Below are 62,404 nucleotides of genomic sequence, written 5' to 3' on the forward strand. Positions count from 1 at the left end.
TGTACTCGGAACTCGAAAATTCTGCCTAGGAAGATGTAGGAAACTCCAGACTGCAGACGAGCTGCATATGTGTTTAGTAGTAATGTGTTTTTGTAGAGGGCTAGCAAAGCAACCACTTTCGAGGGCGTCGCCATATTGGAATCCCGACTTCTCTGTTGAGGCTAACCAGAATGCCGTTTACTCGAGTGTGACATCATTCCCAGGTCCGATTTCCGAGGTAAGTCGAACGCAACACACAAAGTAACAAATAAAGACCCTATCTAAATCCCAGTAACGATAAACACGTTCCTGATTTTGGCATAATAACTAGTTACCGTGCTCGTTAACACAATAATAACGTAGTTACTGTAAAGCATTACATAATAACACATTAGTCACTACACTGGTCCAGAGGACCGGTTTACAGGCACTGTCAGGCCTGGTAGGTGTGTCCCGCCGGGAGGCTGGTCACACCTGAAGCGGATGATGACACACACCTGCTGCTGATCAGCCTCGTCTGGAGGGAAATACTTCAGAGCACAGGTGTCGAACTCCTGGCCTCGACTGCCGGTGTCCTGCAGGTTTTAGATGTGTCCTTGATCCAACACAACTGATTTAAATGGCTTAATTAGCTCCTCAACATGTCTTAAAGTTCTCCAGAAACCTGGTAATGAACTAATCATTTCATTCCGGTGTGTTGACCCAGGGTGATATCTTAAAACTGCAGGACACCGGCCCTCGAGGCCTGGAGTTCAACACCCCTGCTTTAGAGAGTTGCTGAGCTCCCATCAATCATTCAGTGACTACCCCTCTGTGTTTTCAGCAAAATCAGTGAATGATAGTCTATCGCTGTTTAGGTGTGTGTTAACGGCTGCCTCTGTGGATTTTCCAGCAGGAGTGCGGGAACGAGAGGGCAGTGAGCACAAGTATCATGGGAGCGGAGACAAAGAGCACAAGCACTGAGAAGAAGACATGGCACGGGAGTTGGAAACGCACAGGGATTTATTGTTGTGTACTATTTACTTCACTGTAAATAAACGCACTGCATTCATTGCACAGAGTCCTGCATTTTGGGTCCTATTTCCCCACATTCCCACGGTCTACCAGCGCTTACCTTGACAATAAGAAAAAAATAATTCACAACCAACAGCATCAACAGTCACTATATAGGAGAAAACATTTACCAGCATAGATGTTAAGATGTGCTGCCATGTACAGGGTCAGCAGTAAAATAAAAATATAATTAATATCACATTTATTATAAACTACAATTAAATGATTTAACTTCAGAAGGCACTGTCCAATGATGAAGTAATGTCTTTTCTTTTTAAAGCAACCAAATTCCTTTAATTAAAAAAACGTTATCTTGCACAGCACAGGAGTCCCAACAATAAGCAACTGATCATCATGTAAATCATCTCAGTTTGGGCTGAAACCATGGCTCATGGTTAGCATGAGGGAAACAAATGTGTGTATTTTCTGTACCAGACAGGGTAAAATGAGCCTGATTGAAGTATGAAGAAGAAAATGAAGACGTGCTTGCCAGAGAGTCCTTTATTGTGTAGTTTGATTGTCCAGCCACAAATTTATGAGTGTGAGCTTTTCTCCTGTACTTCAACATCCACAGAGACCAGTTTGAAATAGGTGTGGCTGGTTCTTCTTCCAGTATACCGGATCAATTATCCATGAATGTCCCTACAAGTATACAAATACATAAGTACTACCGTGTGTGTCCATCTGTGACTGACTGGTTATGTTTGTACTTTCAGTTGTGCAGGAATTTGTTCTGATTCCCGTCCACACCAAACCAGAGGATGCTGAGCATTTGCTGCGTGCTCTGGTTTGGTGTGGTCCAAGATGTGATAAGGAGATGGGGCACTAATGTAGGCTGGAGATGACTACAGAAAGGATATGTTTATGATGCTAAACAATTGTTATAGGTTGATTAGCATAGAAGGGTCATGAAATGATTGCTAGATTACAACTTTATTTGATCTTGTTTAATAACTCTAGACACATTTCTTAAAGCACTTAAAAGCAGCAGAGTAGAGTGCAAGACATAGCCAAGTTTGTTGTTGAGATAAAGTCAAATCATTTTCTGTAAATTCTAGAACAAAGCCAGGAATTTTCATTTTGGTTTTCCAGTTAATTTGATTCATTTGGTCTTTGAAAGCCAATTAATATGAAAAATCTGGAGACAGCCCAAACCTAGAGAACCAAAATATATTTAATATTATTTAATATCTTATATAATAATATGACATTGTAATAAGCTTTTTACTTTTTTATATTCTTATTTTTCTATACTATATTATTTTATTTTTCTTTCAGAGCATCATAATTTTGGGAGATTTCAATGCGGATGGACGTTACCTGCCAAAGAGAGTACGGGCAATCATCAGAATGAATCTCTTCTCCCTACTTTTGGTTGATAGATGAAGACGGTGACACCACTACAAGTGGCCTTAATGACCATACATATGACAGGTAACTTCACATGTACTGCTGTTTTTCTTGTGTTGGACAGAATTTCTTTAAGAGGAGGCCTGTGGTGGCTAATTTGTTTGCCTTATCTTATGAATGTGTATGAGAAGATAATTTTGGCTTATAGAAAAAAGGACTTAGACTTACTGCCTTTACCTGCAAACTCAAAAGGCAGCTTTATTGCTGGACACTGTTACGTCCCCTGGCTAGTCTAGGGGGTTGAAGGGACGAACATAAAGGTGGATAGTGAAGGAGGAGCCAAGATGGTAAGTGTAGAAGGTTTATTTAATGCTGGTGATGAGATTTGGGTTCAGACTGAGGTGTAACATCAGGGAGAGCCAAGGCCAACATAACAAACAAAACATCCCTGATGTAGAAATAAAAGAAACTTACCTAACTCCAAAGAAACAAAATATACAACCTATAACCATAACCTACCTAACAACACATAAACAGGAGAAAACAAGGTGTCAAAGCAAAAGGCAGCTCTCCCCTACAGCAGTCTGAACATGAAAACAACAATGCTCATACAAGGTACAAAGACATGCAAGCCTGCACAGGTATGGCAACCAAAATGGCCAGAGGGCACAGAAGCACAGCTCCACAGGCCTTAAATAGTGCTCTGCTGATTACCAATTAGCCAGACTCTGCGCAGCATCCAATCAGGACAGGAGGAGGTGGAGCCTAGACAAAACAAACAGTTAGTAGGGAGAAGAGACATCCTCCTGGGGGATGTAACACCCCCGCCCAGAAAAACAAACGTATAGGTTTGTTAACCTTACACCATCACATTCTTGAGAGGGCATCTGCCACAATATTTTCACATCCTCTCTTATGCTTTATTTCAATGTTGTAGTTTTGTGAAATTAAAGCCCACCTCATCAGTGGTTGATTGTTGAAATACATACGAGAGAGGAACACAAGAGGATTGTGATCAGTGAAGACCTCTACAGGTTGGGAAGTAAATCCCACATACACATCAAAATGCTGAAGAGCCAGAAGCATGGCCAGAGTCTCCTTCTCAATTGTCGAGTACCGTCTTTGATGAGCATCAAACTTCTTGCCTCTGGAGCAACAAGAACAGGTGAACTCGACAGAAGACCTTTTGCACATTCAAAAGCAGGTTGACACTCAGGACTCCAAATGAATGGTACCTTCGGGCTGCACAGGTTTGTCAGTGGTGTTACGACTTCAGAAAAATTCCTACAGAAACACCTGTAGTAACCAACCATCCCCAGAAATCTGCACAGCTCACGGCGTGTTGTTGGCACAGGAAAGTTGAGGGTGGCATTAACCTTAGCACTGATGGGCAGGGCAAGGTTCGCCCTGCCCAACTTCCTTTCCAAGGTAGGTCACTGTAGCCTTACCAAACTTGCATTTAGCCAAGTTGAGGGTCAAGGAAGCATCAGCTAAACGCTTGAACACAGTGGTTAAAGTGTCGACATGCTCTGACCAGCTGGAAGAATAGATGACCACGTCATCAAGATAAACATTACAGTTTGCCACACCAGATAATACAGTTGACATTAACCTCTGGAAGGTAGCAGGAGCATTTCTCATTCCAAATGCCATGACTGTATATTGTAAAAAGTGATCAGGTGTTACGAAAGCTGAGATTTCTGATGCTCTTTCTGTCAAAGGAACTTGCCAATAACCTTTAAGAAGGTCAAGCTTACTCACATACGCAGCAGAGCCGACGCTGTCAATACAGTCCTCAATACGGGGCAGTGGGAAGGAATCAGGCACTGTTACTGCATTTACCTTGCGGAAATCTGTGCAAAAGCGAGGTGTTCCATCTGATTTTGGTGTAACTAGGCACGGAGAACTCCATGGACTATAGCTTGGAATAGCCATTCCATGCTTCAGAAGGTAGTCTACTTCTTTGTTTATCATTTCTCTTTTTGCCATATTCACACGGTAAGCATGCTGCTTAATAGGCACTGCATTCCCCACATCTATGTCGTGCTCTATTACAGTAGTACGGGAAGGCATGTCCCCAAAGAGTTTTAAATGAATGTTGACAAGCCTTTCAATGTCTAACTGTTGCTCACGGGTCAAGTGAGAAAGATATGTAGACAACTGGGACAGTACCTCAGAATTAAGCATTCTGGCACTCTGGTAGCTGGCATCACAAAGTTTGAGCCCATCTTCATCTAAACTCGACCTCAATCCTGAGGAAGAGTTCAACAAGAGAGTTTCTGGAGATGAGATTTGCTCTGACGGCGATGCCACAGACTTATCTGCAGGACCACAGAGAGAATCAGCTCTAGAATGAAAAGATTTGAGCATATTAAGATGGCACAAGCGTGTTTTACGCTTCCTGTCTGGTGTTTTAATCACATAGTCAGTGTCATTTACTTTCTTATCCACCTGGTATGGTCCACAGAAGCGGGCAGACAATGCAGAGCTAGCAGTTGGTAGAAGAACCAAAACCTTGTCACCTGGATTGAAAGATCGAGGAATGGCTTTCTTATCATACCAACTCTTCATCTTCCCCTGAGCAGAGGAGAGGGCTTCTGCAGCTGCCAACCTGGCCTTATGGAGGCGCTCTCTGAACTGTGAAACATAATCCAGAACATTAGTTTTCACAACATGGTCTGTTGACAAGAACTGTTCTTTCAACAACTTCAAAGGTCCCCGAACAGAATGACCAAACACTAGTTCATTTGGGCTAAACCCAAGGGATTCTTGCTTAGCTTCACGCATGGCAAACACCATCAGGGGTACTCCCTCATCCCACTCCTTTCCAGTATCCAAGCAGTATTTCTGCAACGTTGCCTTGAGTGTCTGATGCCAGCGCTCTAATGCTCCTTGAGACTCAGGATGGTATGCACTTGACACAACATGCTTAATCCCAAGAGTCTGCATGACCTGCTTGAAAAGTTTAGACAGAAAGTTGGTTCCTTGGTCTGTTTGGACTACTTTTGGTAGACCAAAAGTAGTCCAGACAAACTTTTGGTCTACTTTTGGTAGACCAAAAGTAGTGAAGAACTTTGTCAAAACTTTAATCACCAAAGGTGCAGTTATTCTTCTGAGTGGGAAAGCTTCTGGAAAACGAGTCGAAGTACACATTGCAGTCAGTAAAAACTGATTACCATTCTTTGTCTTGGGCAATGGACCAACACAGTCCACAATGACACGTTCAAAAGGTTCACCAAGTACTGGTATAGGATGAAGAGGAGCTATAGGAACTGTCTGGTTTGGCTTTCCTGCAATCTGACATGTTTGACAAGTGCGGCAAAACTCAACTACATCAGCCTTCAATCCTGGCCAAAAGAAATGGTTGAGTATCTTATTGTATGTTTTTGTAACTCCCAAATCGCCAGACAGGGGGTGCTTATGTGCAAGGGAGACTACGTAGTGATGGTACTCAAGAGGCACAACAATCTGATAAGTAGTGCTCCAGTCACAGTCATCAGAACAGCTTCCCTCTACATCTGCTGTTAAACTTGGGTGTGCAGTCCACTTGCGCATCAAGACCCCATCTTCCAAGAAATAAGAAGCCTTTTTATTTCCTGTTTCAGAAAGAGAAGTAAAGCATTTAGTCAATGAGGGATCAGACTTCTGAGCAGCAACAAGGCTTTCACGTGTGACTGGCAAGTCTAACTGTGAGAGATGGAGATCCTTCCACTTCTCAGTCGTATCCTTTGAGCCACTTTGAAGATCAATCAGGGTTTGCAAATCATCTGTAGCCAGAGCCTGAGCCAACGAAGAGTCTGACAAATCAATTTCTGCAGCTTTACGTCTTGTTTGAGCCCTGGTGAGAACACAAGCAGGAAAAACAGATGGAAAACATGGTGCTAAGTCGTTACTCTTCAAGTTTGATTTTGGATCATGTGTTACTTCGGGAACAGGTTGCACTTTTCCACCAGCAATATCATTCCCCAAAATGAACTGCACCCCTTTTATGGGAAGTGAGGGGCGTACTGCCACAGAGAAGATGCCATTAACCAACTTTGACTTGACGTGGACATAATGCAAAGGAGCTTCAACATAGCCCATTTCAACTCCTTGAATCAGAATGCTACCATGACAAGAGGAATGGTCACTCAAAGGTAATACATCAGATAAAATCACTGATCGTGACCCTCCCGTATCTCTGAGTATTCAAATGGGTTTTTCATCCTCAGGCTTCCCGGTCAATGACACAGTGCCATCTAAGAGGAAGGGTTTGAAGCAGGGATCAACTCCTTCACTTTGGTCCCTCTCTTAGCATGAATGGTTTTAATTAACCCTACTCCTTTTGGTGACTGGTTCTTGCGCTTCAAAGCGGGACATTCAACAACAACATGACCAAGTTTATGACAATAGAAACATTCCCTTTCAGTCTTTGAAGCAAAAGTCCGTCGTGGGCTTGAAGGATCCTTTTGTGGGGGAGGTTCTCGGGTGGTAACTTCACGTTTCTGCACAAAAACAGTCTTATGAGTCAACAAATTCATCAGCTATCACAGCTGCTTCTTTCAAAGTGGAAACCTTCTGTTCATTAAGGTGTACAACAATGCGTTCTGGCAGGCCATTTTTGAACTCTTCCAGCAGTATCAGTTCACGTAAGCAGTTGTAGTCAAGAACTTTACTTGCTGTTATCCATCTATCAAAAAGAGTCGCTTTTTCATGAGCAAACTCTACAAAAGTCTGATTTGCTGTTCTTTTGTGATTGCGAAAGCGTTGCCTATACGCTTTGGGAACAAGTTCATAAGCAGCAAGGATAGCAGACTTCACTACATCATAGTTCAAACTTTCTTCCAAAGATAAAGCAGAACAGACTTCTTGTGCTTTGCCTACCAATTTGCACTGAAGAAGCAATGGCCAAACTTCTCTCGGCCAGTGCAGTGAGGCAGCAACACGTTCAAACACATTGAAATATGTATCAACTTCTGATTCACGAAATGGAGGTACCAACACAATGTTTTTACTCACATTAAAACCACCTGCGTTTACAGGGGAGGAGGTTGTTTCACCAACAGCAGATGAATTTGCAGGACTAGGTTGAGTAGCAGGGCTTCTTGAAGTCTGTGCCTGTAACTCCAACTGACACAGTCTGACCTCCCTTTCAGTCTGCAACTCCAGCTCCAACCTTTTCAGCTTTAACACATTTTCTGTCTCTGCTTCCAACTCCAACCTGCGAAGTTCCAACTCTGCCTGACGAGCTTGGGCTTTATCCTGAGCCTCCAACTGTAATTTAGCCAAACGTACCTTGAGTAATACTTCTTGTCTTGAACGAGGAGAAGATAGAGTAGCAAAAGAAGGTGAGCCATTAGTGCCCAAATTTTCCACTGTTTGTTGCTCCACAGCAGCAGGGTTTTGCCCTTCTTCCTTTAACACAGCAGGCTTCACTGCTTCATTAGGGGTCCTGTCAAGAGGAACTGGCAAACGAGGTGATTTAGAAACAGGCCTTCTTCCACAAGCTTGTTTGAAACAGCAGTTTTTAAGTCCTCTTTCACCAATTGCCTTGATACATTTAACTCAAAGTGTGCTGCTACAGCAAACAAATCATGTTTTCTACACACATTTAACTCCTCCCAAGAAGGACTACTCAAAAATGCACTCAAATTGAAAACACCAGTTGCCATACTAACTACCTCTGCCAAACACACCAGCAGAAACAAACAACTCCAAACCTTCACCATCTAAAAAATGGATTAAACAGGATAATATCCCGGACGAGCGCCCAATTTATGTTACGTCCCCTGGCTAGTCTAGGGGGTTGAAGGGACGAACATAAAGGTGGATAGTGAAGGAGGAGCCAAGATGGTAAGTGTAGAAGGTTTATTTAATGCTGGTGATGAGATTTGGGTTCAGGCTGAGGTGTAACATCAGGGAGAGCCAAGGCCAACATAACAAACAAAACATCCCTGATGTAGAAATAAAAGAAACTTACCTAACTCCAAAGAAACAAAATATACAACCTATAACCATAACCTACCTAACAACACATAAACAGGAGAAAACAGGGTGTCAAAGCAAAAGGCAGCTCTCCCCTACAAGCAGTCTGAACATGAAAACAACAATGCTCATACAAGGTACAAAGGCATGCAAGCCTGCACAGGTATGGCAACCAAAATGGCCAGAGGGCACAGAAGCACAGCTCCACAGGCCTTAAATAGTGCTCTGCTGACTACCAATTAGCCAGACTCTGCGCAGCATCCAATCAGGACAGGAGGAGGTGGAGCCTAGACAAAACAAACAGTTAGTAGGGAGAAGAGACATCCTCCTGGGGGATGTAACAACACTAAGGAGAAACTAAACTTGAATACACAAAATAAACGTGGCAGGCTTGACAGGCAGAACACACAGACATGAGGGAGGTCACAACACTGACAAAGAGAAACATGGAGCTAAAATACACTGAGGAATAATGAGGGGAATGAGACACAGGAGGAGCTGTATACTTTATATTCACTTTTACTCCAAATGACACAACAGCCTCAGAGAAAACATTAGAACAAGGCAACTTCAACATATGCACATACAAGGCGGCTCACTTTACCATAAATTGTATAGGTGTGCATCTATTTCTGCATATTTAGCAAAAATCTCCCATTTCTTCTCTCAGTGAAGTGGTGGTTAAGCTTCAACAGCAGTTTGTTCTCAAGGTTCTTGCTGTGAAGCTGTAACTGCTTAGCAGTAAACAGGAGTCCTGCCTGACTAAAAAGTCCTTCACAAGCTCCAGATGCAGGAAGAGCTGTATTGATATTTTGATCGACAGCTTCTTGATGTAAGGAAAGCTATGCAATAGATCCACACCTCCAGTGAATGGACATGAAAGGTGCCTTTCCAGCTTCCCTGCTTCTGGCTTTCTTGACTCCATGGATCCAAAGAAGTCATCTTCATCGGATACGCTGCTGTTTGTGCTGGCCTCATCCAGCTCTGTGTCCAAGCAATATCTGATAAAGTTGAGACCTGTGGAAAGATGTATGGTTTTCAAAAGAATTAGGTCTGAGCATTATAGTGCTGTATAGACTGCCAAGCTGCAGATGTTTGGCATTAAAATTTTATCACACTGGAGATGTTTTTTACTAACTATTGTTGAGAAACAAAATCTTGTCACTTATATCACGGACAAACAGTTTGCATTGAATTCCAGATTAAGTTCAAAATAAGAACATATGCAAGGCTAAGCAGTGCTAGCCATCAGATCGCCCTCGCACTGTTTGGCTGTTACTCCGGGGAAAGACGAGAAAGACAGTGAAGAAAACTGTGATTGGAGCTGCGATGTAGCTACTAATCTCTCCATGGCTGTCCTGAGAAGGCAAACACCTCGTGGCTGCAAAAAGATGAAACCCCGCCCTTCCAACCAGAGGGGAGGGAGACGGATCAAGCTAGCCTCCTAATGCAGGCTGTTTACACTAAAAAGCTGCTGTTTCACATAATAAACCCTGTCAACTGCAGTATTGCCTTTTGATTTAACAGTTAAAGAAGTAGAGACGAGCTGGGTTTACATGTGCATGGAACTCTAGCTTCATTAACCAGGCTAGCTGTTAGCTTATAGCTCGCACTAGCTAACCAGCAAGCATTTAAAAGGACAGCCGAAGCTGCAGACACAACACCCACAAACTTATCCCACCACAACATAGCGCTGAAAATATGATGTGATTCCAGTTAAATCAAACTCAGGGCATGAGGAAAACCGCCTCCATATCCCTGCAGTCATGTGATATTAGTAGAGATGGACAAGGCCTAAGACTGTGATCCTATAACCCACGGGTGTCAAGCTCCAATCCTCGAGGACCAGTGTCTTAAAACTATTAAACACCACAGCACACCAGAATAAAATTATTAGGTCATTAGCAAGACTCTATAATACTTGACTGCATGCTGATGTGGCAACTCAGCCATTTCATTCATGTGTGTTGGACTAGGGACACATCAAAAAGTTGCAGTACACCGATCCTCGAGGAATCGAGCTCAACACAGCTGCTGTAACTTAAGACTGACATCCACCTAACCACAGCTAAAAAGAAATTCAGAGTAAACTTAGTGCGACATGTTTCCTTGAGTTTTTTCACGCTGAAATGTCGGTTTGTTTTGGCTCACACTGAAGACACCGCGTTATATAGCTGTTCTTTTCTACTGCTTTTAAGCGAAACATGCTTTGTATATCAGGCCAAGGGTGTTCAGCCTCTTCAATTCTAGCAGAGACAGTTGCCTCTGCCATGTTTTCATGTTTCTTCTTTCCGTGTGTCCGCTAGTATGAAAGGCTTGGACCACTCTGCCCGCCACAGTTTATAACTAGTCATGTGACTGCATGGCTACATCTGATTGGTAAAAGAGTTACAGGAAACTCCACTGGCGGCATGACTGATTATTAGTAGTATTATCTAATGTGTGAAACTGATTTTTTTTTTTAAAAAGTAACAATTTGACTATTGCCAAATACAGCGGAGTAAAAGTAGCGTTTCACAAGTAAAAGTAAAAAGTATGGTGCAATAAAGGTACTTTTAGAAGTATATTTTTTTCAAAAACGTATTCAAGTAAATGTAATGGAGTAAACGTAACTCGTTATTACCCACCTCTGTTCCTGAAAGTTCTGGATAGTCCTGATCCTCAAGGACCCCCAGAAGGGAGCGGTCCCATCCAACTGCTGACCAGTAACCTGACTCAGTACCACATGGAAGCTATTGTCAGGCATCATAGCGGCTAAGATGAACAGGCACATGGGTCAATACATGAGCGGGGCACAGAAAGGAATTGGCAAGAATACCAGAGGTGCAAAACACCAGCTACTGGTAGACAGAACAGTCAGCCAAGACTCCAAGACTAGGCTGACCAACCTGTGCACTCCCTGGATTGATTACAAGAAGGCCTATGACTCAGTGCCCCACACCTGAATCCTGGAATGCTTAGACCCATACAAGATCAACAGGACCCTGAGAGCCTTCATCAGGAACTCAATGGGGATGTGGTGTACAACACTAGAGGCCAATTTCAAGCCCATAGCACAAGTCACCATCAAGTGCAGGATCTACCAAAGAGATGCTCTGTCCTCACTGGTGTTCTGCATAGGCCTGAACCTTTCAGTGAGATCATTGACAAGACTGGTTACGGATACCTACTACGGAATGGAGCAGTTGTCAGCCACCTCCTGTACATGGATGACATCAAGCTGTATGCCAAGAGTAAATGAGACATCGATTCACTGACCCACACCACCAGGATATACAGCAATGACATCGGAATGTTGTTCGGACTGGAGAAGTGTAGTCGGATGGTAACAAAGAGAGGGAAGGTAGTCAGAACTGAGTGGATCAAACTACCAGAAGGCAACATTGCTGACACAGAGGACAGTCACAAGTACCTGGGGATCCCACAGGCAAATGGGAACCATGAAGAGGCCGCTACGAAAGCTGCAACCACCAAGTACCTGCAGAGGGTCAGGCAAGTCCTGAGGAGTCAACTGAATGGTAAGAACAAGATCCGGGCTATGCCCTGCCCGTGATCAGGTACCCTGCTGGGATAATAAGCTGGCCAAAGGAGGAGATAGAAGCCACTGACATCAGGACAAGGAAACTTCTGACCATGCATGGAGGGTTTCACCCCAAGTCCACCACCCTGAGGCTGTACGCTAAGCAGAAGGAATGAAACACCAGAAACATCTGTGCCGAATATGGCCTGGAAGTCCCGAGGTCAAAATGGGAGATGCCCCCAAGGGTGGTAGAGAATGACCGAGCTAAGATCCTGAGGGACTTCTAACCAACCAGGCATAGTGGTGGTAAACAAACAGAAGAAGACAGCCGTAGTGATAGACGTAGCGGTTTTGAATGACAAGGTTCAAGTTTCAAGGTTCAAGGTTCAAGGTTCTTTATTTGTCACATGCATAGTTATACAAGTATAACACACAGTGAAATGTCTCCTGACACGCTCCTCAACATGTGCAAAAAAAAAAAAGGGGGGGGGGGGGGTAGAGGAATAACATTATAAATATATATATATATATATATAGTATATACATTGGGTGAATGTGCAGTAGTAGCAGCAAGCAGGTGAGTTCTGTACATCAATATGAATAGACATCTGACTATTTTACAGAATGGACAATATAAACATAATTAAAGTTAAAGGAATTGAGTGTCTGGAGGAGAGTCTCAGTCAATTATAGATGATGTGAGAGGGCGGGTGTGTGTTTGTGTGTGTGTGTGTGTGGGGGGGGGGGGGGGGGGGGGGGGTTGGTTTAGGGCCCGGATGGCTTGGGGATAGAAGCTCCTCTTGAGTCTCTCTGTCCTTGCCCGGATGATGTGGAACCTTCTACCAGATTGTAGAAGTTGGAACAGTTTGTTGCCAGGATGGGACGGGTCCTTCAGTATCTGCGTTGCTCTAGTCCGGCATCTCCTGGTGTAGGTGTCCTGAAGCGGGGGGAGAGCAATCCTGCAGCAGCGTTCTGCTGTACGGATCACTCTCTGGAGAGCTTTTTGGTCCTTCACACAGCTGTTTCCAAACCACGATGTCATGTTCTGTGTGAGGATGCTCTCCACAGCGCCTGTATAGAAGATCCTGAGGATCTTTGGAGAGACCCTGAACTTCCTCAGTTGTCGTAGGTGATACAGGCGCTGCCTAGCCTTTTTGGTCTGGGCCTGAATGTGGGCAGCCCATGTCAGGTCTGAGGAGATGTGGACGCCAAGATACTTAAAGGACTGCACCCTCTCCACTGGAGCTCCATTAATGATAATGGGCTTGTAGTCTCTGTGCTGACTCCTTCTGAAGTCCACCACCAGCTCCTTGGTCTTGCCGACTTTCAGCTGGAGGTGGTTGTCCTGGCACCATGATGCCAGATTCTTCACTTCGTCCATGTAGGCCGCCTCATCGCTGTTGGAGATGGCACCCAACACCACTGTGTCGTCAGCAAACTTCACAATGGTGTTGGAGCCGTGGGTGGCCACACAGTCTGAAGTGTAGAGGGAGTAGAGCAGTGGCGAGAGGACACACCCCTGTGGTGCTCCTGTGTTGATGGTGATGCTGTCGGAGACACACCTACCCACCCTCACCACCTGAGTTCTGCCAGTGAGGAAGTCCAATACCCACGCACACAGACGGCTGTTGAGTCCCAGATCCCTGAGCTTTGTGAACAGTCTGCTGGGCACTATTGTGTTAAACGCTGAACTGTAATCAACAAACAGCATTCTCACATAGTTACCCTGTTTCTTGTCCACGTGGCTGAGGGTGGTGTGCAGGACGTGGGCGATGGCGTCCTCAGTGGATCTGTTGGGTCGGTAGGCGAACTGGAGCGGATCTGTGGTGTCTGGGATGGAGGAGGAGATGATGTTCTTCAGCAGCCTCTCAAACACCTTCATTACTACCGAGGTCAGCGCAACTGGCCGGTAATCGTTCAGGGATGAGGGTTTGCTGTTCTTGGGCACCGGGATGATGGTGGATCTTTTGAAGCATGTGGGGACAACAGACTTCGCCAGGGACTCGTTGAAGATGTAAGTGAACACACCTGCTAGCTGGTCAGCACAGCAGCGCAGCAGACGGCCGGTGATGCCGTCTGGCCCCGCCGCTTTCCTTGTGTTCACTCTCCTCAATGCCGCTCGGACGTCATGCTCCGCGATGCTGGTCACCGGTCTCTCGCTGATGACGTCACTGTCCTCGGTAGTCAGGCGGTAGATGGCATTAGCCGCCTGGCTAACCTCGAAACGGGCGTAGAACTGGTTCAGCTCATTGGTGAATGCAGAGTCGGCGTTGATCGGCGCAGTGTCCCTGGGTTTGTAGTCCGTAATGGTGCGTAGTCCGTGCCACATACTCCGTGTGTCGCCCTGGAGGAAGCGGGACAACAACATCAGGAAGAAGGAACACGAGAAGCTTGAGAAATACCAAGGGTTTGAGTTTGAGATAATGTGGAGGGTGAAGGTAACAGTGGTCCCAGTCATAATCGGTGACTCCCAAACTAGGCAAGTGGCCCCAGCAGATCCCAGGAACAAAATCTGAGATCTCTGTCCAGAAGAGCGCAGTCCTAGGAACAGCTAAGATACTCCACAGGACCCTTAAGCTCCCAGGCCTCTGGTAGAGGACCCCAGCTTGAAGAATAGAGTGTCCGCAGGGGTGAGCGGGGGATTTTTTTTTACACACACACAGACACACACACACACACACATATATATATATATATATATATATATATATATATATATATATATATATTCAGAGAGCTGAACATAATAGACAAGACGAAAACATATACATATACAAACATATATAGAAACAAGGCTGACAAGACGTAATGCAAGAACTGAGGTAACACACAAGAGGCACAGTAACACCAAAACAGTAGAAATCATAAACAAATACCCAGAAACTAACCAAATCGATGAACTTTAATAATTACAAAACATAAACAGGGAGTCACTAGACTCCGGACCATGACAGGCAGGGGACAAAAATGGATGGATCATGCGAGGGAGGAGAAATAAAAGCCCTAGTCTTAACAACCTTGTTCAAGACGAAATTAAGAAACTCATCACAGAGTTCTCTGGAAGCTTCCAGAGGGACAGGTTCAATGCACATATTAAAGAAATATGTAGATCTGCTTTCTTCCATGTGTGCAATACCTCTAAACTAGAAACATCCTGTCTCAGATGCTGAAAAACTAGTTCATACATTTAATACTTCTAGGCTGGACTACTGTAATTGATTATTATCAGGATTTCCTAAAAACTCCCTGAAAAGCTTTCAATTAATCTAAAATGCTGAAGCAAGAGTACTGACAGGGACTAGAAAGAGAGAGCAGATTTCTCCTGTTTTGGCTTCCCTTCATTGGCTTCCTGTTAAATCCAGAATTGAATTCAAAATCCTGCTCCTCACTTACAAGGTCTTAAATAATCAGGCCCCATCTCATCTGAATGACCTTGTAGTACCATATCACCCCATTAGAGAACTTCACTCTCGCACTGCAGGCTTACTTGTTGTTCCTAGAGTATTTAAAAGTAGAATGGGAGGCAGAGCCTTCAGTTTTCAGGCCCTATTCTGTGGAACCAGTTTCCAGTTTGGATTCGGGAGACAGACACTATCTCTACTTTTAAGATTAGGCTTCAAACTTTCCTTTTGATAAAGCATATAGTTAGGGCTGGAAAAGGTGACCCTCCCTTAGTTATGCTGCAATACGTGTAGGCTGCTGGGGGATAGTGATGTGTCGGTTGCGAACGAAATGGCTCTTAGAGCCAGATCTTTGAAGGGAGCCGTGTTTCTTTTTTTTCTTTCTCTCACCCTCTCTCTCACTTTTTTCGCTTCACGCCACATGTGAGCCTTGTGTTTGCGCTAAACAGAGTGGGGAGGGGCGCAAACACAGCCTTATTTTTGCGCTGTCGTTCAACTTGGCCGAGTTTCAAAACATGAGTTTAAGCTGACCAATGAAGTGAGACTCACTTATGTGTTTTTCTGAGCTCAAAGCTAGACATTATTTGACACTTTTATTTTAAAGGAAAGCATCAGTGTTGTCAACTATATTTACTCTGTAAGGCACTCAGCATCAGTGACCATTACCCCGTGGAGGTGGAGCTGAAGAACAAAGCAGGAAGACAGAAAAGGATGGCTGTGCCTGACGGGACAGAGATGACATCTGGGGAAGAACAGTCTCAGAAGAAAGGTCTCTGAGACAGTTTAATAAAAATAAATTTCAATATGATTTTAGTTATTTTATAAAGGAGCAAATACCTCATGAATCTCAGGGCTGATCTCAGTTCAGTTACATTCTAATTAATTATGTAGAGTTGTGTAGAGTTACTAGTAAATTTAAAGGGTTAGGGTAAATTTAAAAAGTAGAGTTACTGTAGTTACAGCTGATAGTATTAAAATGTCAAAGCTTCTGTTTGTTTGACTTACTAGAGATTTAACTGAAAACCACATCAGGTGGTTTCACTGTGATACCAAAACACCCTCTGTTAGTCTTTTGTATTCATTGTTCTAGATAAATCAGGATTAATGTACTGTAGAAATGAAAAAGAGTTTATAGATATTAGTATCGCTTGGAATTCATTTTCCATGGTAAACCTGAATTTAGATAGGTAGATATTTGGAGTCCTAATAAAATATTATTTGTGCACAGAAACAATATTTGAAACATTTTCTTTATTCTGCATTCAGAGCAAACGCTGACAGAGGCACAGCTTCCACACTTACAGTGTGTTTGAAGCAAAGCTTTGTGTAAGAAAACAATATTTGAAACATTTTCTTTATTCTGCATTGAAAGCAAACGCTGACAGAGGCACAGCTTCCACACTTACAGTGTGCTGACGCAAAGGTTTGTGTAAGATTTAACTTTTTTTCCCCTGGAGAATCATCCTGATCCAGTCGAGGTATTTTGAGATATCCGTATAGACATTGGGGACATTCGGATAGTTACAGTTTCCCAGCTTGGTTCCAGGAATCCGTTTGTTGAAAGAAACAATACCGACAGCCATTCCCTTGCAGACCAGAGGGCCACCAGAATCACCCTGTAAGAAGGAAGTATGTATTTTGTTCATGTGATACTTAATCCAGGGTGCTCATATATTCCTCAACAACAGAGCAGTTAGCAAGAATTTTCAAGGAAAGGAGAGAAAAGATACCTGACAGAATCCTTTTGTTGTGTTGTATCCACCTGCACAGATAATATTGGGAGGAAGAATGTATCCGGGAACATGTTGAGTCCAAGCATTCTTGCAGTTTTTTGGGCTGTTGACAGACACATCCACCACTCTCAGGTCATCAACACTTCTACCGTACGTGTTTATCTTACCCCATCCAGCCACTTGGCACTTCTCATTTTCATTTAATGTCATTTCACGGAAGGGAAGTTGAATGAATTGAATTGTTTTGCTTGGTCGGACAGGTGTAGACAGCTAGAGGCACAGAATTAAAGAGTAAAGATTAAAAATAAGTGAAAACCATGTAGCATTGTTACGGAAAATGTATCTTTTATCTTTTTTTTAAGTAAGTGCTTTTTACCTCAACTAGAAATGTGTTTTTCAATCAGCATATTGTAAATTCAAACACTCCAAAATATAAAACTTCCTGTGTGATGTGAGAAAACAAAAATGATAAACCTTACTTTTAAAAGCATGATGTCGTATCCAAGGTTAACATCCCGATAATATGGGTGTTTGTATTTCTCTGCAATCATGAGCTTATCAGTGTTCCTCAGATGGTGGTTACCAAGAACTACGTGTCTAGGATACCTGAATAAAATACAATTCTGAGATCATCAGTAAATTTTCTGAAGTTCCATAGACAACATGATGAATAAAATATGAATACGATAGATAGATAGATAGATCATTTGAATTTTTTTTTTATCTAATTAGAAATTTCCCTCGAGCAATGATTACTTACACGTCACAGTGTGCAGCAGTCATTACAAAGTCCTCAGACACAAGAAATCCTCCACAAATATGGTAGCCTCTGTAATCCTGCACTGATGCCATATACAGCGTTTCGTTGTCTGGGGCTATTTTCCCATTTATAATTTTACTTCCGAGGACTAATGGCATTGGGAGGAAATTTTAAAAAATTAATATTCCACATGCAGGCTGGAGAAGAGTATTCATGGTGCAACTTACCATTTTGCCCGAGGAATGTCAGCACATATGTGAATGTAAATTGTTGCAGAGCAAACATCTTGGTGGTGAAATGCTCGATCTGTTGCGTTGAGACTGGCAGTTCAGTACTTTTTAAGCCTAACAAAGGATGTTTGTTAGCTTGTACAAAGGACTCAAAGGAAGTGGTTAGTTAACCACTTCCTTTGAGTTTTGAAACTTTCCACAGCAAATACTTTCCACAGCAAATCCTTCACTACTCCTATCGATCACCATCTATTATATGTGCACCCCTTCCTCATTAACAATACTGAATTTCAAACAAACTACAGCTAAATCTTCTGCTTACTCACTTTCTTTTTCTATCGGTGGACAAGATGCTTTAACTTGGAACTAGAAAAACCAAAATCAAACTGCAGGGCTCAAATAGATACTTGATACCCAATAGATACCCAAACAACCACCATCTTCATCAGACCCTTCACCATGACTCCATCAGACCTGTTGCCACTGATATCAGTGACATTTGGTCCTTTCATGGACTGCCTAATCTTCTCTCAGCTTATTGAATTGACTATAAATAGAAAATAGTAAATTTGGATCTTAGGTTATTACAAATATGCAGAAAAAGGCTTTGGTTCCAGATTGTGTTCAGTTACAAATGCTGAAATGAACATCTCTTTCTTATTTGTGTGCGTATTTTCTTTCTAAAACCAGGTTTCTGTTTGCTGTAATCAGAGCACCACCTATTTGGTTGTGGGTAGCTTTGTCCTGTTTTCATGTTTCATCCTAAACAAACATTTCAACCCACTTTCAGTATGGCACTATTACTGCTGGTTGAGCTCTGACGATTAATTTTTTTAAAAAAAAACAGGTTTCCTGTTTGATGTATTTAGAGGTCCACCCATTTGATGATTGTGGGCAGTGTTTTCCAGTTTTTATGTTTCATGTTAGAAAAAAAATCAACCCAATTTCTGCATGGTTAAGCATGGTGCAGCTTAATATTTAAAACTGTACATCTCCTGCACTTTTAACATATATATGTACACTGCCGGTCAAAAGTTTTAGAACACCCAAATTTTTCCTTTTGTGGGGGGGCGGGGGGGATTTAGTTTAAATTTTCACTGCCTTCTGAAACAAAAGCGTAGTACAAATTAGCAATTGGAGTTTCCACCTTCTCTTCACAGTTGAAACTAAGACTTGCTTACTATGACCACTATTCAGCCGTGCTTGAAGCTGTTGTCCTGTGAGCAGCCTATCACGCTTTGAAATGAATGGACCCCACGCAGCTACATGTGATTTTTTCTTCTTAGTTTATTTGCACAACGCATATTTTCCTTTTTTCCTTACACTGGGAGGTCAGCTTTTCAGCTGCCACACTCAGCTCCTCTTTTGAGCCCCTGCGTCAATCAGACTCATATGGAGAGTCTGATTACTAAGTGGCAGCAGCTGCCCTGTTAGCCACCTTGGCACTGCCCCTCAAGCCCGCTGCACTACAAGGCTTAGGCTGCAGCTGCCCTCCAATGTTTTAACTGCTGCTGCCTCTGGTCCCTTCACCTCAAAGCATGCAAAGAAGTCGTTCAACTCCTCCGCAAGCGCCACATTGCCCTCAGTCAGTGTGGTATTGCCAGGTTTGTAGTTGGTTAAGTGCTGAACTCCCTACCATACCTGTTGTGAGTTGTTGTTGCTGAAGTGGTCAGTCCTCCTCTTGTACGGTGCCTTGGTGTCTCTGATACCTCTTTTCAGCTCAGATCTGGCTGCACTGTAATGCATACCATCACCGGATCTGAAAGTGGCGTCACGTTGCTTCAGCAGGACCTGGACCTCTTTAGTCATCCAAGGTTTCTGGTTGGAATATACCCAGAGACGGTTGTCCACAGTTACACTGTTGACACAGAAGTTAATATGGCTGAGCACTGATATTGTGTGCTCTTTGAGGTCCTGGTGTTCAAACACACTCCAGTCTGTGTTTTCAAAACAGTCCTGCAGCTGATGTGATGCACCTTCTGGCCTGGTTTTCAGTCTTTGTGGCTGGGGGGGGGCTCTCCTCCTAACAGGAGTGTATGCAGGAATTAGCAGCATGGACATGTGGTCTGACAAACCTAGATGTGGTAGAGGGGTTGCTCTGTAGCCTTTTTGGATGTTGCTGTAGGCTTTATCCAGTGTGTTTGTTCCCCCTTGTTGCACATTTAATATGCTGTTCAGATCTGGGGAATACTGACCTTAAGTCAGTATGGTTGAAGTCCCCAGCTATAATGTGCACTGCTTCAGGATGGAAGTTCTGCTGAGCGCTTATTGTCTTGTGCAGCTCCTCCATGGCTGAGTTAGTGTTAGCATTGGGTGGTACATACACGGCCGATGACAGTAAACTAGCAAGGTATGTAGACGGGTCTGCATTTCACAGTCAAATATTCCAAATCCAGGGAACAGTGGCTGTCTACTGTCTTTGTGTTTTTGCACCAGCTGTCATTGATATAGATGCATAAACCCCCTCCTTTTTTCATACTAGAGTGGCCGGAGTGCGGCCTGCTAGCTCAGGAGCCGAATCTGGAATTGATTGCTGCAGCCAAGTCTCTGTGAGTAGTTCAATGCTGCTGTCCCATACATACTTGTTGACTGCAATCTGTAATCTCAGTTTGTTGATGTTGTTGGTTACAGACCTGACGTTGGAGAGGAAGATACTCGGAAGCGGTGGCTTAAATGGTTGTTTCTTTAGCCATGCTAGCGGGTCTGCCCTGCAGCCATGCTTTTGCCTCCTTTGTTTACGTTTCCTCTTTGGCTTGCCGCTGGGAAGAACCAACCACAGAGAGCCTGGAGTTCTTATTATGTCCTCCAGTGGTGATAGTCTGACGTAATGTTCCTTGCACAGCGTAATCCCAAACAGATCCCTATGACGTTCTCTTTGGACTCTGGGACCCCGCTGTCATGCTCATGACCACAAACACTTTAACGCACAGTATTTTGCTTGTATCCTAGTTGTCAGAGTCTAGCTCATGCTCTTGTATGTAGTGTAATTCCTGTATTCATATTCATAGTATCTTCGCTCTCGTGACAGCCAAAGCTCTAGCTCATGTTCTTTTATATAGAATTCATAGTTATACTATTTTGCGTTGCAGTTCAAGCTCACTAGATTTTTTCACTGCTCACAGTTTAGTGTTTTTTTTTTTTTTTTTCCTCTCGCCTCTGTATATAATCCCCGTCCCTGTTTTGCTAGTGTAGTTCGCTGCTCATGGTCACGCCCCTGGTATATGGTCACTGTACATGTCACAAGCTTTGCCACTGTTCCACTTATTGTAATAAAAGTCGTGTCACTTATTTTCTGAATTCAATTCAATTTTCTGTCCCGGGTGACAGGCGAACCTAGCCGTATGTACCCACTCCAGTACCTTAGAGAGTGCTACCCTGGGCACAAAATGCTGACCTGCTGGCACAGTTCCTGGATCCGGTTTGGTTCTGAGGGCCTAATCAATGGCATCTTGTACCTCCCACGTTACTCCTCCAATTCTGCAACTAGCAGGCAGAATCGATGGGGGCTCTCTGGAGTCTCCTCATCGGAGTAGAATTGATGTGAAAGTGCACTGGGCTTGATGTTTCTTGACCCCGGGCAATAAGAAATAAAGAAATTAAAGCAAGCAAAAAAATAAGGACCATCGGGCTTGGCGTGCATTCAGTCTCTTTGCATCCCGCAAAGACCGTTCTTATGTCTGTCCATACAATAAATGGGTGCCCAGCGCACTCCAGAAGATGACACCACTCTTCTAGGGCGCCACCGGAAGCAGCTCCCAATCCCCCACATGATAACTCCATTCTGCTGGTGAGAGCCAACAGGAGAAATAGGAACAGGGTTGTAACTTGGACGAGGGACCTGAGCGCTGGGACAGAATTGCTCTCACCCCCACATCGGAGGTATCCACCTCGACAATAAAAGGTCTGCTGGGGTAAGCCTGTGATTTGGTACTACATAAACAAAAGTGAATGGAAATTAATTACAAGCACCACCTTAATTTTTCCATTAATATATTTATTCCCTTGAACATTCACTTCAAACCATGTGCTCTAACCTTTTAATTCAACTTTCATCTTTCTTTTTGTTATCATATTTGTAGGCTTGTTTTTCTCAACTTAATCAAAGCTGTTATTTTTAGAGATGTATGGTCCTCACAAGACAGTCACTAAAAAAACATTTTAGAATATAATTCATTATTGTAACCTACTTGAATTTTTGTGATCATTTGGTGTTTTCTTAGTGTGGCTTTTCTGCTTTCACAAAAAAGTGCTTTTCTAAAAACCATTCTTACAACATCTACTACTGTTGGCACCTAATGGCTGGCCCTCCCTGATCCAAACCTACTTTAACGACAATTAAGTGCAATTTTTTCACTGTAAATTTTATTTACACAGCGTCAAATCACAACAGTCTTCGTAAAGCCCTTTAAATGGTAAGGTACACCCTACAACAATACATACAGACAAAACCAAGCAATCATATGACACCCCGTGAGCAAACACTTTGGCAACAGTGGGAAGGAAGAATTCCCTATAACGGGAAGAAACCTTCAGGTGAACCGGGCGAATGTTGTCCAAGATAAAGACTATGTTCTATTAATGTTACTGTACTGGAGCAACCATAACCCACATAATTTCCCTAGTGATTAATAAAGTATTCTGATTCTGATTCTAATGGGGTGATGTGGCACTGTGAGGTCATTAACATAAAACGGGGCCTGATATTCAAGACCTTGTATGTGAGGAGCACGATTTTGAATTCAATTCAGGATTAAACAGGGAGCCAATGAAGGGAAGCCAGTACAGGAGAAATATGTTCTTTCTTTCTAGTCCCTGTCAGGACTCTTGCTGCAGCATTTTGGATTAACTGAAGGCTTTTCAGGGAGTTTTTAGGACATCCTGATAATAATGAATTACAGTAGTCCAACCCTCCGCGTCACTCTGAGACAGGTGTATTAGAATTTCTTTTATTTATTTATGTATTATTCACATTATTTTATCGTATAATGCATTGGTGCCACTGGGTTTTAGCATGTCTCAATGTCTCACACATTCATGCCATTGAACAACCAGGTGATTTTACTGTCTAAGGGAAGCAGGTATAATGTAAACAGAACTGGTCCTGTAAAGAGGACCTGTGTGTAAAGAGGACTCTCCATTTACAAGAACAAATTAGAGTCTGTTAGATATGATATAAACCACTGCAGCACTTCAGTGGTACTGAAAGTAGCTGTTCTTTTTTTGTTTTGTTTTGTTTTTTGGGGTTTTTTTTTTGCCTGTCCCATTTGGTTCTTTAGCCGTCAGAATTGTTGTCTGAAGACCAACAAGGATACCCAATGGATTTACTTTGCCAAATGGATCATCATGGCCTTGCCGTATTGGTCCATTTGATCGACCTTTGCTGTTATTATTTATTTTATTTTATTTTCAGTTGTTACAGACGGGACAGACATGACTGAGGGATAGAAAAGGGAGAAAGAAAGATGAAGGAAAAGAAAAACAGAAGGAAAGAGGGACAGTGAGAAAGGGCACTTAAAAAGAGAAAGAAGAGGAAAAAAAATCTCCTGGATCACCCGTTGAGAGAAAAAGAAGAGAAAACAAGCAAAAAAAACAAAGCAACATACTAAACACAACACCATCACGTTAATCTAGCTAAGTGTAAACAGCAGTAAATACTAAATATTGAATGTTGTTGTGTAGCAAGCAGGACCAACAGCGCACAATGTGCTTGGAAATAGCAGCCAATAAAGGTGTAGTTTATGTCTATGAACAGTGAACACCCGTGTGCACACCTGTGTGGATCAGCGCGCTTGTATTCAAAAGGTTTCCCCATGTAATGGTCTGCTAGAGGATGTAGAGAGCCATAGCCCCGTCCCCCAGGGCATGAAGCAGGCATGAAGGAGATCCAGGCTCCAGACATCCAGAGGCCCCAGAGTGCGAGAGCCCAAGGAAGACCACCGGAGGGGCATCCGTGCCACCCTCCTGGGAAGAGCTGAGGAGAGCCCCAGATGAGAGGTCACCCAGTAGCCACGGAGCAGAAGCCAGAGGGGGCTGTAGTGGCGTGCCCGCCGGCTCTGCTGACAGCCAGCTGTGCCAGAGTGAACTGAGCCGCAGGCCCAGAGGCCGGAGGCCCGAGGGCCCCCTTTGCCCCAGAAGAGGCCTGACCGAAAGTAGCTGTTCTTAATGTCACGTCTGTGAGACACAGTTATGAGCAATGTTTTTTTTTCTAATGGTTAAAATTATATTTGTGAAGAAATTCAAGAAGTCATTACTAGTTAACGTTAAAGGAATGATTGGCTCAATGGTACTCTGATTTTTTTTTTGTCAGCCTGCCTACAGTGCAGAAGAGAAACCTAGGGTTGTTCTTATTTTCTTCAGTGATGAATAGTAAGATGCTTTACAGATGGTTGTTTTAGACATGTAGCCACATAAAATGAATTAAAGATGGGTCTGATGGATAGATAGATAGATATAGCTCCACTCAACCCCATATCATATCTTCAGCAGCAGAGTTAAATCTTGATGTTTTGTCATAACTATGCCTGTATCCTCGTAACACAGGCTGAAGCTTGTCAGGCTTGGAGACAAGTTTTTTGTTTTTAGGGTTTTTGCACAGATGCATTGTGTATACATCTCTGGCCTGATGAAAAACTGAAAGAAAACCACTGTGCTAAACACAGACAGCATGAAAACCTGATGTAACCACCACAGGTTTCTGACATCTTTCTTTTTTTGAAATTTCAAGATGATAATCTTCACTATACTGGTTGCAAAAAGAACAAAAAAAGAAACCAAACCTGATGAGGAGATCTCGAGCTGACAGTGAAACTGTTGGCTCGATTTGTCGATTGCAAGTCATTAGCCAATGAACTTAAGACTGATAATCCTCCTTTCTTACACATTGTATGACAAAGTTTTCTGAAATAAACTTCATGATTTATTCAATGTGACCACAATAAAATGACTGAGCCCATCAACTCAACAGGAAAGTGTCAGGTACATCTCTGTGGCAGGCAGAGGGTTAGAGGCCAGCAACTAAGCTAGAGTCCTACCAGTAGCCAGGCAGAAGGTCGACAACAGTGTGGTATGGTGGTGACATTCTGGAAGCCTGCAGCAACAGCAAATTCGATAGGCTTTATTTTTTCCAGCCTCCAAGCTATTTAGTGTCACGGGCTGGGTCTGTGACCCAGCATTTTGTGTTTAGTTTCTGTATTGTTGACTTGTGTTTTTACTGAAAATATTTTTACTTCTTGTGGCTTCTATCATTTGGATAGGTTTGAGTTTTTTGTACATGATATTGTTTCGTTAGATTAGTTTTCTTCATCATAGTCTTCTGAGTTTTCATAGTTGTATATCTCCTGTTTTGGCTTCCCTTCATTGGCTTCCTGTTAAATCCAGAACTGAATTCAAAATCCTGCTCCTCACATACAAGGTCTTAAATAATCAGGCCCCATCTTATCTTAATGACCTTGTTGTAACATATCACCTCATTAGAGCACTTCGCTCTCACACTGCAGGCTTACTTGTTGTTCCTAGAGTATTTAAAAGTAGAATGGGAGGCAGAGCCTTCAGTTTTCAGGCCCCTCTTCTGTGGAACCAGCTTCCAGTTTGGATTCAGGAGACAGACACTATCTCTACTTTCAAGATTAGGCTTCAAACTTTCCTTTTGCTAAAGCATATAGTTAGGGCTGGACCAGGTGACCCTGAATCCTCCCTTAATTATGCTGCAATAGACGTAGGCTGCCGGGGATTCCCATGATGCATTGAGTTTTTCCTTTCCAGTCACCTTCTTCACTCACTATGTGTTAATAGACCTCTCTGCATTGAATCATACCTGTTATTAATCTCTGTCTCTCTTCCACAGCATGTCTTTATCCTGTTTTCCTTCTCTCACCCCAACCAATCACAGCAGATGGCCCCGCCCCTCCCTGAGCCTGGTTCTGCCGGAGGTTTCTTCCTGTTAAAAGGGAGTTTTTCCTTCCCACTGTCGCCAAAGTGCTTGCTCATAGGGGGTCATATGATTGTTGGGTTTTTCTCTGTATCTATTATTGTACGATCTACTGTACAATATAAAGCACCTTGAGGTTACTGTTGTTGTGATTTGGCGCTATATGAATAAAATTGAAATGAATTGAAAGTTTCACAGTATTAGTTTTCCCAGTTTAGTTCTAGTTCTGTTTTGCCAATGTGCATTTTGCCTTGTTTGGACTCAATGACATCAGCCATAATAAAGGTTCGCTTTTCGTTTAAACTCAGTTTTGTCTCCTCCCCCGTGTCCTCACTCACTCACACACATGGTCTGCCCCAGCAAGCCGTAACAATTTTGTTTAAAAGCTATGTTTCGCTTACAGGCTGCGACAGATGTTTTTATACTCTCTGTGAGCTCAGAGGGCCATCTTATTTTAGGTGGAGGTACGCGAGAGGGCGAGGCAAGATCGTGGAGGTCTGGGCAAGTATGAGAATGATCCAGTCCAGAAAGGTTCCTGTGGTGAAGCAGGGAGGCAGGTGAGTGTGAGTGTAGAATCCATATCTATCGATCGAATGGTGAATAACTGTAGGTAGTTGGAGGGAATGATCTGTGGACTCGACTACAGACAAAGGGCAAAGTTTCAAAGGTCTTCCTCTGTCCTTGTGAGGGGGTGGGGGATCAAACACAAACATGACTGGGGAAATATACAAAGAGGACAGCAGTAGAGCATCACATGTTTTAGGATTTTAAAAAAATATGTTTGAACAGTTTAATCTACCTGTCTCTGGTGTTTCCACAGCACCACCTACTGGTAGAAAACCATTACAGTTCTGCAGGTTTGTGTGTTGTAGCAAACAGCTTCATTTGAGCTCTGAATCATTTTATAAAAGGTTCAAAGTAGTCCTTGGAAAAGATTTTAAGATATAATCCGAAACTAATGGGGAATGGGGATCCAGGGTTCTTATTGGGAACAGGCATCCAAAACATCCACCTCTCTTCAGGTCAGTACGCTCTTAACTCGTGCAGGCTCACTGCACTACAGGGAGTCTGTACACAGGGAAAAACACAGTAAGTTTCCTCAAAGCATTAAGGCCAGCAAATGACTTCAGGTGCCAGTCACTACCTTAAGCTGATAAGATCATGTGAGACAGGTGGGTGATTTACTCAGGTGTGTAGAGCGAAGGCCAAGACCCTGAAATAAGGCCCAACAGGGAGCACGAACAACAACAAAAATCACAGATAGAAGAGAGGAGAGACAGAAACTGAAGCAGAAAGAAAGAGACAAGACAAAACCTGAAGATGTCAGCCAGGGAGACCTGAGAGACCACAATATAACGTTTTGTATGAGTGCTCTTTATTTTGCATTTCCCAGAAACATGGAAGAAATTGTTCACATTACGTACATGTATACAATTATGTAATGTACATAAAGCATACATGTTTATTACATACATAAAGGGCTCCCAGGGTGGTGGTTATGTGTGGACTTTGCCTATGTGTATTATTCGTTCACATAAAATTACACATCGAGTCAAAGAAATGTGTATTTCTTTGTTTCCATTTAAAGATTTTTACTTGTTCTCTTTTAGCTCAGTTTTGGACTCCACCGCTCCAAAGGGAAATATCCAGTTTTTCAAATGCTAAATGATCCGTGCCAGCTTTTCTGTCACTGTGTCTGTGAGCCAGTTTTTTTGGCTGTGTGGTTTAGCATGAACGTTTCCTTTCCTGCTTAGACTCTCAGTCAGTCGTACTTTTTCCACTGACAGTGAAGGATCTCTTTCAGCTCTCTGTGTCTTCAGACATTTGCAGTTATTGATCTTAACCTAATTGGTGAGTTCTTTTCTTTATTTTCTGTTTCTTTCTTTAAAAATTGCTTTAGTATTCAAAGTGGTGATTGAGCTTCTTTTCATTTTGTTGGACTTTTGATTGTGTGATGCCAGGTCAGAATTGGCGGGAAACCAGCCAGACATTTTCTCTCAGCCTCTTACATTTAGTTCTTTTCATTTTCTCCTTTCTTTCTTTCTTTTTTTTGAATTTGAATTTTACTTTTGAAGTTTGACTTCTAGTTAACATTGTAAAATGGTTTATTTTAAGTCAAACAATTATCAATTTGGCAGCCAGGTGCCCAAACCAAACTAAAAAGTGAAAGGAAAGGTCTAATACATCCACCACCATCACCTTCTTAGTAGCTTACCTGAGTTAGGGTGAAAGTCAGGGCTGAAGCCTTTCACAGCTCGCTCTGAAAGGCGAGCTGTGTGAGCTTAGATACAAAGCACTGTGTCTAAGAATGGTTAGCATTCTCATTAATGTTAAAGCCTCTGAAATTCTGTAAATGCTGTGATATTCTCAAAAGTTTGGTTTTACAGTCAGAATGAAGATTGCAGCCTTCAATGTCAAGAATCTTGGAGTGAGAAAACTCAACAAAGATATTGTACGGAATAATCTAATCAAGGTAAGACATGAGACATTTACAACTTTGATGAAATTAAGTTTATATATTATAGTTTAAATTATTGTTTAAGTGTGTTTGTGTCATCAACATATTCAAACATTTAATTATCGAACATATTGCCACAATAAGAGTTGCTGACTTTTAAGTGTGTGACATCAGGCCATTTTTGGCATTTTTGCAGTATACAGAGTTATTTAAGTTTGTTCACACTGGCTTGTAAAAGTTGATGTGTCGGATTCCCAGTGGTTGCTGAACTGTTGCACCAGACTGTTATTTCTTAAATGTATTTTTAGTGGGTTCGTGTGTTTCTCTTAGATTGTGTCTCGGTACAGTGTGGTGGTGTTACTGGAGGTGCGGGATCCCAACGGCAGGGCAATGAACAAATTTCTCACAGAGCTCAACAGACACAGGAAAGTCATCACAAACCACATTAACAGGCATTTACACCTGCTGACCACTGGAACTAACTGACAACAACAGTATTCCTGCTGTAATGCCGAACACACAATATGTACAAAACCTCCCAAAAATAAAACTGAACTACAGTTATGTCTGTTTTTGAACAGGGGGAACAGATCTCGTCCATACGGGATGGAGATCGGTGGCCCAGTAGGAGGAAATTCCTACAGGGAGCAGTTTGTCTTCTTCTACAGGTACAATCATCTGACATTCATATGTTTCATAGATGTCTCACATGTCCGGAATTATAAAGCTCAAATCTGTCAAGACAGATCATTGCATTTAGGAGAAGATTTTAAGGAAAATAAAACATTTTTTAAAAAGTTCAAGATAATCCTCAGAAATTATTTCAGATATTCTTCAAACCAAAATATTAACTTTTATTCTTTCACCGTCCATTTTATGCCATTTATCCGGGTCCAGAATGCAGGAGCAACAGTCTAAGGAGAAACTCTTCAACATTCATTGCATTTGATATTTTTTTCCTTTAAAAGAAATAAAAGCACTCTATGAATGTTTAAGAGAATAGGTGAACATGGCTTTTAGAAAAACCACCTCCTCTCCCTCACCTACTCCAGCTGTTCTGGGAGGACACGGAGGCGTTCCCCAGCCAGCAGAGAGACATGATCTCTTCAGTGTGGGTCTCCTCCAGGGTCCTCTCCCAACACTTTACCTAGGAGGCATCCCGGAGGTAACCGATGCATCTACTCTGGGTCCCTCCTCGCCTCTGAGGCTGAACTCAGGTGCTCTTCAGAGGAAGCTCATTTCTACTGCTTGCATCTAGAATTTCTTTCTCTCAATTAGTACCTATAAGTGAGGGTTGGAACATAAATCAGCTGGTAAACTGAGAGCTTTACTTTCACGTTCAGCACTCTTCACTAGAAGAGCGGTACAGCATCCACATTACTGCAGACACTACACCAGCCTGTCTGTCCCCAACACCCCGACACACTAAGAGTCAAAAACCTGGAGTGGGGACTCCGCCCTATTCCTGGCCTCAGACTTCCTCAGACAGCACAAGACTCACAACAATAAGCAACTTCTCATGATATAAGTCATCGCAGTTTGGGCTGAGACCTTGGCTGTATGTTAGCATGAGGGAAACAGATGTGTGTGTATTTTCTGTCTCAGACAGGATGAAATGAGTGTGATTGACCGTTACCAGTATGATGAAGAAAACGAAGACGTGCTTGCCAGAGAGCCCTTTATTGTGCAGTTTCGCCGCCGTTCAGCCAGACGTATGTATGAGTGTGAGCTTTTCTCCTCTACTTCTACATTCACAGGGACCAGTTTGAAACTGGTGACGCTGGTCCTTCTTCCAGGATACAGGATAAATTGTCCATGAATGTCCATACAAGTATACAAATAAACAAGTACTACTGTGCATGTTCGCCTGTAACTAACTGTTTATGTTTGTGCTTCCAGTTGTGAAGAAGCTTGTTCTGATTCCCGTCCACACCAAACCAAAGGATGCTGAACATGAGCTGCGTGCTCTTCATAATGTGGTCCAAGATGCAAGAAAGAGATGGGGCACTAACGTAGGCTGGAAATGAAAGATTTAGAAATTTACAGAACGGATACGTTTATGATGCTAAATAATAATAATAACAATAGTATGTTGATTGGAGCAGAAAAGGTCATGAAATGATTGCTAGTTACAATCATTGGTCTGATTGTCATTCTAGACCAGGGGTGGGCAATCTCAGTCCACGAGGGCCGGTGTCCCTGCAGGTTTTAGATGTGTCCTTGAACCAACACAGCTGATTTAAATGGCTAAATTAGCTCCTCAACATGTCCTGAAGTTCTCCAGAGGCCTGGTAACGAACTAATCATGTGATTCAGGTGTGTTGACCCAAGGTGAGATCTAAAACCTGCAGGTGGACAAATTAGTTTTATAAAAGCACAATTTTATAACAGTAAACTATTTTTTATTTGTTAAGATAAAGTTATTGTTGACAAGAAGTCAAAATAATTTGCTTCTCAAGTTATTTAAATTAATTTATTCTTTGAAAACCAAACCTGTGCCATTATTATGTTTGACATATGAGCGTAACTAAAATGAAAAATCTGAAATTTGCTCAAACCTGGAGAACGAAATTATATTAAACAACATTGTTATAAGATGTTTACCTTTGTATTTTTATATATATTGTCTTTCAGAGCATCATGATTTTGGGGGATTTCAATGCGGATGGACGTTACCTGTCAAGTACTAAAAGGACAAACATCAGAATGAGCTCTCGTCCCTACTTTTGGTTGATAGATGAAGACGCTGACACCACTACTAGTGACCTTAATGACCATACATATGACAGGTATCTTCATATTTACTACTTTTCTTTATGTAGTTGTTGTCTTGCTCGGAGTCACACGATTTTATTTTTAGCTTAGAAAATATTTGAATATCTAAATAATTATTATTTATAAATATAAATACTTTCCTATTTTAAGATTAGGAAATCAGGGTGGGCAAGATCTGTTTCTATGCTGAAAAAACAATAACCGCCCCTCCTGCCTCACAATGGTTTCACTGACTACACCTCCCTAGTTCTGTTTCATTACAGACTTAAAACAAAGAAAGTGAAAATAATTGATGGCAAATTGTCATCTGCATGTTAAAAAACAGGCAAAGTCAAATGAATGCATGATTGTGACTGCACTTCCTGCCAACAGGATTGTGGTGTTTGGAAAGAGGATGAATGACACAGTTGTTCCTGGCTCTGCAAAGCCTTTCGACTTCAAAAGAGCGTACCGCCTAAATTATGACACAGTAAGACATTTAATATTGAAAACATTTAATTTAACATGGCAATGTTCACGTGAAAACCTCTCACTTCACCACTGTTTGCCATGTTTTTCTACTTGTAGACTCGATCCGTCAGTGACCACTACCCCGTGGAGGTGGAGCTTCGGGACAATTAATGTGTGAAGAATCGTAGAAAGAAAGCTTTATTTTTACATTGAGAACCTGCCTTGAAGTGAGATAGCAAACAAATTTCACCTCCAGTTTTATAATCAGGAACCATGTATGTCTGTTATATGTGTAGTTATATAACGGTTCATGTTAAAATAGTTTTTGCTGTCTTTTTTTCATATTACGTGCAATTTTATGCCAAAGAAGAGTAAATGAGGCACTCTACCTTTTAGTAAAATTAACAACTTTGTTTTTGGAGGAACTTCATAGAAAAAAACAGGATAGAATTGCTCCCCTTGACTTCAATCAACCAACACAATCGCAAATAAACCTTTTGTCACTCGTTCTCATTTTCTGTTGTTCTGTTCCTGTTACTTTTATGTATCATTAGTTAGATTATGTTCACCGGTCTTTAATCACTAATCATTCAGTCTGTGTATTTAAGTCTCTCAGTTTCATCAGTTCATTGTCATGTCATTGCTGTTGATGTTAGATTGTCACCTTATGCTTTGCTCATTCAATCAGCCATTCAGTCCGTCCGTCCGTCCGTCCATCCGTCAGCCGTTTCCTGCTCCTGTTCTGTTCATTCACTCCATCTGCAATAAACACCAGCTTTCACCACGAGTCCTGCGTTTGGGTCATCTCTTCCTCTCCTCCACACACGAAGCCCTGACATGAATGAGATGAAATATGGTTATCTAAGTGATTTTACAGGTTTTATTTAATAATATAGTTTTAAATTTTAAATAATCATTTTGTTTATTTATTGTTTTTTTGATTTGGGCTGAATTTTGTAAATGTATCCAGTTACCTCATTAATGTTTCCACCCGGGGAGAGAGCCTGGCCCAGCTGCCACAGGGCAAGGAGCAGGTTACACCCTGGACAGGTCTCGACAGGGTGCCGGTCAGTGGCAGGGCCACAAATGTAATTATAAATGTTACCTTTGAAGCAGTCCTTGCAGACAAAAGTGACACCAAACAGAAATATAACGCCCCGGTCGCAAATTTAATTTAACTGTATAGATGTAATATTCTGTGAGAAAAATACACCCCTCTCATGTATTTCATGGACACATTGGCTGTTTTAATTGCTGCCTTTCTGTATTGCTTTGTTTATTTGAGACAGAAGTGACAATGTCATGTAGTGTTAGGATAACAACTGCTCTACATACACTGTAAGTAACAAACTAATAAAGTATTCAAATTTTACCAAAACTAGAAGAGAAACTTGTTGAACAGCAGACATCCTGACTTTCTGAGGTAACACAGTCCAAGTTGCTGAGTTGAAGAAAACAAATGCCTGTTTGTATTTATACTGAAGTTGTAAATTATCTGTATGAATTTATACAGAAATGTCTTTAGAAGAAAGCTGTAAACATTTTGTTCTACTGTAGAACATTTTAACATCACTTTTTAATCTTTTAATTTTATTTATGATATTGACGCAAAGGAGCTGTCAGCATTATACCTTTTGTTTGGTTATATTTAGTATTTTGTCCAACAAAGAATTAAGAACCCAACTAGCATGACTCATTTGTTCTGTTACCACTTTGTTGTCATTGTTATTATGCAGTTTCAGACAGGCAACATAACAGGAAGGAAACAGCTGCTACCACAGTGTTTGTGAAACAGCCACACCATCCAGACAAGATGTCTCAGTGGTGTGGGTGGGGAAGGACATTTTTTGGTTTTTTGCACATCAACAGGAAACATCCTGTATTTTAAAATGACCGGGAAGCAAGAAAGAAGCGGGAATATTTGTGTGTAGGAAGAGATGAAAGGCACAGCTTGAGTCACAGTGGAGGAAAGAAGATTTTTTTATTACCAAGTGAAGCTTTATTAATCTCTGAGGATAGAGGAGACTACATTATTTATTTGGTATATGAATGGATTATCATGAACACAGCCATGGATAAAAACATGTCACACAGCCATACCTCACTGACCCTTTAGATATCTATGTGTTATCCTGAGGCCCTTTCTAACATCATTTCCACAAAAGAACGTCCTCTCGTCTTGTGCTGACAGGAGGCACCAGATAAATATAAAGTTGTGAAAATGTTGCTTGTAATCAATGATTTTATGATTTGATTACTCGCCCTGTTAGCTCTGCATTTGGTCTGTGCCATCTCTCAGGGAAGTGTCTGCTGCATGTATGAGCATGCTCATACTGCGTGGGCTGTCTCTCTGCCTGCAGAAACAGTCAGTCAGTCCCACTGATAGCAAGGACAATTCAAAAGGACATCATAGCCAGATTGGTGAATTAATGTTTTTAGTTTTCTGCATTTTCTACAGAAAAGGTAAGTTTAAGAAATAACTGCAGGTAATTGAGCAGCTGTTTAGTTGACTGGACTTGCAAAATTTGCATTGTGTAATTCCCAGTTAGAATTGGCGGGAAACCAGCTCGACTGCTGTGAAGCTGCCAAAATGATTTTTTTGTAGTTTGAAGGGATTCCAAATGCTAAATTCAGATTATATTCATTTTGTTAGGGGAAGTTTTTTGCAGGTGGGAGATATTTATCTGCTAAAGTCAGCCGAGCAGAAAGAGAAAGTAATAATAATAATAATAATAATAATAATAATAATAATAATAATAATAATATAAAAAAGTCTTGAGGTGACAAATGAGAACATATACATCACAATAGAAGATGTTAATAAATACATATTTCAGGAACTGTTAAAAGAAAGCGACTGGTTTTGACAGTTCAGATTTGTTTCAGTGTTAAATGAAAGAGTTTCGTGTCTGAAAACTGCAGGGTGTGCCAGCTTTAATGAAGCAGAGTCCTAATCTTCACTGGTATGACCACTTTATTATTCATCTATTGAGTGAACTGTTGAGGATCTGCACCTGCAAATTTAAATAGACAGATTTTTTTTTTAAAAAAAGAAGAAAAAACTAAAAAAAAAAAAAAAAAGACTGAATGAATAATAGTTAATTTCTATTCATGAACAGTGTTTATGAATAGCATGTGCATCCTCCTTGGTCAGTATTTCTTGGTAATGTGTCAACAACACTGCTTTCTGCTTTATGTCTCTTGTGGCTGTTAATGAATAAAATCACACTAAGAAAAACACTTTGCACTTTGTTTCTTCTACTGTCTCATACTTTTTCACTCTATTTTATTTAAAGATAAGACTAATTGTATTAAAATGATATTATCTTTCAATGCTAATAAAACACACATGATAATAAATTAAATAATCCTATTTTCTGTACACTTCTGTATGGTTGTGATTATGGTTACGCGCGGTAAAGCCAAGTTGTTCTCTAGATTCACCGTCCCAAACAATAAATGTGTAAATTTGATCAAGATATTTGCTCCTTGTTTATTTCCAGTGACTAAATTTGGCTTTCCCCTGGCTCTGCACCTCTCACAGAGGCTCTTGACCAATTCCTACCTGCTTTGCATCTTTTTATTATCGCTGAGTTCTTGTGCTCTGGTTTAAATATATATATTTTTTTATCTTAAAATGTTTAAACTAATACTTTGGGTGTAGAGCTAACTACCAATATTTGTAATGTATTAGACAAACATGCAGAACATCAGCACACTCCATTATCCCTGAGTTGCTAATAAGACTAAACGGTGTTATTGTTGCTGAAGTCTCTGTTGTTAATTTTGTTTTTACAGTGACCATGAAGATTGCAGCATTTAATGTGAAGAACCTCGGAATGAAAAAAGTCAACAATGACATTATACTGAAAAACCTTATCAAGGTAAATCATGGTCGTGGAGCACACTGTGACCTTTTTGACTTACTTAAAGTTCTTATTGTGTTTATTAGTTTTGTGCTATTGAATGCAACATGAGGTTAAATTTGTTTGTTTGTTTCAACACAGTAACCACCACTACAGTCTGTGCTGTGTTCATTTTTTTCATATCTCACAAAAATAAGTATATTATCTAAATGCTAACAACACAAAGCTGATTATAGGACCATTTATTCCTTTCATTTTCCTGATGTTGTTCACGCTGGCTCATTAAAAGCTGATGCATTGTTTAAATTTGTGGTGCTTGCTTATTTGTCTTTGAAGCTTCTCCAAATTACTTCTAATATTTTCTTTTATGCTACAGTCTTTAAACGTGTTTTTTACCATGTTCATGTGTTTCTCGTAGATTGTGTCTCGGAACAGTTTGGTGGTGATGCAGGAAGTTCAGGATCCCACTGGCAATGCGATGAAAAAGTTTCTCACGGAGCTCAATAAATATGGGTGATTCATCTCAAATTATATAACCTGTAACAATCACAGAACATCTGAGAGGTTTACGATGAAGCAACTGTGGCTTAGCAAGTTGTTGTTTTAGAACAATGTAACTACCACTGTTAGTCAGTTATTAAACTGGGTGGGAGGAGTTTTGGTTTAAAACTGGCTGGAACCTTAATGTTTTTGCTGATTTTTTCATATACAGCATGTTTTATGTAAGTTCAATACAGATTCTATGCTCAAGGAATAGGTTTGATACTTGAAAGTTGTTAAATTGTTCCTTATTAAAACCACAGAATGAAGACCAGCTGTAAAGTTTCAGCAGCTGTGCATCACATTTTCACTGGAATTTAAATGCATTCAGTTGATGATGTAGAAAACGTAAATCTTCGCTGACACGTTTAGTCACACAAAAGAGAATAAAAGTTAAATCTAGCTGTGCTTTGTTTTTCAACAGAAAAAACAAATCTCATCCATTTAAGATGCTGAGCAGTGACCCAATAGGATGAAACTCTCACAAGGAGCAGTTTGTCTTCTTCTACAGGTATCCATAACGAGGTTCACAGTTGTGTTTCTGCAGCACCACCTACTGATTAAAAACATTACAATTTGTTTGTGTGTGTATCTCAGATAAAGGGAATAAATGTTATTTTGTACCAAAAACTATTTTTTTCTTTTAACTTTTTAAAAGGTTAAACTGAAATCTTTGAACCAGTTTTTGAAAAAACTTACAAGTTAACTTCAATTTTAATCTTAAAACTAAAAATAAATATGAATATGAAATAATAACACAAAAGTACAGGAATTGTTGTTCATAGCAATAAGTAAGTCCTCTTCATATTTCAGTGTTTCAGTTTAGCACCCAGGAAATTAATCATTGTCAATCTATCATCCCCAGAACAGATAAAAATACAGCTGTTTATCTTTGTGTCTCAGACATGATGAAATAGACGTGATAGAGTACTACCAGTATGAAGAAGAAAACGAAGATGTGCTTGCCCGAGAGCCCTTCATTGTGAGGTTTGAATGTCCAAATACAGGTATGTATGTGTATATGATCTTTGCTTCAGATCAGTCTGAGTTGGTTCTCCCTTTCAGGATAGACACTTTTTAATCACATTTACTATGATTTAAATGTATTATTTATTATTGCTAAATTAGTGGCACAGATATGATCAAGAATAGAAGAAGTACAACAATTTTACTAGTGCTTAAAGTAAATGTAGTCATTATGTAGGATCATATATTAACCATCCATCCATCTTCTTAACTACTTATCTAATTTGGCAACACAGGTGTTGCGTGTGTACCATCTCATTAGCCCTTTGGCAAAAGGCATGGCACATTCAGGACAGGTCACCAGCCCATCACAGGGCTACAGTCAACCACTGATGCTCACACTCTAAATTCACAAGTTAACATACATGTCTTTGGACTGTGTGAGGAAGCCAGTGTACCTGCAGAAAGGTCATGCAGTCACAGCGAGGACACGTAAACACAGAAAACTCCCAGCCAGCCAGTAGATTCATACCAGAGATGACTGCAAAATGGTGCTGCCTACATGACATTATTAAATCATAACTATCGATTCATTAGTGTGTACATCACTTTAATATTATAGCTGGAGATTTTTTGAATTTCTCAAACATATATGAATTACTCATAGACTTTGTAGCTTTAACTATCATAAAGCGGACAATAGATGTCTTGATGCTCAATCATCCAGGTAAAAGTTGATTCTGTAACGTTTTCAGTGGAAAATGCTACATCCAGGTGAACAGAATCACCTTTTTGGGCATATCTTAATATATCATTTATTAGTAGATTTATATTTCAAAATATACAAAGTAACAATTGTTTTGGTGTGCAGTATTTTGGAATCCAAAATAAAGTAGAAAGTAAAAAGCATAGAAATAAGGTGCAAGAATATTAAAGCTGTACTTTAGGAAAATACTTGAATAGATATGCAACAGATTTTTCACTGTAACACTTACAGTATTATAGACAAGGGGCACCAGGGTAAACCATATTTCAGGCTCAGTCTGTGCCACCCAATGACTGTATACAGTCAACTTACTACAGTCACCGGTGCCACCTCATCAAAAGTAAATTAGTAACTCGGTATGTTCATAACGTCTCTTTGTGCTTATAGAGAATCTGGTTCTGATCCCAGTCCACATCGATCCAGATGATGCTGAAAATGAGCTGGAAGCTCTGGATGATGTGGTTGAAGATGCAAGGAAAACATTGGAAACTAATGTAAGCTTTAAATCAATAACATCAATATGTCGAATATGGTACAAAAATAATAAATATTTTATTTGATTATCAAGCAATCACATTTTACTTCATAGCACATTTCATACAGGTTAGTGCAGGTTAAAATTCTTCATTACCTCTGCTGATGTTAGACAAGCTGATAATAAGACACAGAACTGAAAAGGTGTAAGCAGGATGAAGGTACGTCCTGAATATCATTACTTATCCTACTGATACAAACTGACCTGGTTTATACACAGGGTTATACGGCTGATATAAGGTAGGATAGAGAAGAAATACCTGTGATCTTAATTATATAATGTTTTTTAAATCCCAGTTTTTTAGTGCCAATTTATGTGCTCTGTGTGGCGGTCTGTTCACAACCATACATACATTTTTTTTATCTCAAAGATAGGAAGCTCCCTTTTTGCACAAAGTAAGAAATATGAGACAAGAATGCTATGTAGAGTATTCAACTTACAATGTAACCAAACAGATCCATTATTAAAGTAAAAAGTAATAGCCTGTATAAATTTAAATGCAAATACTATGAAACATGTTAAAGCAAAAACGCCATTTCAAATAAATGCACATAGTGAAAACAGCAAATATCAGATCAGATTACATCTCAGCTTTGTGCCATTACTTAATTTAGTGTTGGCTCAAAGCCATTCTGTCTGACATTACATGTATTATGGACCATGTTTGTTTTTTTAAATAATTTGAACTGACAGTATAAAAGATACCGTTACTTCTAATAATAATAATTGATCATTATAATAGGAAAAAATGCCTGCTGCCCTAATCCCAGTAAACACTTTCTTGATCACTTTTTATCTCAGTCACTCATTTAAGACATATTCAATAAAACAATAATTTTATTTGTGCATTGTATTCATTTGAAGTGTCAGAAAAAAACAATAATCCATGATATGCTCACATGCTAACGTCTTATCAGTCACATCTCAGTCATTAGCCAGGGAGAGCGCAGCTTCAGAGTCTGAACCTCTCCTCATTCATAACATCTGGTTTAAAAACACCAAGGGCCACATTAACTAACTACTTACATCAGCTCAAACTGTGTTTGGGCATAAAAAATGGATTAATGTGGGTATTTACAGGCTTCATAAGAGGATTCCAAAAAGCCTCGGCTGGTGTTACATTGTTTATACTGTTCCAGCCATAATTTTAGTGGATCTTGCAAAAGTTATTATATAATGTTAACTGACACTTTCCAAATACTGATGTGAATTTAAAAGACATTTTTAATGAAAAAAGAATAATAAAAAGTGTAAAATAAAAATCGATAATAGCACTGATGTAATCAATATGTGTTATAATTTACAATGCTAATTTTAATGTTGCTTTTTTTCTGCAGAACATCATGATTTTGGGCGACTTCAATGCAGATGGCCGTTACCTGAATAATGAAACTAGGGAAGCTCTAAGCATCAGTTCTCCTCCCTATTACTGGCTGATAGATGAAGATGCTGATACCACTACTGGGGCTAATGACCATACCTACGACAGGTATATTCAGATTTGCCATTTCTAATTCTACTGTCACTGTCTGCAGGGACTCTGTACTTTTTTCTCTGGATATAGTGTGTGTTGTATTTTGTATATATATTATTTATCGTCGTTTAGCAGAAATATGGGACAGTACGCTGTACGATTGTACATAGTATGACAATAAAGAGTTAAACTTAAGGTTAAGTTACATTTATAAGATTTAATCCAAAATTTCGTCTTTGTGTCTCTAGTCAAATTCAGTTATCAAGTGTTAAAAGTAGACAGGGAGGCAGGGCCTTCTCTACAGTGGAACCAGATCCCAGTTTGATTTGGGAGATTGACTAAAACTTTCCTTTTGATGAAGCATAAAGTTAGGGTTGGATCAGGTGACCCTGAACCTTCCTTTGGTTATGCTGCTATGGTCTTAGAGTGCCGCGTGACTTCCTGTGACACTGTGATGGACAGCATTTCTTTTCTACTAACTCTCTTTTTACTTCTCAGGTATTTATATATCACTGCTCGCTAATTAATGTGTCTTTCACATACTGTATGCTGCAGTATAAACCAACATGTTGTGATTTGGCACAGTAAAAATGAACTTGAATATTTCAGTCTAGTTTTCTTAATCATTGAGTGTTAATGGACTCATTACTGCCCCCAGATGTAGATGAGCAGTAAGCACCCACTGGAAGCGAGGAACAAGTGCAATCATAACCTATTTATTTACCAGTACATTACAGCTTTGGTGTATCACTGAAAACATTTGTATAAACAGGATTCCCTGCATTGCTACATGTCACTAGAAAAGTGTGAATGATCTGATTACATATAAATCTTTCTCAATTCAAATAAACACACAATGGTGTCGATGAAAATGCACAGAATGGTGACTGTATTTTCTGCCAACAGGATCGTGGTGTATGGAAATAAGATGTATGATGCTGTTGTTGCTAACTCAGCGAAGCCTTTCAACTTCTAGAAAGCCTACAAATTAGGGAAGAAAATGGTAAGACTTTTCACATGGAAGTGTTTACATGCAAACACTCATATTATAACGTTGTGCACTTCTCCACCATGCTGTCTTCAAAAGGATTTCTGACTTGATTACATTCAGGCTCAATCCATCAGTGATCACTACCCTGTGGAGGTGGAGCTTAAGGAGGCTTAACATTTGAAAATGAGCTCACTGAACCTCCAGCAAAGAAGTGTAATCTGTGTAAACATGAACCATGTGTACAGGGTGGGCCATTTATATGGATACACCGTAATAAAATGGGAATGGTTGGTGATATTAAAGTCCTGTTTGTGGCACATTAGTATATGTGAGGGGGTAAACTCCTCAAGATGGGTGGTGACCATGGTGGCCATTTAGAAGTCGTCCATCTTGGATACAACTTTTGTTTTTTCAATAGGAAGAGGGCCATGTGACACATCAAACTTGTTGATAATGTCACAAGAAAAACAATGGTGTGCTTGGTTTCAACGTAACTTTATTCTTTCATGAGTTATTTACAAGTTTCTCTTTGTTCACAGCCATTGACATGTCGAAGAGGTTAACACGTGAGGAGCGGATCGAAATTGTGTTGATATCTGGTGAACGCAGTAACCGGGTCATTGCAGCAGATTTCAATGCAAGACACCCTACGAGACCACCCATCTCCCATGCTACAGTTAGCAAACTGCTTGCTAAGTGAAACTGGTTCAGTGTTGGATTTGCCAAAATGTGGACGCAAGAAAAGTGTCACTAATGAAGAAACATCAGTGGCTGTCCTAGCTTCATTCAGCAAGAGCCCACAGCGTAGCACTCGCCGCATGTCACTGGAGAGTGGCATTAGTCGAACATCCCTTCGGTGGATATTAGCTACTCACAAATGGCACCCTTACAAACTCCAGCTACTGCAGCATCTCAACGAGTATGACCCAGATCGGTGCACAGAATTTGCAGAATGGGCAAAACAAAAATTGGAACAGGACCCTCAGTTCACACAGAAGATTTTGTTCAGTGATGAGGCAAACTTTTATGTGAATGGTGAAGTTAACAAATAAAACCACCGCTATTGGTCTGACACTAACCCACATTGGATGGATCCCTCCAAGACTGTTGGAACAACAAAAGTGATGGTTTGGTGTGGTATATGGGGTACAACGATAGTGGGTCCATTCTTAATCAATGGAAACCTCAAGGCCACTGGATATTTGAAATTGCTACATGATGATGTGTTTCCCTCTTTATGCACTGAAGCTGGCACGTTCCCTGAGTTTTTCCAGCAAGATGGTGCACCACCACATTATGGGTGCCAGGTCCGAGCATTCCTAGATGAACAGTTTCCTGGAAAGTGGATTGGTCGTCGTGGGCCAGTTGAATGGCCCCCAAGGTCTCCCGATCTGACCCCCTTAGACTTTTATCTTTGGGGTCATCTGAAGGCAATTGTCTATGGTGTGAAGATACGAGATGTGCAGCACCTGAAACTATGGATACTGGATGCCTGTGCTGGCATTTCTCCTGCGGTGTTGCTATCAGTGTGTGAAGAGTGGGAGAAGAGGGTTGCATTGACAATCCAACACAATGGACAGCACATTGAACACATTTTATAAGTGGTCAGAAACTTGTAAATAACTCATGAAAGAATAAAGTTACGTTGAAACCAAGCACACCATTGTTTTTCTTGTGATATTACCAATAAGTTTGATGTGTCACATGGCCCTCTTCCTATTGAAAAAACAAAAGTTGTATCCAAGATGGCCGACTTCTAAATGGCCACCATGGTCACCACCCATCTTGAGGAGTTTGCCCCCTCACATATACTAATGTGCCACAAACAGGACTTTAATATCACCAACCATTCCCATTTTATTACGGTGTATCCATATAAATGGCCCACCCTGTAGATGTTGTTATATAAATAGTTAACGTCATCAGGGTGAGAGCACTTCAAGTCAGTATCACTGCTGGATTTTTATTCTTGCTCACTACATCATATGTGAACAAATGTCATTTCGTATTTTCTTGATTTCTCTTATTTTTTATTGAAATATTCTTACTTTACTTTTAGTGTAGTTTAACTTGTGTTCTATTTGTGTGAAGTTTGGGCGTTTTAATACATTTTTTGTGGTTAATCAGTTCATATTATTTTTTTCTGTTTTATCACATTTTGTCACATCGTATTATTCGCTTTTAATTGAAGTATTTTGAACCTGCATGGAAGTTGCTGTACACATAAGCTTTCATTGATAAAACTTTTGAACGCTTATATGAGATTAATTCTATTTCTGCTTCTTTTGTTTTCGTTGTACCTTTTTGTGACTCTACATCAAACAGGTTCAAAGAAGAAGGCTGTCAAAGGACAGAGGGCCTTGCAGAACTTATCATTTTATATAAGCACACCACACAGTTTTTATTGTTTTATCTGCAATAAACTAATCTGAAAGAATGAAATCTGGTTTGAAAGGTTATTCATTTTTGTATTTTGTTTTCCCACAATAAAAAAAACTCTGAAAGACATCAATGCTCAGGTATGCACCGGCTCACTCCCGGTGGCTGCTTGTCAGGACCTGGCGCCTGTGGCTCGGTGCACTCTGGCACAGCTGGCTGCCGGCGGAGTGGACGGAGCCTGTCACTGCAACCCCCTCTGGCTTCTGCTCCGCGGCTGCTGGGTGACCCCTCATCTGGGGCTCTCCTCAGCTCTTTCCGGGAGAGTGGCACGGTTGCCCCTCTGTTGGTCTTCCTTGGTCTCTTGTGCTCTGAGGGTCTCTGGATGTCTGGAGCCTGGATCTCCTCCATACCTGCTTCATGCCCTGGAGGATGGGGCTCCCCACACCCTCTAACAGATCATTACATGAAGGAACCTTTTGAATACAAGCATGAATACAAACATTACCCACAAGGGGTAGTGGGTTATGTTGGGAAGCACTAATGTGGCAAGGTGTTCTCAGGTTGCCTCTGTGGTGGCCATCTTGTTTTCCTTGTAAGGAGGAGGCCCGCCTCAGTTGCAGCTCTTTTATAGGCCAGTCTGGATTGAGAAGGCGTGGTCTCTAGAGTATTTAAAGCTGGAAAGAAATGGATAGGGGGCCATTTTGAGAAGTTGCTGTCTGTATGTGCAAAAGATTGGCAAGAGACAATAAAGTAAATACTTCAGTTAAGGCAGAGTGATGTCTGATGTTTTCCTCAACACACCTCTCTGCGCAACATCCAGTAAATCATATTAGTGGAGGTGAGGCCTAACAAACATTGACTGGCTGCAGGTGCTAATGTCAGTCAAAGCAGCCACGTGCATAACGTTAAACCTTAGTAAAATCCACAGTGGTTATTCCCTTGTACAGCTGTTATGACGTTATGACTTGGGGAAATATCCATAAAGACAAAACCTTTTTGGTTTAATTCAGGATGTTTGCTTTTTTTTTCTTACAGCCTGGAAAAAAAATTGTTTCTTTTAAACACTCAAGTCTGGTGATTGACCTCCTTTTGAATCCAACTTCAAGTAGTCACAAAAGGAACTACAGTTTTTGGCACTGCACAATACAAGATTCCCTTTTTCCTCCTTGGGCTGGAGACCTGTATCTCTGATGACTACAGGGCGCCCTCTATTGGTGTCTACCAGCCAGTGAACATGAAACCGGTATTTCAGGTTAACTGAAGGTAAACGTTTTCCCATGACTGCAGCAGAGTGCTGCGGGTTGATGATAAACCCCTCAGCTGTATGCAAACACAGGAAACACTGCTGCAGATAACAGACATAGATAGGCGTGGTGTGGTTTTGCATATGCTGTATATGTAGTGTGTGTGTGTGTGTGTGGTTGAAAACTTCCTGGTGCGTGGACAGTTTGTTTCTGTAGAAGTCAGCTTCAGTCTGTTTGCTGGCAGATTAGCGCTTCTTTCAGTTTTCATTCTGCTGTTTTAGCTACACTCGTGAGTATTATTTTTTAATTTTTAGTTTTCTTACTTTTATAAAACTAAATGCTCATCTGCATTAGTTAGAATTCCTCACTTTTAAAATGAGTAAAATATGTTTTTGCATTCATTATAAGGGGAGTCAAATTAAAACCCAAATACTGCTGTTTGTGCTCATTTGTAATGTTTGAAAACCTACAGTGTCACACCTGAAGATTTTGATGAGTTATATCTCTACTTAATGGCCATTCAAAGAATCCCTTATTTAAAAAGTTTTAATTCAAGTGAAATAAAACAAGGCACTAAATATAAGTTTTTGAACTTCCTTGTATTTCTATACTTTTAAGAAAAATATACATCAATTATTCTGCACGGATAAAAATGTTTTAAACAGCAAACATGCCATTATCTTACAAGATAGTAAGAGTAGTTCGGAATACTACATATAATAATATGCCTCATTACTAATAAACTATTTCTGAGCTTCAATCTGTTACTTTTGCTACATTGAGCTAATTTTGCTGCTAAAACTTGCTGATGAATTAGACAGGTGGATTTTAGTATTGGTCAAATCAAGGAAAATGGTGGTTTTCGGGAATCTTGATGCCATCTTGACACTGTCACTGTCACTTCCCATGGAAACAGGATTATTTGGGAATCTCAAAAGAGTTTTATAGTAAAGTAGCATAGGAGTGGTCATATATGCCACACATCATACAGAGGTCATACCGAGGTCAGAGCGTGCCTAGAGAGAAGCTGCCATGACCCAGACACTAGAACAGGATGGTGGAGTGGTTACGATTGTCACCACACAGCAAGAGGTTTCCTGGTTCATGTCACGGTGAGCTGTTTGGCAGGCAGTGGTTGGACTCACGCGCAGGACTCAGAGATGGAATATTTAACTCAAGGCGGTAATATTTATTCACTGGCAGAAAACAAACTTAGAAACACAATACATGAGCACTAAAACAAAATTCAAACTAGGAAGTATGATCTAAACTGGGAGTTCATGATTTCGCATGACATAACCTGACAAAACATGACGACTGAGGAACACACAACTAACGCAGAGGACGCGACAACGGGCAGGGAAAAAAACAGGGCTTAAATACATACTAGCGTAATCAGGGAATGGGAGACAGGAGGGAAATGCACTCATGACGAGACACAGGGAAGCAGAACTGAAACCATAAACATGGGACAAGGACTACCAAAGTAAAACAGGGAACAAAGACAAAGCACCAAGACGCAGACGAGACACTAAGACATGGAAACATAGGAACCTGAAGCACAAAGATGATACAAAACAGAAACCACAATCCAAGGACTAAAGATGTAACATACTCAGAAAACCATAAATCATAATAATTATAGTTAGAATTATCACCAATAAATACAAAGCACTGGGTCCGTGATCCAGTGACGTGACAATTCAAATTCAAGCTGGGGCTTTTCTGTGTGAGGTTTGAATGTTCTCCATTCACCTATGTGTGTGTGTGACTTGTAGTTAAAAGCACTTTGACTGATCAGTTTTATTTTTTATTTCACCTTTATTCATACAGGTAGTCCCATTGAGACTCAATGTCTCATTTACAAGAGAGACCTGTTCCAGGCAAGCATATTAAAATTACAACAATAAAAAAGAAATAAGTAAATAATAAAACAAACAATAAAATGGCTAAATATGTCTAATGTACAAAACAAGAACAAGTCCCCAGAGACGATATCACCAAAACATTTGAACGTCTTTTGCAAGTCAAATCAATTGAGAGAGCTTCAAATCCTTCTGCAATGAATTCTAAGAAGTCGGGGCAGAAAAGGAGAATGCCTTCTGTCCTGGGACCGCAGTCTATGACTAAACTGTTTGCATAACATGTACTCTGATACCAATAAAATTATAAAATGATACTGACGAACCATCCTGCATAAGACCAATGAGGAGCAGTCAACCAGACAATAAAGTACAGTGGTGTGTTAAAGGTTTACAGCCAGTTATAAAAAATAGTGACCCATGATAGACAGAATCCAACAGATGAAGAGAGTGAGCAGAGACAGTCATATAAATTATATCACTGTAAACCAGGATGGGTAAAAAAGTGGCAGCCAAGCCTTTTCGTGGCTGTGAAAAAGAAACATGATCTGTTTTTGAAAAAGAACAATAACTTCAGCCTCAGTTTCTTTAAAAGATCGTCAATGTGTGGCTTAAAGGAAAGACTCAATCACAATTCAATTCTATTCAATCAATCAATCAATCAATCAATCAATCACAATACTTAGGTATTTGTATGAGGCCACAGTTTCAGTAGAAATGCCTTGAGCAGATACAAGAAAAGGAAGTACTACCGGCACCCTCTTTCTGTTTGAGAACAGCATGACTTTGTTTTTTTCTGTATTTAAAACCAGTCTGAGCTGACCCAGCTGAGACAGAAAACTATCAAAAGCTCGCTGTAATTGTTTGAATTACAGCTGATGATAAGAGCACAACAATAAGTAATTGTATCATATGCATAAAAAGGAACAGGTACATCTAGATTTTGTCTCACACTGTTTACATAGTAAATAGTAGTATTTACTATGTAAATAATGTAGGCCTAAGGACAGAACCTTAGGGGGCTTCACTAGTGATATTTAAAAAAAGCTGGAAGAGAGACCACTGAGCTGCAACTGCTTTGTCTGAAAGTCCAATTTCCAGTTATCTCTGACATCAAATTCTATAGTCAACTGTTTAAAAGCTTTGAATAGATCAATAAAAAGAGCTGCACAGTAGTTATTTGTGTCCGAGGCTTCATAGAGGTCATTGAGAACTTTTGGGGAAGCTGTGACAGTATTGTGTAGTTTCCTAACTCTAGATTGGAAAGGAGATAAAATACTATTTTCATCCCGATAACAAAAGTTGATTATTAACCAGCCTTTCAAGAACCTTAGCTAAGACACAGAGTTTGGAAATTGGACTGTAATTATTATTAACCATTGAAGAATCACCACCTGTCAGTGGGGGAGTACAAAGGCACACTTCCACATCTCTGGTAAAGGACAAGTGTAAAATTTAAAACATAAATTATCACTGAAACCTTTATTTAGGATTAAACATACATTCAATATTATTATTGGGAATTCTTACCCAAGGTCAAAAAAAACTTTGATGTGCCAAATGTTACTGCAATGAGAAACCGCATTAGAGGAACTGGACTCCCTGGAACTTCTCCATTTTCAATAAAAGCTACAATTTCCCAGGCCTTCACCTGGGAAATTGTAGCTTTAAAGTCATCAGAGACTTATTTTAGAATATACTGTACATGTTGCAATATAACCAACCACAGTTTTTTCAGTGTTTAATCTTTAGTTTCTCTTTCTTCCCTTTGCTTCAATTTCTTCTTTTTTCTGCTGCGCTTCTCAGTTTTCTTCCTCTGTTTTGATTCAGCAGAAGTTTGAACAATACATCACACACTGTGTATTGATCGTCTAAAACAGAGTTGATCTCTTTCAGAATCAAGTCAGAATGAAGATAGCAGCCTTTAATGGCAAGAACCTGGGACAGAAGAAAGTCCAGAACAAGACTGTCATCAAACACCTCACCAAGGTGATAATAATTTTACCTTTACAACAGAAAGCTTGAAATCCAACACCAATGACGAAATGTGTAGCACTTAAATGATGTGTTTCCTCCAGATCATATCTCAGTACAGTGTGATTGTTCTGCTGGAGGTGGTGGATAAGAGCGGCAAAGCCATGGAAACTTTACTTCAAGAACTCAACAAAACTGAGTGAGTTCCCTGCAGTGATAGTGTGTGAATTTCATTATTTTGATTTACAACATTTTTATGTAGAAAACTGCATGTTTACGTGGCTCTGTTTTCCTCGGCACTAACAGAAAACGCCCCTACGTAAAGACTGCCAGCAAACAACTGGGACGAGACACCTACAAGGAGCAGTACGTCTGTTTCTACAGGTTTGTGTAGAAACAGACTCTAATACAACATCTCAGTGATTTGCAGACTAGAATTTAATTATATTTAGAGTTGGTGTGAATGTGAGATTCATGGCCAGACACGTTGATGTCTGACTATACGTGTTTATCTCTCAGACCAGATGAAGTGACACTGAAGGATTCACACCAATATGAAGATAATCAGGCTGGAGATGAAGATGCCTTTGCCAGAGAGCCTTTCATCCTGCGCTTCGATTGTCCAACTACAGGTTTGTGCTTTTTACTGTGTTTGAGTAACGCTTTAGGTTGCAAAACAAAACAAGTGGAAGTGCCAACCACTGCAGTTCTACATTTTAAAACCTTTGTTTAATCCTACTGCTTATTTGTACTCCAGTTTTGCTGAAAGTTTGGACTCCAGTTTAATGACAAATCCTTTTATTTTATCAGTTTCATAATTCATACTAATCAGTGTTGAGCCTTTAAATAGAGAGTTAGTGAGGCAAGATGAAGAAGCAGCATGCTGCTCTTGTCTTCAGTCATCTGTACTGAGTTTCAGTTACAAACAGTACCACCACATCCACATTGTCTTTGCATGAATATAGTTAGTAGCACACTAACACATATTTCACATACATTTCTACAAAAATCATATTTTAGGTAGTGCATAACATGAACTGTAAGCTGGAACATATGCATTTTTTGATTTGAGCTGACACTTTAACTGACTTCTCACAGTATTGAAATTATATTTTTAGGAATTACAGAAAATCTCTCAATGACTAGCTTACATGGAAATAATGTCAGAAATTAAATGAAAAATGTCTTCGTCAGAAAAATGAAATGCAAAACAAATCGCTGTGGAGGGGTTTGTGTGTCCCAGGGATCCTGAGAACTCTGTTGTTGTGGGTTTTCTATGATGGCAAATTGGTCTTGGGTGATTCTAAAGCCCCTATGAGTATAAAATATAGAAAACAGTTCATTTTGCCCAGGATAGAGTTACTGGGTCCCTCCCTGGAACCAGGCCTAAGGGTGAGCGCCTGGCTGCTGGGCCTTAGTCCATGGGGCACAGCCGGGGACAGCCCGAACAGGGGACATGAGCCCACCCTTCTGTAGGTCCACCACCAGCAGGAGGTGCTGTAGGGGTTGGATGCAGTATGTGCTGCGTTGAGGAGCACAAGCACCCTGGTAGATCGATCCCCAGCTACCGAGACTAACGACTGGGACATGGAATGTCACCTCTCTGGTGAGGAAGCGCTTCTAATGTCAACTGAGGATACTGTCGGGTTGTGGCAGAAACACCCTGAGGATCTCCATATTCCCACTGACACATCTTCTGTAACCAAGCAGAGTGTGGGAATGAGGGGGATGACTTGTCCATCACTGGGGGGTGAGGTTACTGTGGCAGTTAAACAACTCCTTGGTGGCAGGGCCCCTGGGGTAGATGAGGTTGGCCCTGAATTGCTGAAGGCTCTGGATGTTCTAGGGCTTGCTGCCACTTGTCCTCACCTGGGCTAAGTTGAGCCACTGAACAAGACCTCTGAACCGTTTTTATGGAAAGACTAAACTGACACTGTGAATTTGTAATATTTACTCTATTCAGGTGTACTTTGTATTGAGGCCTCTTTGCTTGTGAACTCTTTCAGTTGTACAAGATCTGGTCCTGATCCCTGTGCACACAAAGCCGGAAGACACTCTGAAGGAGCTGGACGAGCTGCACGATGTGGTTGAAGACATCAGGAAGAAATGGAAAAATGATGTAAGTTTGAGACAAGAGCCCTAAGAGTTTAGTTCCTGTGTCTCTCTCCTCTCTGAGACACCTTCTTTAGATTGTGGTTGCTTCGTGGTTTGATCAAAGTAATTTGTTGCGTTGTAGATGAGATTATTTTTTTGGACATACTTTTTGGAGTTCATTTTCCAATAGTCTTAGAACCTTCAGTGGTAGCAAAATATTGAAATGCATGCATTAATAAATTATTTTATTATAAAATTGTGTGGATGTGTGTGAACACACACACACACACCCTCCACATCCTCTCGAGCTCTTCTCTGAGCCCTTGGTATTTCTCCAGCTTCTCGTGTTCCTTCTTTCTGATGTTGCTGTCATTGGGAACCGCTACATCAATCACTACGGCCGTCTTCTTCTGTTTGTCTACCACCACTATGTCCGGTTGGTTAGCCACCACCATTTTGTCCGTCTGTATCTGGAAGTCCCACAGGATCTTAGCTCGGTCATTCTCCATCACCCTTGGGGGCGTCTCCCATTTTGACCTCGGGACTTTCAGGTTATACTCGGCACAGATGTTTCTGTATACTATGTCAGCCACTTGGTTATGGCGTTCCATGTATGCCTTGCCTGCTAGCATCTTGCACCCTGCTGTTCACTCGGGTGTGCTGGATTTTCTCAGGGGCATCTTTACACAGCCTGCACCTGGGGTCTTGCCTGGTGTGATAGACCCCAGCCTCTATGGATCTTGTGCTCAGAGCTTGTTCCTGTGCTGCCATGATTAGTGCCTCTGTGCTGTCTTTCAGTCCAGCTTTATCCAGCCACTGGTAGGATTTCTGGATATCGGCCACCTCCTCTATCTGCCGGTGGTACATACTGTGCAGGGGCCTGTCAGTAAATGCATGCATGAACTTAAACTTCATGCATGCATTTACTGTACTACACTTTATAGATGTTTTGCATGTTAATTACATGTAAATTCTGTCTGGGTTTGATAAAGCATCACAGACCAAAAACCATCTTGAAGATAAGCTATGCAGGAGTTTAATCACAATATTAAAACATTGGACTTTGAAAGTGAGCAAGACAAATTTAAAAAATATATCTTTTTATTATTATATTATATGTTATTATTACCTTTTTTAATCACATAGTGAATCAGAATGAGATTATATTTTAACTATTTGATTGTGTCTTCATGTAAACAGAGTGATAACAGAGGAGTTGAAAAAAAACCCAGCTTTAAATACACAAATGCATAAAGTTCCTGAGTCATCGTATCATGTTTCTGTGCCTTTCAATTGGCTTCTTACAGTGAAGTAATTTGCAGTAAACCACAGAGAGTGGTATTCAGTTATTGTTCTGCCAGCTCCTCACAGAATTATGTAATAATAATAAATATATGACACCACATAAACCTTGGTGCTGTTATTTAATGAATCTGTCATTGTATTAAGTGAGTTCTGCTCTCTGTCGACATTTTCATTTCTTTTGTAGAACATTATGATTTTGGGGGACTTTAATGCAGACGGACGATATCTCTCCAAGAAGAAGAAGGAAAAGATCCGCATCTGCTCTCCATCCTACGATTGGCTCATTGATGATGATGTCGACACCACAGCTAGCAACAACAATGATAACACCTACGACAGGTGACAAACATGATAATGACATAGGAGGAAACTAAAGACTCATCTTTATTTGGCCAAGTTTGTGCAAACAAACAAGGAATTTGACTCCGGTTCACTTTGCTCTCTTCATGTCGTAAAAGAAATGTGTGTGTATATATATGTACACACACACACATAAAAAAAACAGTGGGTTATTTCAGTGTTCATCAGAGTGACAGCGTGGGGGGAGGAAACTGTCTCTGTGGTGGCAGCATGTTTAGTAAACAGCGTCTGTAACGCCTGCCTGAAGGCAGCAGTTTGAACATGTGAGAGCTCAAAAAGAGGAAGATACTTCTACAAATAATTACATGAATGAAAATTAGTGAGTATATTATTCTTCATACTATCTGCACTATCACACCACATTTCTCAATATAAGGAAACAAGTCGAGGTAAAGTGGACGGAGTGACGACTTTCTGAGAGAAATCTGCACCACTGAAGCAAAACCAGGAGAAAGAAACAGACGAACTAATTCATATAGAAAAGTATTCATGAATCACTGATTGATATCTGTACAGTTTACTTTGTGGGGAAGCACTGTTTGTATGATGATGAGCACTGGTGGCAGGATGCTTATTTTTGTGACCTGAGCGACCACAAAGCCTCTGCAACATGGCCAAAGTGTTCTTTTTTATTTTTCAACAAGAGTCCCTCTCACAGCTAACGTCTAATGTTAGGGACTTTAGGGAATTTCAAACTGAAAGAAAAATAAAGGGATAATTATTGGAACTTCACACTGTAAAGTGTACAGAAAGAAGTTCTTAATTTTTTTTATGTGTCTCTTCTTCCTCAAACAGAATTGTTGTGTATGGAGAGACCATGTCGAACGCCATCGTCCCCAACTCGGCCAAGTCTTTCAACTTCCAGCAAGAGTTTAAGCTGACTGATGAGGAGGTGAGACTCACTTATGTGTTTTTCTAAACCGAAAGATAGAAATGATTTGACAGTTGGCATCATCTGATTCTGGTAACCATGTTGTTCTTGTCTTGCTTGACCTAACTGCTGCCTTTGACACCGTAGACCACAATATTCTAATTTCTCGATTAAATGATGTAGTGGGTATTGGTGGCACTGCACTTAATTGGTTTAGGTCTTATTTGTCAGATAGAATTTTCTCCGTCAGCCTTCTCGGTTCCGAATCATCTTCTGCTCCTCTGTCATGTGGCGTCCCACAGGGCTCAATTTTAGGGCTACTGCTCTTTTTATTGTATCTATTGCCTCTGGGTTCCATCCTTAGGAGTCATGGGATCTCATTTCATTGTTATGCCGATGACTGCCAAATTTATTTACCACTAAAGCAGAAGGATGGCATTTCCATAAAACCTCTCTTGACATGTCTAGATGACATTAAAGCTTGGTTGGCTCTAAACTTTTTAAATTTTAACGAAAAGAAAACAGAAGTGTTGGTGTTTGGACCTAGTGGTCCCTGTGAGTCCTCCTCTGTTGTTTTAGGATCCTTGGAAGTCTATTTTAAACCTGCTGTTATTGACCTTGGTTTTAAGTTGGACAGAGATTTTAAATTGGACAACCAAATCAGAACAGTGGTGAAGTCCAGTTTTTATCATTTAAGGTGACTGGCAAGAGTAAAATATTTTCTTTCGAGGCAGCACTTTGAAACAGTGATCCATGCTTTTATTTCTTCCCGCCTGGACTACTGTAACTCACTTTATGTGGGGGTCAGTCAGTCACTGCTCTCACGTCTGCAGCTGGTTCAAAATGCGGCTGCACGACTCCTAACAGGAACTCAAAAAAGAGAGCATATAACCCCCGTGCTAGCCTCTGCACTGGCTGCCTGTGTCTTTTAGAGTTCATTTTAAAATTCTCATGTTTGTTTTTAAATGCCTTCACAGTCTTGCCCCGCCTTACCTCTCTGAGCTTCTTCATCCCCACATACCCTGTCGGTCTCTCAGGTCAGCTGACCAGCTGCTCCTGGAGGTACCGAGATCCAGCAGGAAGCTCAGAGGGGACAGGGCCTTCTCTATCGTGGCTCCTAAATTATGGAATAATTTGCCCATGCAAGTTAGAGAGGCCCCTTCACTGTCCGCTTTTAAATCACGTCTTAAAACCCACTTTTATTCCTTGGCTTTTAACCTCAGAGAGACTTAATTTCTCTTTTAATTGAAGTAGTTATTTAATTAATGATTTCACTCTTCTTTTATCTGATTTTATGTTTCTAACTGAAACTTGGTTGGACCAAAGTAACAGTGGAGCTTTTCTCATCGAGACGACCCCTCCAAACTACAGTTTTATCAGTGAGGCCAGGGCGAGCAGGAGAGGAGGAGGGGTTGCCGTCTTATTTAATGAATCATTTCAATGTAAGCAGCTATCTCCTGGAAGTTTTCAGTCTTTTGAATATGTGGCTTTACAGCTGAAGGCCCCCATCCAAAGTTGTGTTTCTTAATGTTTACAGGCCTCCCAAATACTGCACAGACTTTTTTAATGACCTCAGTGAACTGCTGTCTGTGATCTGTGTTGATTTCGACTGTGTAATTATTGTTGGGGATTTTAACATCCATGTGGACAACCCTCAGGACAAAGGGACTAAAGACCTGAGTAACACTCTGGGCAACTTTGGGCTGACTCAGCATGTAACAGAGGCCACACATAATAGAGGACACACTCTTGACCTACTGATCTCCAAGGGCCTGAGCATTTCAAAGGTTACTGTGTCTGATGTGGGCCTGTCTGATCATTACTGTGTTTTCTTTGAAAGTAAAATTTCAGCCCACATAAATATATCAACAGCAGTGATCACAAAACGGTGTATAACTGAACACAGTAGTGAGATCTTTAACCAGGTCTTCCCATTAACACCTGACCTGTCCAGAGGTTCAGTCAATGAGCTCGTCAATAGCTTCAATGCTAAAATGTTAAATGTAATGGACACTATTGCTCCCATTAAGGTGAAGGTTATCTCTGGAAGGAAAAAGTCTCCATGGAGAAACTCCACACTGGTGAAAAATGAAAAAAGAGAGTGTAGGAAAGCTGAGCGCAGATGGAGAAAAACAAACCTCCAGGTTCATTATGACATCTATAAAGAGAAACTTCACAATTATAATTTACAACTGAGGAGTGCAAGGAGGTCCTACTTCTCTGACATCATCACCAAAAACAGTCATAACGCTCGGGTCCTATTTTCTACAGTTGACAGGCTAACAAACCCTCCTGTGTCAGTGGCAGCTGAACTTCATTCGACCATGGCCTGCAATGACTTTGCCAAATTCTTCACAGACAAAATCCAAAAGATTAGACAAGCAATTGGTACATCAACAGCAGATTCAGGATATGTACTGTGTCCACCGAAAAACTGTTTAAACACCATCAAACAGTTTCACCCTATTAACAGCAAAGACCTGGAGGACATCTTAGGTCAACTGAACTCCTCCTCTTGCTGTTTAGATGTCCTGCCAACAAGTTTTTTCAAAAAGGTCTCAAAGACTTTGGAGTCAGACCTGTTACAGATCGTCAACTTTTCTTTAATGTCAGGTGTGTTTCCAGAATCACTAAAAACTGCTGTAATTAAACCTATACTGAAAAAGGACAATCTTGACAAGACACAAATGAATAACTACAGGCCGATCTCAAATCTCCCATTTTTAAGTAAGATCATTGAAAAAGCAGTTTCTCAACAGCTCAATTACTTCTTAAAACAGAATAACTGCTATGATGCCTTCCAGTCAGGTTTTAGACAGAACCACAGCACTGAAACCGCTCTGACCAAAGTGTTCAATGACATATGTCTGAATACAGACAGTGGAAAAATGTCAGTCTTAGTTTTACTGGATCTCAGTGCAGCATTTGATACTGTTGACCACAACATATTACTCAAATGACTGGAGAATTGGGCAGGTCTTTCAGGAACTGTACTAAACTGGTTCAAAACATACTTAGAAAACAGGAAATACTTTGCATCAATAGGTAACTTCACATCTGAGCAGACAAGTATCACATGTGGAGTTCCCCAAGGTTCCATCTTGGGACCCCTTCTGTTTAACATTTACATGCTCCCACTGGCACAGATTATACAGAACAAAAAAATAAACTATCATAGCTATGCAGATGACACACAAATATATATCACAATGTCACCAGGAGACCGAGGCCCTGTACAGGCTCTTGGTAAATGCATTGAGGAAATTAATGGCTGGTTGTGCCACAATTTTCTCCAGCTAAACAAAAACAAAACTGAAGTAATAGTCTTTGGTGCCAAAGAAAAACGATTACAGGTCACCACAGAACTTCAATCTATACACCTAAAAACCACAAACCAGGCGAGAAATTTGGGTGTAGTGATGGATGCAGACCTAAACTTAGAAAAACACATTAAGACAATAACAAAATCAGCTTACTATCACCTCAAGAATATTTCAAGGATAAAAGATCTGATGTCTCAACAGGACCTGGAAAAACTAGTCCATGCATTCATCTTTAGCAGGCTTGATTACTGTAACAGCATCTTTACAGGTCTACCAAAAAAATCAGTCAGACAACTACAGCTCATTCAGAACTCTGCTGCTCGATTCCTCACTAAGACCAAAAAAGTGGACCACATCAGTCCAGCTCTGTGGTCTTTACACTGGCTGCCTGTCCGTCAGAGGATAGACTTTAAAGTTCTGATGCTGGTCTATAAAGCTCTGAATGGTTTAGGACCAAAATACATCAGTGACCTCCTGACCCATTATAAACCTTCCAGATTCCTCAGGTCATCTGGATCCATTTTTTTATCAGTTCCCAGAGTCAGAACCAAACACGAAGAAGCTCTGTAAAGCACTTTGAATCACCTTGTTGTTGAATTGTGCTATATAAATAAACTTGCCTTGCCTTGCCTTTATTTGGTTTTTATTTATATCTCATGTAATTTTATTTTACAGTTCCAATGTACACCACTTTGTGTCAGCTGTGGTTGTTTTAAAGTACTTTATAAATAAAGGTGATGATGATGATGAGGATGATGATGATGATCATTTTAAAGGAAAGCATTAGTGTTGTATATTTACTCTCTAAGGCACTCAGCATCAGTGACCATTACCCCGTGGAGGTGGAGCTGAAGACCAGAGCAGGAAGACAGAAAAGGATGGCTGTGCCTGACGGGACAGAGATGACATCTGGGGAAGAACCGTCTCAGAAGAAAGGTGTCTTAGACGGTTTAATAAAAATGAATTTTATAAAGGAGCAAATACCTCATGAATCTCAGGGCTGATCTCAGTTCAGTTACATGTTCTGCAGTGTTGTATTCTGGGTGCTTCTGAGAGCAGATTTTAAATTTCCTTCTTCTAATATTAAACAACAGGGAAACAGAAGAAAACCAAACCAGCAGGGTCACCAAAGATGGCGGCCAAGCCAGCGGCAGCACAGAAGAAGAAAAAAGATGAACCAGACAGACAACAGAAGAAGAAGAATGTAGGAACAAAAAGGAAGCGAGGGCGGGCATCCAACACGCCAACCAAGAGAAAACGTCAGGATGTTCAATGTTCATGATCTTACTATTAATTTTAAAAAAGTAGAGTTACTGTAGTTAGAGCTGATAGTATTAAAATGTCAAAGCTTCTGTTTGTTTGATTTATTAGACCACATCAGGTGGTTCTCTGTGATACCAAAACACCTTCTGTCAATCTCTAGTATTTATAGTACTCAATAAAACAGGATGAATGTACTGTAGCAATGAAATTTTTTTTTTACAAATATTGGTATTGCATTAATTCATTTTCCATGGCAAACTGATATCAATGTTTTTATAGACATGTTTTTGAAGTCATAATAAAATATTATTCATGCACAGAGACAATACTTTTCAAACATTTTCTTTATTCTTCTTTGAGAGCAAACGCTGACAGAGGCACAGCTTCCACACTTACAGTGTGCTGACGCAAAGCTTTTTGTATTTTTTTTCCTTGAGAATCTTCCTGATCCAGTAATGGTGTTTTGAGATATCCATATAGACATTGGGGACATCTGGATAGTTACAATTTCCCAGCTCGGTTCTTGGAATGCTTTTGTTGAAAGAAACAATACCGACAGCCATTTCCTTCCACACCAGAGGGCCACCAGAATCACCCTGTAAGAAGGGAGTATTTACTTTGTTCATGTGATACTTAATGCAGGTTGTTCATATATTTCTCAACCACAGAGCAGTTAGCAATGACTTTTCAAGGGAAGGACAGAAAACATACCTGACAGAATCCTTTTGTTGTGTTGTATCCACCTGCACAGATAATATTGGGTGGAAGATGACCCCATTCTTTCCTGCAGACTTGTGGGCTGATGACCGACACATCCACCACTCTCAGGTCGTCAACAACACTACCATAAGTGTTTATCTTACCCCATCCAGCCACTTGGCATTTCTCATTTTCCTTTAATGTCATTTCATGGAAGGGAAGTCGAATGAATTGAATTCTTTTGCTTGGTTGGACAGGTGTAGACAACTAGAGGCACAGAATTAAAGAGTAAAGATTATAAATGAGTGAAAACCATGTAACAGCAATACAGAACATTTATCTTTGATCTTTTTTTAAAGTAAGCACTCCATACTTTAACTAGAAATACCTTGTTTTAAATGAGCAACTTGCAAAATAGGACAATGAAAAATTTAAAAATTATGTGATTTAAGAAAATAAAAAAGACAAAAAAGGACAAAAAGCCTTACTTTTAGAAGCATGATGTCATATCCATGGCCAACATTCTTATAATCTGGGTGTTTGCATTTCTTGGCAATCTTCATTTTCTTCTCAGCCTTCTTGAGGTTGTGGTTACCAAGAACTACACGTTTAAGATCCCTGAATAAGATATAATTCTGAGATGATCAGAATGAGATTTTCTGCAGTTGCATGCACAACAAGATGAACAAAAACTAAACGATAAATTTCTTTTCTTTCTTTTTTTTAAATTCAATTGTATTTATTCACTGCAACAGTTACTTCAAGGTTCTTAGCATAATTGGTGCAATAATTCAGATGGTATCAGAATTATTATATTATTATATTATTATGATCATTAGATACATATACTCACAAACACACACATACAGAGTACATATATATATATATATATATATATATATATATATCAATTATTGCACCAATTGTGCTAAGAACCTTGAAGTAACTGTTGCAGTGAATAAATACAATTGAATTAAAAAAAAAAGAAATTTATCGTTTAGTTTTTGTTCATCTTGTTGTGCATGCAACTGCAGAAAATCTAATTCTGATCATCTCAAAATTATATATATATATATATATACATATACATATATATATATATATATATATATATATTAGGGGTGCAACGATACACAAAATTCACGGTTCGGTTCGGTTCGATACTTTGGTGACACGGTTTGATATTTTTTCGATACAATTTTAATTTATCATTTATTAAAATTATAAATATATATTTTAACTCAAAAGTACAGTTTTTAAATTTAATGTTGCTGAAACAACAAAATAAAAAAAAAATAAACCTATCTGATCGAGAAATCACTCATCTTTGGAAAAGAGAGTTTATTACAGAGAAATGTCTAAATGACTCGGGTAAAGTTTGTAGCATGCGTGCTTGTTGTTTTTGTCTGCTTCCACTTGTCTTTGCACTAGGATGATGTCGGCGTAAATGTGCAGTCATATTCGTTGTGTTCCCACTAGTGCTGTCAGCGTTAATCTCGTTAAAATGACATTAACGCCATAACGCGGCAAATCTCCGTTAACAAATTACCGCGGATCACCCCGTGCTTGGGGCTGGATGGCGTCAACACCTTAACAAGCTAACTGCACTAACGCACTAGTTCCCACCAATTGAGCATTGCGTGGCACATCCGACATACTGTTTTACTTTTGTCCATGACGTGCTTACCTTCAGGGTCATACTTCACATGAAAACCAAGATAGTTCCAAAGGCCAGATCTGAATGAGGGTGGGGGAGGTTCAATTTCGGGTAGCGTTGAGGCAGTTGCCATGTTGCAACGAGCTTAGCTTCTGTCTTGCTAGCTTGCGCTGCGCTCAGTGGATCTGCACTCGACAGTGCAGCCTAGGCGGAGTAGTCGAACGCAGATCCGCTGAGCGCTCAACACAGACAGCATCGTCAGAAGAAAAGTTGATAAAATAAATTAAAATGTTGTATTGTTCGATACATATGCGTACCGAACCGAAAGCACTTTATCGAACGGTTCAATATCGATACGAGTATTGTTGCACCCCTAATATTTATTTATTTATTTATTTATATAAGCATAGGACATTTTAAGGCCAGCATTTGTTTTCCTAATCAGGAATTTCCTTAAAGAGATGATTACTTACAGGTCACAGTGTGCAGCAGTCATTACAAAGTCCTCAGAAACAAGAAATCCTCCACAAACATGGTTGCCTCCGTGATCCTGCACTGATGCCATATACAGCATTTCGTTGTCTGGGGCTATTTTCCCATCTATAATTTTACTTCCAAGGACTAATGGAAGTAGGAGGAAAAAAATGTAATTAAAAATATTAATATTCCACATGCAGGCTGGAGAAGAGTATTCATGGTGCAACTTACCATTTTGCCCGAGGAATGTCAGCATATGAACGACCACAAATTGTTGCAGAGCAAACATCTCGGTGGTGAAAGGCTTGATCTGTCAGCTTGAGACCGAGGGGTCAGTCCTTTTGAGTCATGTGTTTATACATACATATACAACACATGACTTTTAACCACTTCCTAGGGAAGTGTGGTTTTGAAACTTTCCACAGTAAGTACTTCGTTATTACTATCAATCACAGTCTGTTATATGTGCACCCCTTTCTCACTAACAGTAATGAAGTTCAAACAAAAGACAGCTAAGGTCCAAAGGCATAAACCAGATTAGTGGCCTGTTAAATGGTTAAAGTCTAGGTTGGCTTTATAGTTGAAAACAAAGTAAGTTAGCTTGTCCTTCTTAAGAATTAAGTTAAATTCCACAGTTGAATCATAAACATTTTGGGCTTGCCTAAGTTACATATAAGCACGGCCATATGTTTTATCTGGTCATTGTGCTTATGAGAGACTTTATGAGAGGCTTTTAACAGGCATGTAATGATTATATTTAAATTATGTGGTCTTTTTTAAAAACACATATCTCTTTAGGCCTAAACTGACAGGCTATCATCACTTATTTCTATAATTGATTAGATTAGATTTTAATTGGGGAAATTTTGCCTCAGACAGTCAGAAATATTATAATTCTGATCATTTATCAGCACTGATATGTGTGAGACTTCATCAGAGGTGTGAGCATCACAGCAGATGCCTTTTAGTCAAAGTAACTGAGGATAAAACACAGAAAAACATGAAGGAGATTTTCCTGGCCTTAAACATTAAAAATATTCAGCAGTAGAACAAAAATGAAAGAAGACCATGAATCAGCATATGAACATTATCTGATGCTGCTGAAGTGAAGCAGAGCAAAGTTACAGAGGTTTTATTAGAGACACAGATATTTGCGTATTGCAATTTGGCATAATTTCAAAAAGTTTCTTCTTCATTTCTTCAGTGTTGAACTGCAGAAATTAGGCTGTCTTGTTGCAGGTAATTTTTGAAAAAAAAAACATCAGCTGACAGCACTGTCGCATAATAAGCAAGCAAATAATGCAGAAAACTGAAATTTGAGATGGGAAACTGTTCTTGAAGTACACTGAGAGAGAGAGAGAGAGAGAGAGAGAGCTGTGCAGGAAGTGATTTTATTGTGGTGGAAGCAAAACAGCAAAGGTAAGGGAGAATTCATGACGATGTTTATCAAATATGAAGCGTAGTTTTGATCTTCTTTTGCTCCTGGTTCAGTGAATTTCAGTTGGAGAGTGACAAAATCTGCAGCTTTAGAATCTGTGAGCTGTCGGCTTTCAGCCCTAGCGGCGTGTCCATGTTCGTGCCGTTGGGTGAGAAAGCCAACATCTCACAGATTCTGATGCATCGGGTCCGTGCTTTGTGTTTACGTCTTTGTGTGGAATTTGTTTACCTGCTCTCATTTACTGTTTTAGCTGCTTGGTGGTTGATGAAATGAAAGCTTTAACCTGAGATTCATTCGTTTCTGGCGAAATACATTTATATTTAAAAACTGATTCAGGATTTCATGAATCGATAGTGTTATTCAAGCTGAAATAGATTTTAATCAGAAAATGGATAATTGAAACCCACCCCTGGTCATAACAGTTGCACAGCCATTAAAGATCAAAACAGGTTCTAAAAAATTTTCAGGGTTTTCTTTCCCTCTGTTTGCTTCTTACTGTCTTTGAGACTCAGGACCAGCACTCCCCACATTACATCAAACTCTTACAAGTCTAGAAAAGGAGCTGTTGGACAGAAAGACATCAACTGAGTGGTATGTATTTTGGTTTTCCAAACTGTCTACACTGTGAAGTCCGCAAGTTTTTGAACATTAAATTTTGATTTGTGCCCAAATTATTCAATTCAATTCAATTCAATTCAATTTTATTTATATAGCGCCAAA

General features: G+C 40.4%; 4 protein-coding genes and 1 pseudogene across 4 annotated transcripts; 3 read left to right on the top strand and 2 right to left on the bottom strand.

The window, feature by feature from the left end:
• Positions 1–16,547: 16,547 nt before the first annotated feature.
• On the bottom strand, positions 16,548–18,081 carry LOC134626896 (granzyme B-like). Its single transcript, XM_063472789.1, has 5 exons — positions 17,988–18,081; positions 17,761–17,908; positions 17,480–17,606; positions 16,998–17,270; positions 16,548–16,883 (listed from the first exon to the last, which is right to left on the bottom strand). The coding sequence occupies exons 1-5, from the start codon at positions 18,043–18,045 to the stop codon at positions 16,704–16,706; spliced, it is 786 nt and encodes a 261-aa protein (XP_063328859.1). The 5' UTR covers positions 18,046–18,081; the 3' UTR covers positions 16,548–16,703.
• A 10,228-nt stretch (positions 18,082–28,309) lies between these two features.
• LOC134627413 (deoxyribonuclease-1-like) lies at positions 28,310–31,771 on the top strand. Its single transcript, XM_065470954.1, has 7 exons — positions 28,310–28,390; positions 28,706–28,827; positions 28,957–29,043; positions 29,981–30,087; positions 30,275–30,387; positions 31,476–31,619; positions 31,718–31,771. Exons 1-7 carry the CDS (start codon positions 28,310–28,312, stop codon positions 31,769–31,771), a joined length of 708 nt encoding a protein of 235 aa, XP_065327026.1.
• A 3,632-nt stretch (positions 31,772–35,403) lies between these two features.
• LOC134627416 (deoxyribonuclease-1-like) lies at positions 35,404–40,912 on the top strand (annotated as a pseudogene).
• Positions 40,913–44,558: 3,646 nt separating this feature from the next.
• On the top strand, positions 44,559–57,608 carry LOC134626897 (deoxyribonuclease-1-like). The gene is made up of 10 exons (XM_063472790.1): positions 44,559–44,650; positions 48,120–48,212; positions 48,302–48,396; positions 48,504–48,581; positions 48,717–48,829; positions 50,204–50,316; positions 51,781–51,935; positions 52,752–52,848; positions 56,960–57,086; positions 57,245–57,608. The coding sequence occupies exons 2-10, from the start codon at positions 48,132–48,134 to the stop codon at positions 57,430–57,432; spliced, it is 1,047 nt and encodes a 348-aa protein (XP_063328860.1). The 5' UTR covers positions 44,559–44,650; positions 48,120–48,131; the 3' UTR covers positions 57,433–57,608.
• A 177-nt stretch (positions 57,609–57,785) lies between these two features.
• On the bottom strand, positions 57,786–60,556 carry LOC134627568 (granzyme B-like). The gene is made up of 5 exons (XM_065470772.1): positions 60,478–60,556; positions 60,243–60,390; positions 58,601–58,730; positions 58,125–58,379; positions 57,786–58,009 (listed from the first exon to the last, which is right to left on the bottom strand). The coding sequence occupies exons 1-5, from the start codon at positions 60,533–60,535 to the stop codon at positions 57,806–57,808; spliced, it is 795 nt and encodes a 264-aa protein (XP_065326844.1). The 5' UTR covers positions 60,536–60,556; the 3' UTR covers positions 57,786–57,805.
• Between the last annotated feature and the right edge of the window lie 1,848 nt (positions 60,557–62,404).

This window comes from Pelmatolapia mariae, linkage group LG5 (genome assembly GCF_036321145.2).
Source record: "Pelmatolapia mariae isolate MD_Pm_ZW linkage group LG5, Pm_UMD_F_2, whole genome shotgun sequence".
In the NCBI taxonomy this organism is placed as follows: domain Eukaryota; kingdom Metazoa; phylum Chordata; class Actinopteri; order Cichliformes; family Cichlidae; genus Pelmatolapia; species Pelmatolapia mariae.

What these genes read in the sequence shown, in the direction of transcription:
- LOC134627568 (XM_065470772.1), bottom strand. Translation starts at nt 60,535, where the DNA reads ATGTTTGCTCTGCAACAATTTGTGGTCGTTCATATGCTGACATTCCTC. An exon ending in ACTGCTGCACACTGTGACCT is followed by an intron (nt 58,731 to 60,242) that starts GTAAGTAATCAT and finishes TATCTTATTCAG; the next exon opens with GGATCTTAAACGTGTAGTTC. An exon ending in CAACAAAAGGATTCTGTCAG is followed by an intron (nt 58,010 to 58,124) that starts GTATGTTTTCTG and finishes CCCTTCTTACAG; the next exon opens with GGTGATTCTGGTGGCCCTCT.
- LOC134626897 (XM_063472790.1), top strand. Translation starts at nt 48,132, where the DNA reads ATGAAGATAGCAGCCTTTAATGGCAAGAACCTGGGACAGAAGAAAGTC. An exon ending in CAAGAACTCAACAAAACTGA is followed by an intron (nt 48,397 to 48,503) that starts GTGAGTTCCCTG and finishes CGGCACTAACAG; the next exon opens with AAAACGCCCCTACGTAAAGA. An exon ending in CTTCGATTGTCCAACTACAG is followed by an intron (nt 48,830 to 50,203) that starts GTTTGTGCTTTT and finishes GAACTCTTTCAG; the next exon opens with TTGTACAAGATCTGGTCCTG.
- LOC134626896 (XM_063472789.1), bottom strand. Translation starts at nt 18,045, where the DNA reads ATGTTTGCTCTGCAACAATTTACATTCACATATGTGCTGACATTCCTC. An exon ending in GACATTCCTCGGGCAAAATG is followed by an intron (nt 17,909 to 17,987) that starts GTAAGTTGCACC and finishes CAATGCCATTAG; the next exon opens with TCCTCGGAAGTAAAATTATA. An exon ending in CAACAAAAGGATTCTGTCAG is followed by an intron (nt 16,884 to 16,997) that starts GTATCTTTTCTC and finishes TCCTTCTTACAG; the next exon opens with GGTGATTCTGGTGGCCCTCT.
- LOC134627413 (XM_065470954.1), top strand. Translation starts at nt 28,310, where the DNA reads ATGAAGATTGCAGCCTTCAATGTCAAGAATCTTGGAGTGAGAAAACTC. An exon ending in TACGGAATAATCTAATCAAG is followed by an intron (nt 28,391 to 28,705) that starts GTAAGACATGAG and finishes TGTTTCTCTTAG; the next exon opens with ATTGTGTCTCGGTACAGTGT. An exon ending in ACCGCCTAAATTATGACACA is followed by an intron (nt 31,620 to 31,717) that starts GTAAGACATTTA and finishes TTCTACTTGTAG; the next exon opens with ACTCGATCCGTCAGTGACCA.